Here is a 72,089-nt window from a genome sequence, read left to right on the forward strand (position 1 = left end):
ACTTATATGATATGGTAAATATTGCTAATGATCCTGAAAATATAGGCGATTATCTATGCATTTGGTGATTTTTGTGCATGTAGCGTAAAATCTGAGGATTTTATAGCCATTCTTAGTTTTGTTATACTTGAATAAAAAAAAAATAATGAATCTGGATTTTATGAGGGAACGACTGAATTTTTTTTATGTCGCTGCTCATGAAGACTCACATATGCCTAAGGGAGGTGTCTGTTTTGGTTTTAGTTTGCTAGCGGCTTTGGTTTTAAAAATATTTTAATTTTAAGTTTTTGAAAATAGGGCCCCTACAGATTGGCCCACAGCCCCATGTCCAGTCACCTGATAGTGAGGTCTATGGTTTGTAACAATTCATATTTAACCATACTGTGTGCAAGTAATTATACAATCATTTTAATAATTTTTTAAAAAAGCCATTTTAAACACGAAAATCAGCATTAATACTTACAATTAGGGTTGTTCCAATCATGTTTTTTTGCTCCAGATCCGATCCCGATCGTTTTAGTTTCAGTATCTGCCCATACGGAAATTCCCTGATCCGATTGCTTTTTTTTGCTCCGGATTCAATTCAAATCATTCCCGATAATTTTCCTCGATCATATACATTTTGGCAATGCATTAAGAAAAAAATGAATAAAACTCGGACGAATAAATACATTCAACATACAGTACATAAGTCCTGTATTTGTTTATTATGACAATAAATCCTCAAGATGGCATTTACATTATTAACATTCTTTCTGTGAGAGGGATCCACAGATAGAAAGACTTGTAATTCTTAAAGGATAAATGTGACCTTTCTTTCTTTCTTTCTTTCTTTCTTTCTTTCTTTCTTTCTTTCTTTCTTTCTTTCTTTCTTTCTTTCTTTCTTTCTTTCTTTCTTTCTTTCTTTATTTATTTATTTATTTATTTATTTATTTAAGGATCCCCATTAGTCTCTACCAAAGTAGAGACTATTCTTCCTGGGGTCCATTCACAGTAATTTTACAATATATACAAAACAATTAATAGCATAAAGCAGGTTTACATTTCTACAGTGTGGAAAATAAATACATAAATAAATAAAACAACTACATATATTTACAATGGCTAAATAAGCATCACTTCCTTACATATTATAGATTTTTAAAAACTTGTTTTAAAAGACCTTGTATATTGTGACTAAATATTGACATCTAGTGTATTTGTTGAGCTTTCAGTAAATGATACTGTAGCCATGCCCAAATGCATGATAGGAAGTGGAACCATGACTGTGCGTAGTGCTACCAATAGATATATCTTCTCTGCGTATAACATAAGGTGTTAAGAAAAAGATCAATTGCTACCTTGCTTCCCCACAAAGCTTCCCATGATATTTCTAATCGTAACATATTATGTCTGTAACGTTAAATACAATTAGAAAACGTTTTAGTTAATTTTTTTTTTTTTTTAATTATATATATATTAGGGCTGTCAAAATTATCGCGTTAACGTGTGGTAAATAATTTTTTTAATTAATCACGTTAAAATATTTGACGCAATTAATGCACATGTCCTGCTCAGACAGTATTCTGCCTTTTGGTAAGTTTTACAGCAAGGCTTTTTGTGCTGTCTAACAGCGAACTCTTGTGGTCGCTTTGCGACATGGTTTATTGTTGTCTTGCCAGTTCAATATGGCTGCACAACGTCTCGGGCTGACGCCTACGTTGTAATGTTGTGCTTATATGATCCTTGGACAAGATTTGTCCGTAAGTATGGTTGTTGTAAATAATGTACATATTATGTTAGTAAGCGAAATGTTATATTTTTTGTATGAGACGCTTTTTGTTTATGTTTAGTGAACCTGTATAGCGTGCTAAGCTAACGTTGTTGCTAATACAATGCTTGTGTACTTTTTTCTGTAGTTTTACGACAGTCTAAAGAGGACAATGGTTTGAGGCCATTTTATTAATAAATCAGATGAAAAAGGAAGAAGTCTGATTATTATGACATCGTTCACTAGCTGTCTAGCTTTGGAAAAAGTAGACGCTTCGGAGTGAGGACAGCGTAGACAGATTTAAATGACAGTAGAGTGAAATGCCCACTACAGTCCTTATGTAACGTATGTTGAATGTACATATCCATCTTGTGTCTTATCTTTCCATTCCAACAATTTATTTTACAGAATATATACATAATTTACAGAAAAATATGGCATATTTTATAGATGGTTTGAATTGCGATTAATTGCGAATAATTACGATTAATTAATTTTTAAGCTGTAATTAACTCGATTAAAAATTTTAATCATTTGACAGCCCTAATATATATATACATATATTAGGGCTGCCCTAATATATATATATACATATATTAGGGCTGTCAAAATTATCGCGTTAACGGGCGTTAATTAATTTTTTTAATTAATCACGTTAAAATATTTGACGCAATTAACGCACCCGCTGGCATATTGCCTCAAACATTACAATGAGGCCGTTTATGGACATTAAGATTGAAGACAATGCCACCGGCCGCTTGGGGGCAGCGCCGTTCCATACTGATGTTATGTCTTCTTAACGTCGGAGAATTAGTAGTTGTGAGACGTTTATGCTGTATTCACAATGCAATGCAAATTGCTATTTGTGCTCCACACATATTTCGGTAAGTTTTCTTTCTTTTAGTGGCAATTATGTGTCTCTTGTTTTATTTTGGGTAAGATATGTACAGATACAGTGGGAAGAACAAGTATTTGATACACTGCCAATGGGTTTTGGCAGTGTATCAAATACTTGTTCTCCCCACTGTATATGTTATACAGTAAAGGCGAGTGGACACAGGCACGCCATTTATTGGCATAAGCTTCTCCTTCACAACAAACATAAGTATCGTTTAGTGAAAGCACAACAAAAATAATATTCCTATCTCTCAAAAAAAAAAAAAAAAAATGTTCTCAAAAAGAAAAGCACTTCAGTCTATAGTAATGAGGCCCTATTCTGACACACAGTTAAACAACAATGGCATTCCATATCAATTTAGCTATGCAAAATACACGTAAAACTTTTCACTATTTTTATTATTGTTATTTTTATTCTTATTATTATATTAACTCTACTTTTGATTGAAAATTTTACAAATTTTATTAAAACGAAAACATGAAGAGGGGTTTTAATATAAAATTACTATAACTTGTAACTATAACATTTATCGTTTAAGAACTACAAGTCTTTCTATCCGTGGATCACTTTAACAGAAAGAATATTAATAATGCCATTTGTGGATTTATTGTTACAATAAACAAATACAGTACTGATGTACAGTATGTTGTATGTATATATCCGTAATGTGTCTTATCTTTCCATTCCAACAATAATTTACATAAAAATATGGCATATGTTAGAGATGGTTTGAATTGCGATTAATTGCGATTAATTACGGTTAATTAATTTTTAAGCTGTAATTAACTCGATTAAAAATTTTAATCGTTTGACAGCCCTAATATATATATATATATATACAGTGCCTTGCAAAAGTATTCGGCCCCCTTGAACATTGCAACCTTTCGCCACATTTCAAGCTTCAAACATAAAGATATAAAATTTAAATTTTTTGTCAAGAATCAACAACAAGTGGGACACAATCGTGAAGTGGAACACAATTTATTGGATTATTTAAACTTTTTTAACAAATAAAAAACTGAAAAGTGGGGCGTGCAATATTATTCGGCCCCCTTGCGTTAATACTTTGTAGCGCCACCTTTTGCTCCAATTACAGCTGCAAGTCGCTTGGGTATGTTTCTATCAGTTTTGCACATCGAGAGACTGACATTCTTGCCCATTCTTCCTTGCAAAACAGCTCGAGCTCAGTGAGGTTGGATGGAGAGTGTTTGTGAACAGCAGTCTTTAGCTCTTTCCACAGATTCTCGATTGGATTCAGGTCTGGACTTTGACTTGGCCATTCTAACACCTGGATACGTTTATTTTTTAACCATTCCTTTGTAGATTTGGCTTTATGTTTTGGATCATTGTCCTGTTGGAAGATAAATCTCCGTCCCAGTCTCAGGTCTTGTGCAGATACCAACAGTTTTTCTTCCAGAATGTTCCTGTATTTGGCTGCATCCATCTTCCCGTCAATTTTAACCATCTTCCCTGTCCCTGCTGAAGAAAAGCAGGCCCAAACCATGATGCTGCCACCACCATGTTTGACAGTGGGGATGGTGTGTTCAGGGTGATGAGCTGTGTTGCTTTTACGCCAAACATATCGTTTTGCATTGTGGCCAAAAAGTTCAATTTTGGTTTCATCTGATCAGAGCACCTTCTTCCACATGTTTGGTGTGTCTCCCAGGTGGCTTGTGGCTAACTTTAAACGAGACTTTTTATGGATATCTTTGAGAAATGGCTTTCTTCTTGCCACTCTTCCATAAAGGCCAGATTTGTGCAGTGTACGACTGATTGTTGTCCTATGGACAGACTCTCCCACCTCTGCTGTAGATCTCTGCAGTTCATCCAGAGTGATCATGGGCCTCTTGGCTGCATCTCAGATCAGTTTTCTCCTTGTTTGAGAAGAAAGTTTGGAAGGACGGCCGGGTCTTGGTAGATTTGCAGTGGTCTGATGCTCCTTCCATTTCAATATGATGGCTTGCACAGTGCTCCTTGAGATGTTTAAAGCTTGGGAAATCTTTTTGTATCCAAATCCGGCTTTAAACGTCTCCACAACAGTATCTCGGACCTGCCTGGTGTGTTCCTTGGTTTTCATAATGCTCTCTGCACTTTAAACAGAACCCTGAGACTATCACAGAGCAGGTGCATTTATACGGAGACTTGATTACACACAGGTGGATTCTATTTATCATCATCGGTCATTTAGGACAACATTGGATCATTCAGAGATCCTCACTGAACTTCTGGAGTGAGTTTGCTGCACTGAAAGTAAAGGGGCCGAATAATATTGCACGCCCCACTTTTCAGTTTTTTATTTGTTAAAAAAGTTTAAATTATCCAATAAATGTTGTTCCACTTCACGATTGTGTCCCACTTGTTGTTGATTCTTGACAAAAAAATTAAATTTCATATCTTTATGTTTGAAGCCTGAAATGTGGCGAAAGGTTGCAAGATTCAAGGGGGCCGAATACTTTTGCAAGGCACTGTATATGTATATATATATATGTATATATATATATATATATATATATATATATATATATATATATATATATATATATATATATATATATATATATATATATATATATATATATTAAGAAAAGGCATGGCCGATATTTTTTTGCCGATTCCGATACTTTGAAAATGACGTGATCGGACCTGATCGATCGGCATCCCGACATCTCTACTTACAATATTATCTCATTCTCTCTCACTTCAGAAACGAAGTCGCTGATTGCCATGTTTTGTGCTAAAATTTGGAACGGGGGCACTTCAAGGGCCATTTAAATTACAGTTGGGGCCTGTGACCTGTGGCCCTACCCCTAAAACCGCCACTGCTGGGATGCTCAAAAAGATTACAATTCTTTGAACAGAAAATTATACCCCCAGCTGACCTAAAAAAGGTGAGTTGTTTGACAATTTGTTTAATCAAGATTTATTATAATTACAATAGTAAACTTCTCAATACTTGGGCAACCATTAAATGTTACTTAAACATTGCCTGAGCTGTTCATAAAACTTAAAGAGAACAAAGGGTGGTTAACATGTTTAAATAAAAATGGATTGATTCCTCGTTCTTCTTGTGTGGTTTGCATTCTTTTTGGAGGTGATGTGGGGGGGCATAACTGAATGACACACACTAACACACATACACGCACGTATACAATTGTAGAGTCCCTCTTTTGAAAGCATGCTAAACCTTTGGGCTCAACAATACAGACTGGACCTCGTCTTAAAGCCCTCATCCAATAAGAAGGCAGCAAAGTGAAGATTGGAATTGATTGGCCGAGACAGCCATTGTTGATTGATTACCATGAAAGACACTTTTGTTAGCGCTGCACTGTGCCTGTATGGAGAGGAAACACTTGAGCAGTCTTAAAATAGGTCACCATCACCACCCATTACAAAAAGAATAATAATAATAATTTGTAAAACAGTGAGGTGTCTGATGAGACAATCCTACCACCTCACGAGAGACTAAGGTCCACAGATTATTAGCCGTGAGTAGTATTGATTAGTTGCGGTTCAAAGGTTAACAGAGAAGTCTTAAAACCAACTTGATGGATTATGACTACGGAGGCAAAAAGGTCTGACTGCTTTTGTGGGGGTTCATGTCTAAATAGGTTCTACTTACCTAAACCAAACCTTCATAATTATGCAAAGAACGATGTCTTCGTTACGAGTGCCGATACACTCCACCCCGATTATTTTTCAAGTTTTACTGTAGGATAAGCACTCTGAGCAACAGAAGTTTGATTCCTGTCAAAGAGGGAAAACAACCAGTACATATTTGTGAATCACCCGTATCACTAAAATAACACTTTTGCAAATGTGAAATAAGGTTTTTGTACACAGTGTAACATGTGTTTTATAATTCATCACAAGTGGAGCCTTGAACAAAAGAAGCAGGACTGACAAATTGAGTCAGACCTGGTGGAAAATTAACATGGACACACACAACATTATGGAGTGAGTCCACATCTTAAGAGCATCTTTAGTACTTCTTAGGAAATACATTTACAACTTTAAGATAAGACTCCTCACGTAATATAAGTGAAAGATGTATTTTGTGCTGTAGTTCTGATGTTTTGGTTAGCAACAACTTTCAAGTGGACATAGTGTTAAACACTTTAACATTCACGTATCAAAAATAGTGTCTTTCAACTCAGGTAATTTTTCACAATTTTCTGTCATGATGGGGAAAAGAGGTATTACAAGTATTTGAAGGAACTACATTGTGTTTAAAATATGATAAAATATTAGTGCTGTCAAATGTATTGCGTTAACGGGCGGTAATTAATTTTTAAAATAAATCACGTTAAAATATTTGACGCAATTAACGCATGAACGGAATGACCCGTTCATGCGTTGCCTCAAACAGTTTACAACAGCGGTCTCAAACCGACTCCACAAAGGGCCGCAGTGGGTCCTGGTTTTTGTTCCAACAGATCCAGCACAAACAGTTCAACCAATGAGGTTTCTACTAACATAAGCAGCACCTGATTGCAATCAACTGATTACACTTGTAAGAAACCAGATTGGTGAAAAGGTATTTGTCTCGTTTGGTTGGAATGAAATCCAGTACCCCCTGCGGCCCTTTGAGGACCGGTTTGAGACCACTGGTTTACAATAACACCCTCTTAGCACAATGAGAGCGAAAAGGCAGAGAAATGCGAGCGGACACAGGTGTTCATTGGACCGTGCCTTTAATTGGCTTAAGCTTTGGCAACTCTTTCACAACAATTGTGACAGGAGACGGTCTTTTTCTTAACACGCTTAATTGAACAAATCGCAGAACATATTGTGTACCATTTGCGGCCACCGCTGACAGTCATGGTTGCCCAACTTCCCATCATGCATTTGGGCGGAACAGTTAAGTCGCTACAGTATCATTTAGTTAAAGCACAACAAAAACAACATTCCTATCTCTCACAGGAGACGATCTTTTTCTTATCACGCGTAATTGATCACAACGCAGAACATACTGTATACCATTTGCAGCCACCACTGACAGTCATGGTTGACCAACTTCTCATCATGCATTTGGGCAGAACAGTTAAGTCGCTACAGTATCATTTAGTTATAGCACAACAAAAACAACATTCCTATCTCTCACAGGAGGCGATCTTTTTCTTATGACGCTTAATTGATCACAACGCAGAACATACTGTATACCATTTGCAGCCACCAATGACAGTCATGGTTGCCCAACTTCCCATCATGCATTTGGGCAGAACAGTTAAGTCGCTACATTATCATTTAGTTAAAGCACAATAAAAATAATATTCCTATTTCTAAAAAAAAAATTTTTTTTAAATGTTCAAAAAAATGAAAAAATGCTCAATGCAAAGAGAACTAGCATTCCCAATCAAAATAGCTATGAAAAATGAACATAAAACTTACTCAGACTTTGCCTTGGATAGATCTCTAATGAATTTAAAACTCGCCATTGACACCTTGTAGTGTATTTCAATCATTACCTTACGTAGTTAAAGACACTGTGGAAGAACGGCAGGTAGCCCATGTGACGTCCCACTCTGCGACGTCATCAATGGCGAGCTATATGTTTATGTTTTGATTGAAATTTTTTAAAATTTTATTAAAACGAAAACATTAAGAGGGGTTTTAATATAAAATTACTATAACCTGCACTCAAATTTATCTTTTAAGAACTACAAGTCTTTCTATCCTTGGATCCCTTTAACAGACAGAATGTTAATAATGTTAATGCCATCTAGTGGATGTATTGTTATAATAAACAAATACAGTACTTATGTACAGAATGTTGAATATTTATGCCCGTCTTGTGTTTTATCTTTCCCTTCCAACAATAATTTACAAAAAAATATGGCATATTTTAGAGATGGTTTGAATTGCAATTAATTATGATTAATTAATTTTCAAGCTGTGATTAACTCGATTAAAATTTTTAATCGTTTGACAGCCCTATAAAATATATGACTCGAATAAGGACTCTCATGTTTTGGTGTATTCCATTGCAGCTCATTGAATTAAACTCAACAAAGTGTTAGTTTTCCTATGGAGTCATTTGACCTTCTACAAAACATGCAAAAAAAAAACATGAACAACTGATCATGTGCTCGGATCAGTTCATCTCACCGAAAACGCTGACTGTTAGCGTACACGTCCTCCCCTTGGTCTTTTTGTTGATTCTGGCACATTACACCAGATTCATTTAGTTTTATTTCCAGCAGTCGTATGACCCAGAGTGTGAAGTCACCACATGCTTTCTTGGGGAAATGCCACCATGTAGAGTTTTCATCAGTTTCAAGATGGATTTTTGAAATAGTTATGTTCGCAAATGAAGTGACCCTTTCCTTATATTTGCTGCACATAATGGTGCAGGTCACTGGAAGCATCTGTAGCCAAGGCTCTTAAATATCCCACACTAGGCTTCACAAGTATTTTCCTGCAGTATTTTTTTCTCCACAGCAAATGTTTCTGTGAGAAGCATAAGAATGATGGCAGAATGATAATGTCAATATAGCCAATCACAAGGATGAATAAAGTAAGTTTAGGACATGACATAATGGCAACAACCCAGAAGAACTAAGGAAAAACTGTTACTTTCCTGTGGACTATTGCTTTCGAATTAAAATATAGACTGCACAACATGCAATGTTGCATGTAATGGCTCTTTATCGCAAAATGATCTATTTATTTATACTAGAGATGTCCCTGTCGGCATGATCGGGTCCGATCACGTCATTTTTAAAGTATTGCAATCAGCAAAAAAATATCGGCCATGCCTTTTTTTAATATATATATATATATATATTATATATATATTTTTTTAATTAAATCGTTTTCTAATTGTATTTAACATTACAGACATAATATGTTACACTCATCCAGAGTCTTTAGTTTAGGCTTAAGGTAGGGTTATCAAATTTATCCCGATAACGGAGGTAATAAGTTTTTTTTTTTAAAAATGTATCACATTAAAATATTTAACGCAATTAATGCTTGCGTTGCACGACCCATTCATGCATTGTCGCTCTCAATCTGAAATAGCGCCGTTTTACCTACATAGAAAGATAAAAGGCAGCGTAAAATGAGTAAAGTGAATTTTGGCAGCCTTTGGAGCTTTTTTAAATGGACTAAAGCCTTTCAATCCCTCTCCCTATAATTAGAATTATCATGGGAAGCAATAAGGGGAAGCAAGGTAGCAATTGATCTTTTTCTTAACACCTTAATTTATTTCCCAACGCAGAGAAGATATATCAATTGGTAACACTACACACAGTCATGGTTCCACTTCCCATCATGCACTGGGGCATGGCTACAGTATCATTTACTGAAAGCTCAACAAATACACTAGATGGCAATATTTAGTCACAATATACAAAGTCACAAGTCTTTCTATCCGTGGATCCCTCTCACAGAAAGAATGTTAATAATGTAATTGCCATCTTGAGAATTTATTGTCATAATAAAGGAATACAGTACTTATGTACTGTATGTTGAATGTATATATTCGTCTGAGTTTTATTCATTTTTTCCTTAATGCATTGCCAAAATGTATATGATAGGGAAAAATTATCGGGAATGATTGGAATTGAATCGGGAGCAAAAAAAAAAAGCAATTGGATCGGGAAATATCGGGATCAGCAGATACTCAAACTAAAACGATCGGGAACAAAAAAAAACATGATCGGAACAACCCTAATTTATACAGATACATGATGTGAGTGACAGTAAGATACTGGAATACATATTGATCACATCCCTTCTAATGTTACGTCCTGTTTGCATGGTGACAATTATGTCTTTAATTGTCAGATCTATCCACGTACTACTTAGCTATCACATTAAATGCCCGCATACCTATGCTTATCACAGCACATACTTACTGCCACATCCAACTGTCTGCCTGTTTGGTGCAGCCATTGCGCTCTTATTCATTGTAATGTGTAGAGAGACACCACACAGAGACTGTCAATCCATCCCTCCATCCGTCCGTCCGTCCATCCATTATCTGTACTGTTAATCATCACCAGGATAGATGGATAGATGGGTGGATAATCCACCCATCCATTATCTGTACTGCTGATCTTCACTAGGATAGCTGTATGGATGGATGGATGGATGGATGGTTAATCCATCCATCATATAGAGCAATTACGGCAGGGGTCTCCAAACTGGTCCTCGACGGCCGCTGTGGGTCCTGGTTTTTGTTCATACCGATGAAGCACAGACCTTTTAACCAATGTGGTTTGTACTAAAACAAGCAACACCTGACTGCAATCAACTGATTACACTTATAGAACGCCAGATTGGTGAAAAGGTGTGGTCTTGTTTTGTTGGTATGAAATCCTGCACCCACTGTGGCCCTATGTGGAAAAGTTTGGAGACCACTGAACTAATGTGTCAATGAGCATTCGATAGTTCTGCAGCAAGGGATTGCTCTTTGGTTTTGGGGGACACTTGTCGACTTCCTGTAGTTGTCTTCCGGTTACACAATGCCAACTGAGAAAAAATAAACAATACAAGATGTAACGCTTGAATGTGGATCTTCATGAATTGTTTGCCATTTGGCGATCTTTATAATGTCTTGACGAGATACTGTAGAAGTTGTCGTACTTGCGGATCTCTTTGATGACACTCTCGTCGGCTTGGGCCAGTTTTTTGTGTAGCACAACAATGTTTGAAAATGGTGGTGATTTCGCGCTGAACCGGAAACAACCGTCTGAGCGGACCAATCACCGACCACTTGCGTCATGTCTCCATGTGTTCACGCGACGCGAAGTCAGAAAATTGAGGAGATGCACGTCAGGCTACGGCGAAGGGTCGTAAATCGGGTCCGCCTTGGAGGCGTAGATCTGCCGCAGAAGCATAACTCAGGCTTTACTCTTCAACAGGATAGTTGGATTGATGAATGGATGGGTGGTAATCCATCCAATCATCCATCCATCCATCCATTATCTATACTGTTACTCTTCACCAGGATACTTGGATAGATGAATGGATGGGTGGTAATACACTCACCCATCGACCCACCAATCCATTATCCATCCATCCATCCATCCATCCATCCATCCATCCATCCATCCATCCATCCATCCATCCATCCATCCATCCATCCATCCATCCATCCATCCATCCATCCATCCATCCATCCATCCATTTATCTCTATTGTTACTCTTCACCAGGATAGTTGGATGGATCAATGGATGGGAGGTAATCCATCCATCCATCCATCAATCCAACTAACCATATATCCATCTGTCCGTCCGTCCATCCATCCATCCATCCATCCTGCTGATGATTAACAGTACAGATGATGGATGGATGGATGGATGGATGGATGGATGGATGGATGGATGGATGGATGGATGGATGGATAGATGGATGGATGGATGGATGGGTTGATTTTGGATGGAATACCCATCCATCCATCCATACATCCTGTTACTCTTCACCTGGATAATTGTATTGATGAATGGATGGGTGGTAATTCACCCATCCATCCATCCATCCATCCATCCATCCATCCATCCATCCATCCATCCATCCATCCATCCATCCATCCATCCATCCATCCATCCATCCATCCATCCATCCATCCATCCATCCATCCATCCATCCATCCATCCATCCATCCAAACCTAAACCCTAACGTGTATTATCCATCAACTCACCCACCTATCCAGCCTATAAAATTAGCACTAGAAACATAAAAGAGTAAAAGTTTTAAGTGGGTTAGAAAAGTGTCTTTGCTAAGCAGAGACAAGGCGGAGGCTCGGTGAATTAGTGCTGCTGTCAGCGTTCGCCAACAGTGGAAGACCCAAACCCCCTCTTTTAAAGATAGGAAAAAGGGCTTTTTGGGGCAGTCGCAGTTAAAATGTCAGGGATCTATGAACTCATCAGGGCATAATGGTGGAGTATGCATGGAGCAGAGAAGCATTTAAAATGTTCTAAAAATCCCATCCCTTTTAGTATTTAACCAAGTGAAAGAAAAACAAAAAGTGCCTTGAACGTGGAAATGCAACACATTACGAGCTCATAGACAAACCAAAAATACATGTTGAAAATGCACAAAAGGGTTGCTGCAATCTTGAGTCTGGCGAAAGCCATGAGCATATCATTGATGAGTTGAAGATAATGGATGGCAGTAAAGTGTAAGATACTACTAAGTAGCAGATAAGTGAACTCATAAAAAAGTTACAAGCCATAAAAAACATCAAAAACCTGACATTTAAGTCGTGGAATATCACTTCTTTCCCAAGTTTTCATTTCCATACAATGCAATTAAATTGGAAAAGAAAGCACACAGACACAAAATACTTCCCCGTGTATTTAGTTTACATATTTTTTCAACGTGTGGGTGTATGTGCACACGCATGTGAAAGGCCTTCATTGCCAGACTTTTGTGTGCTAATGAAGTGAGCAGATTTGTTATGTGCACAGCGATGTGTTACATTGCACAAGCCTCTGACAAAGACGTAGTAAGTACGACAGCAGGAATGGTGCAGATGTATGGCAGAACTACTCCAACAAAGAGGGTGAAAGTGTATGTCGCAAGTGCCCGTATTGGAGGAATGCGTTCTAAAACTAAAATACAAGTGAGGCATCTTACAAAAGGGTTTGTTCTCACTCTTGTTTCAGAGGAGGGGTTTCTTGGGAGATCAGGGTCAGTAAGGCCGTCCTGAACGCCAACTGGAACCTCCTCCTCTGCTGTGATTGGCTCTGCAGGATGTGAGTGAGGCCTGAGGAGGCCAGTGAGAAGGTGAGTGGACTGCAAGACTGCTGGGGGTGGGGGGCAGGTTGCCTAAGGACCTTAAATCCTTGGGACTCCTCATTAGAGCCACAGAGTGATACTGAGAGAGGCAAGTGGAGGGTGATAGTTTTTTTTTTTTTCAGGGGAACTTATCAAGTAAGCTGTTTGTTTGTCCTCCCTTGATTTATTACCTGAAGCCCAGCATACATATAAAAACACTGAACGTGAAGTGCATCAGTGTGCTCGCAAGGCTGACTCTCAGCGGAGAAGGAGTTAAAACTTTTTGGATTACAGTGGTTGCACTTGATTCACTTTTTGGACAACTTGGATACAATCCTCCTGAGTTGCTGAAAAAAAAAACATGGCACAGGGACAAAAGAGCCCCGGCTGGGCATTAACCCAGCACCCCTTCCACATGGCATTGGGCCTGTGGCTCCTTTCCTTCCTCCATCTCATCCTCAGTGTGTCAGCTGCAGACGAATATGACTACTACAGCTGGCAGTCGGACAACTTTCACAATGGCCGCTTCTACACCAAACAGCCCCAGTGTGTGGACATTCCGGCTGACCTGCGTTTATGTCACAATGTGGGCTACAAGAAGATGAGGCTGCCCAACCTGCTGGACCACGAAACCATGCCCGAGGTCAAGCAACAGGCGGGAAGCTGGGTGCCTCTCCTGGCCAAGCGGTGTCACGCCGACACGCAGGTCTTCCTCTGCTCGCTGTTCGCGCCCGTGTGCCTGGACCGGCCCATCTACCCCTGCAGGTCACTGTGCGAAGCAGTGAGAGACAGCTGCGCTCCCGTAATGGAGACTTACGGCTTCCCCTGGCCGGAGATGCTGACGTGCGATAAGTTCCCCATCGACAATGACCTATGCATCCCTATGCAGTTCACTGCCAACCACGCTACCCAGCCACCAGGTATACAAACCTAAAAAATTCTAGTTATTCATAACAATACAAAGCGTGAAAAAGTGGGTTAACTTTACTTTAGTCTAAGGTTGAAGTGTTTGTACTCTAATCATGAATGACAGTTGGTGCACACAAAAATACCGCCTTCTCCCCGACAATTTCCTTTATTTATTTTAGAAACTAGAGCAGGAATTTTACCGGCAACAGACACAACTGTACTTCAACAAATGTTCATTTTGTGCCATAAATATGATGTTATGTTTGTTTATTACCACTTTAATATATGTCGGAAAACACAGACAAGACTGAAAAAGCAGTTTCTGCTCTTACACTCCTCATTAAAAGAAACTGCTGTATTTTAAGCCAAAACAACAGTTGTGTTTGATGGAACAATATGTCTATATGCTGCCATAGCTGATTCATGGCACACTAAGCCTCCGAAGTATTTTTAATTTGTCCGTTTTACCCTGAAAACCCCCATTTACAGACGTCGCGCAACCGATTTTGTTTCAACCTAGTCATAAAAAGAAGGTAATTATATTATTCAAAATGTCTGTCATTTTTAGCTTAGAATCATTAATTGATGTCCAATATTTAGTTTAATAAATTTAAAAAAAAAAAAAAAAAAAAACGACTTTAAAAAACTTATTCACTCGCATATTTTAAACTTTTCAACAAATTACGTCACAATGAAAAATTTGGCGTCTGTAAAAAAGTCACGGATATCTACCTCATAACTATCGCTCGATTGTATTTTTTTCATTACTGTCGCATTTTCCCCATTATTTTAGATGATAAATAATTGATCCAAACAAACAAAAATTGAAAAAAAAAAAAAGTTTAAAAGGGTAAATATATGAAAATGAAAATCTCAACCACTCCTTGATATCTGTGATTTCTGGATCGCAACCCTTGTTATAATACCATGTTTCACCCATAAAATCCCCCAAAATTCCAGCTGTGACCATTCACATCTGTGTCTTGACACCTGATGATACATGCTACATGGAGTTTTGGAGTTGGAAAAATTTTGAACAGGAAGGCATTTAAACTTGACTTTCACGAGATATTATACTTCTTTGTTTCGATCCAAAAACTCCATGTGGCATGTATCACTGAGTGGAAATACACAGATGTGAATGGCCATTGCTGGATTTTTTGGGATTTTAATGGTGAAACATAGTAATATAACAAGGGTCGCGATGCAGAAATTGCAGACATCAAGGAGTGGTTGAATTGATCTTTTTCATATATTTACCCTTTTAAATGTTTATTTTTTCAACTTTTTTTGATTGGATCGATTATTTATCATCTAACATATCAGAGAAAATGCAACACTAACAAAAAAATACAATTAAGCGATAGTTATGAGGTAGATATCCGTGACTTTTTTACAGACGCCATTTTTTTTTATTGTGACATAATGTGTTTAAAACGGACAAATTAAAAATAGTTCGGGGGCTTAATGTGTCATGAATCTGCTATAGCAGCATATAGACATATTGTTCTATCAAACACAACAGTTTTTTAAGCTTAAAATACAGCAGTTTCTTTTAAAGAGGAGTGCAAGAGCAGAAACTGCTTTTTCAGTGTTGTCTGTGTTTTCCGCCATATATATATATATATATATATATATATATATATATATATATATATATATATATATATATATATATATATATATATATATATATATATATATATATCATCATTGGAAAGCTTAAAAGCTGGGGGACAAAGAAAATTGAACAGGAGAGCATTTAAAAAAAAAAAAAAATGAAACCCGTAAATCCTAACTCGAGGTGAGAGCATGAGAGAGCATAATTAAAGACAGCAGGATTTTAACGCGATATTATCGCGTAATTACCTTGTTTCGATCCAAAAACTCCGTTTAGCACGTCTCACAGATGTCAAGAAACAGCTGTGAATGGCCAGAGCCGGACTTTTTGGGGATTTTATGGGTGAAAAACAGTAATATAACAGGGGTCGCAATGCAGAAATCGCACAAATAAAGGAGTGTTCAAGATTTTCTTTTTCAAATATTTACCCTTTTAAATGCTTTTTTTTTTTTTTTTTTTTTTGGATCGATTATTTATCATCTAAATTATCGGAGAAAATGTGACAGTAACAAAAATACACAATTATGCGATAGTTATGAGGTAGATATACGTGACCTATTTACAGACACTATTTTTTTTTCCATAGTGACATAATTTTTAAAAAAAGTTTAAAATATGCGAGTGAATAATATTATAAAGTCGTTATTTCTAACTAAATATTATACATCAGTTAATGATTCTAAGATAAAAATAATAGATATTTCGAATAATAATTACTTACCTTCTTTTTATGGCTGGGTTAAGCAAAAGTGGTTGCGCGGTTTCCATAAACTGGGGTCTCCAGGGTAAAAAGGACAAATTGAAAATAGTTCGGGGGTTTAATGCGTCATGAAACTGCTATGGCAGCATATAGAGATATTGCTCTATCAAACACACCTGATCTTTTGTCTTAAAATACTTTATTTTAAAGAGGGGTGCAAGAGCAGAAACTGCTTTTTCAGCCTTGTCTGTGTTTTCCGCCATATAAATATTATCGTTGATAACGGAGAACATCCGTCCAGTGACTGCCATTAATTATGTGCCAATCCAAAGGAAGATTATTAAGCAAGAGGTTCCTTCTATTTTGTTGTTGTTGACTTTTAATTCTTTTTTTTTTTTTTTTCAAAAGACTCAGTGATCATGATATCAGCCCCTTGTTTACATTTTTAGTTCAGTCATTTAGCCTGCAGTTTCTAAAGCATGTTTGAAAATGCAATGGCTAGCTGCTCTATGCTGATGACTGACAACATTTTAGGTGATAGACAATCCAGAGGAGATCAGTGAGGAAGAAGGAAGTGAGGACTGGTAACAAGACAGCATCCTTACGTAAAAGTGTTAAAGACAGGCATTTCGCCATTGGCACATGCCTCAGGGTGGAATTGAGACAGACTGAGACTGGGAGACTCCGGCTGCCAGATTGCTCAGTGAGTTAAGACAAATGGACTGTTGTGTTCAATAGCATCACTGAAAAGGTGGCACAGCTTTATCAGTAGCTGTTCATCACAAGACAATCCATTAAGGTGATAGGTGAGGGGACGGACAGAATGTCATGTCACTCACAGTGCACCAGGATGTTTCCTTCCAAGGGAATAGACACTTAGGCTCTGTTTACAATGTAGTTTGCATTCACTGGTCTGAATTAGTTGAGGTGAATATAATGAACAGGTAATACACTTGTTTTGTTCCCCATTGTTTGCCAGTTGGAGCTGGTCAAAGTTGTATTCATTTCAGGGGTGGCATCTAGTACCCTCCTGTTGGTGCCAGTATTTTTTTTTTGCCAGTGAATTGATTATTTACTTCACCAATTTTGATATCCTATCCCTAAGAATCCCACTGTATCAGACAGTAGTGGTGTTGGTTCATGATCACATTCCAAAAGTCTTGGTCTGGTGTTGAACCTGACTCCTTAAAGCAACACTTGGTAACTTTTCAGTTTTGGTCGATTTTAGCGACGCAGATAGACAAAATTGTAGTGTTTCGCCTTAAAGAAGACTGCGTTTCACATGAGGACCAGCGCACAGTGTCGTAAAATCCTGATCTCCCAGTCGCCTGCAAATGGATGAAACGACATTTCTTTCCACTGGCTGTCTGATGGATGAATAGTAATGAAGTAATGAATCCAGTTGTGGCTAAACATTAACATATGATAATAAGAAACGTTTGATTTTGTACCGTAATCCCCCACCAGCCCTCCGGCCCATCCCGATCTGCCGAATTCGGTTGGGGGGTGATCACATCAGCGAGTGTTTATTCTTGAGTGTTGTTTTATTGTAGTAGCCTCCCTTTTTCTTTTTGTCTTCTCGGACAAACCTTTTTGTCTCTTTTGTTGCTCTGCTATCTTTGCAGAATTCGCGTGAAAGCGTTCACATCGATTTCCATGTCACGTGTGCCGTAAAACAGCACATTTGTAGTTTTTTTGTGTGGCAGGGTTCCTGCCACCCTCCTCAAAGTTAATTAGTGCCGGTGAAAGCGATACAGACCTCCTAAAGATATAAAAGAGGTGTCATTCAACTAGTTGTCAGTCGACTTAGCATCATAAATGTTATGAAAATATTTTATCAAGGTTGAAAAGTTACCTAGTGTTGCTTTAAAGACTCAGTTTTTGTTTTGATAGTTGTCTTGACTCCCAAACATCTTGAACTGGATTTGGTCACAGTTATGTCTGGTTTTAGGCAAGTCTTGGTCCAGTCAGGGTTTTGAGAACAACATGACTAGAAAGTACTAGACTAGTCTCTGGTAGTATGAGTTTTTCGATTACATTAGCATATTGAGCTACTTTACATTGAGACATGTTTTGTGTGTTAGGCAAGACGAAGTCTTCAATTCATTCTTGAGCCATGTTTTTGTTGTAAAGCACTTTGAGGGCCTTTCGGGTTTTGTAAATGGCTACATGAATAAATTTGATTGATTGAATTCACTGACATGCTTTTGGCTTTTGGGTGCAACATTTTGAATCTAACCCATACAAAGGCAAGCTCTGGCTAACTTGGAGACAAATGGTAAAACATGTTCAGTAATACCTCTGCATACGAATTTAATTCATTCCAAGACTTGGTTTGTATGTCGAAACTGTCGTTTGTCGAGGGGGATTTTCCCCGTCAGAATACATTATCATTTGATTAATTCGTTCCACAGCCCAAAAATCTACGCCAAATCCTTAATAAATACTGCAGGTACAATTACAAATAGCAATTATACATAGGAAAACAAATAAATAAAAAATACAAATTGGAATAATAATAATAATAATGTAACAAATTGGGTTGTGATGTGGCAGTTGTGTTTTGCATACTGCTCCTGAACGTACCATGTGACTGTTGAGAGAGTGAGAGAGATGCAGCAGATATTTTAATTTCTCTTTCCATGTTCTGTTGTTGTTGCCGTCGGCTCTGTGTTGTGTTGCAGAACTTCTGAAATAAATGATTAAAAACCTGACGAAGTTGGGGACTTCCTTTCAGATATGATAATAATAACAATAATAATAATGAGAGTCATCCTCAAGATGGTAGACATACAGTGGGGCAAATAAGTTCTCCCACTTGAAAATATTAGAGAAGCCTGTAATTGTCAACATGGTTAAACCTCAACCATGAGAGACAGAATGTGAAAAAAAAAAAAAAAAAAAACAGAAAGATTCTCGTGTTTGGAGGAGAAAGAATACTGAATTGCATTGCATCCGAAGAACACCATACCCACTGTGAAGCATGGGGGTGGAAACATTATGCTATGAGGCTGTTTTACTGCAAAGGGACCCGGACGACTGATCTGTGTAAAGGAAATATTGAATGGGCCATGTATCGAGAGATTTTGAGTGAAAATCTCCTTCCATTAGCAAGGTCATTGAAGATGAGACGTGGCTGGGTCTTTCAGCATGACAATGATCCCAAACACACAGCCAGGGCAACAAAGGAGTGGCTTCGTAAGAAGCATTTCAAGGTCCTGGAGTGGCCTAGCCAGTCTCCAGATCTCAACCCCATAGAAAATCTGTTGAGGGAGTTGAAAGTCCGTGTTGCCCAACAAGGGCCTCAAAACATCACTGCTCTAGAGGAGATCTGCATGGAGGAATGGGCCAAAATACCAGCAACAGTGTTTGAAAAGCTTGTGAAGATTTACACAAAACGTTTGGCTTCCGTTATTGCCAACAAAGTGCACATAACAAAGTATTGAGATGAACTTTTGGTATCGACCAAATACTTATTTTCAACCATGATTTGCAAATAAATTCTTTAAAAATCAAACAATGTGATTTTCTGTCTCTCACGGTTAAGGTTTAACCATGTTGACAGTTACAGGCCTCTCTAATATTTTCAAGTGGCAGAACTTGCACAATTAGTGGTTGACTACATACTTATTTGCCCCACTGAATTCCTTATAGATATTGTTGTGAAACAATCTCGATTCTTGGTTAAAAGCAAAAAAAAACAAAAAAAAAAACGTGCAGTTAGCATTTATTTTACGTAAATATTACGAACTATGATGCTAGTCAGTAAGCAAATGTAGCGGCGGCCTTATGTAAACAAAGAGCTTTTTGCATTGAAAATTCTTGTGAATACATGCGTAAATCCCTGAATTCTTTATAGATATTGTTGTAAAACAGTCTCGATTCTTGGTTAAAAGCAAAAAAAAAAAAAAAAAAAAAAAAAAAAAAAACAAACAGTTAGCATTTATTTTACGTAAATATTGCGAACTATGATGCTAGTCAGTAAGCAAATGTAGCAACGGCCTTATGTAGACAATTAGCTTTTTCCGTTGAAAATTCTTGTGAATAAATGCTTAAATCCCTGAATTCTTTATAGATATGGATATAAAACAGTCTCAATTCTTGGTTTAAAGCAAAAAAAAAACTGCAGTTAGCATTTATTTTACGTAAATATTGCAAACTATGATGCTAGTCAGTAAGCAAATGTATCGGCGGCCTTATGTGGACAAAGAGCTTTTTCCATTGAAAATTCTTGTGAATAAATGCTTAAATCCCTGAGTTCTTTATAGATATGGATGTAAAACAGTCCCAATTCTTGGTTTAAAGTAAAAAAAAACTGCAATTAGCATTTATTTAATGTAAATATTGCGAGCTATGACATCAATGTCGTTGTGGTTAATTTCTCCCATTGATTTTTTCACAACATTTCAAAATTCATGCATGGTACAAAAAAATATAATAATTGCCTTGAATCCTTGAACAAATCACTCCTGAAACAATCTTTCCTGTTTGTATGCGGTACAGCTTTCATACTTTTTCAACCTAAATCCGGCATTGGATCGCTGCATGTGTGACTGTGACCGACTGTGAATAACTGAAGTGGAGTGTGGGACGGCCCCCTACTTGAAGGCGTGGTGCAATGCCTATTGATTGTGACTCATCAATATAATTGTGAAGTCTATGCACAAATCTACTCAAGTAAAAGTAAAAAGTATGGCTAAGTAAAACTACTCTTCGAAGTAAATTTTTCTAAAAAATTTACTCAAGTAAATGCAACAGAGTAACTGTAATGGGTTATTACCCACTTCTGATTTTAATTTATATGTGTCTTAATCCTCCTCGTAGTTTCTTTGGAAATTGGTCAAATATTTTTTTGGATTGTGGAAAATGTCGATAAAAAACGCCCTGAAAGAGGTAATAAATCCAACAGAGAAAACCTTTGGAGGAATGGAAACTAAACAGTGTGGAGAGCAGGCTACTTGGGCAGCCTCTTGACAATAGCGATGAGTGTTTAGAGAGGGAGTGAAGGAGTTGATGGGAGTCTGTTGACAGCAGAGGAGTCGGGGGGTTGTCCCCTCTCCTCTTTGTTTCAGTCTGCTGTGCCTTTGTCGGGCTGGTGGCCAGGAAGCCAATTAGCAAGAAGGGCCAATTACTGCACTCCTAGTAATTTGTCAATAAGATGGGAAAGGGGCACTCTGCACAGAATTCGAATGAGTGCGATTGTCCCGGTGAACAGACTAACAGTGAAATCGGAAGAAGAGAACAAGTGTTTTAAATAAGGACTTATTCAAGGGTTATGGGTCATTGTTGTCATTCTACTTTTTGACTTCAAGTGCCTATTAGCATCTATGTGCTTCATGCTAAATTAGTACACCTCCGTTACGTTTTTTTCTACTCAAACGAACAAAAGATCATCCTGTCCATGAGATTTTCACAGAGATGTAAAATTTGCCTTTTCTCTGTGCTCTGGGATTTGGCAAAAGAGAGCCACTAACACTGGAGCATCATTTTTAGTCCTGTCAATCAATATGTGTGACTTATCTTGGCTTTTAATCACAAATGTTCACAGCCAAGTGTCGGCAATCACGCATAGTAACAGTGGGAAAGGATTCTGTGGTGAATTTATGCAGAGCTGACTTATTCCATTAGGGGAAAATAACTGCACTGTTTTTATAGGATGGGGATCAACTATGTGACATTGGGCCGTTACGACTTGTGTGAGCAATTCTTCCAACAAAGAGGAACTTTCTTCTGCCACCTTCACCTCAAACAAAATAAGCGAGGTCATCTACTTGAATAACAATCAAAGGTGCAGGGCTACGTTACTGGGAGTAGGCAGTGAAAATATGTGCAAAGATCATATCGACCCTAAAATTGGCTTGTGTGGTTAAACAACTACTACATTACATACTGTATATTAGCAACACACTATAACTATTAGATGAGTGTATTTGAAAAAGAGTGTAGCCGTATCGCTTTCTGCCTGAAGGCTCAGGGGCTGGAGAAGAACGAAATTCTTAGATAAGCATGCGAGAACATCCTGAAGCAAACACATCCAACAGGGTAAAATGAGCGCATCGAAGAATTTTTCTCACCAAATTGTGCACTGAAAGAAAAATAAAGAGGGATGTCAAAGGTGCCATACAAACATTGAAAGGAAAAAATGGTGTGTGCCCAGAGACATATACCCGCAATAACCTGCTTCCATCATCAGGTGCACTTCCACCATTCTATGGGATACATTAAAATAGCTGTAGCAAACACTTTGTTAAACAGTTAATAAATGATGACACTGTAGTTTGTTTCTTTTTACTTTGTTGATGTTACTAAAAGAAAGAAAAATCTCTTCCCTCCCCCTCCCCCTCGTAGGTTGGGTGGCTGTTCATCTCAAGCTCGGGTCCTTTACCAGAGGCCAGGGAGTACGATGTACTTAATTTTAGTCGCGATTTCGACTTTACGATGCCTGAGTCTTGTCCGCCATTTTGTCTCCAGTCCTTTCTTTTTTGTAGTTGGATAAACAGTACCTTAGTCTACCTCACATTAACCTTTTTTTTTTACATTTTTTAATAAATATGAAAGGTTTTGTCCTCACTAAATGTGAAAATTTTCAGCTTTACAGAATGCAAACAAGGCAATTGTGGTTTTTGAAGCTTTTGACTTCCTTCACCTTAGACACATTTGTAAAGCTGTAACACACATATGTACCTTATTTTTCGGACTATAAGCAGCCATTTTTTTCCTAATTTTGAATCCTGCGTCTTATAGTCCGGTGCAGCTTACTTGTTGGTTGATTTGGGTTAATAGGTAATACCGTATTGGCCCGAATATAAGACAGCCCTGATTATAAGACGACCCCCTTTTTTTTTAAGACTCAAGTTTGAAAAAAGACTTTTTGAACACCAAATTAATTTTTATACAGAAAATAATTATAGTACATCCGAAACAATTAATTATACCAATATATTTGAGAGAAAAAGCATGTTACTTTGCCTCATTCAAATCTTAATATCTGAACATTTAAATATGTAAACTAAAGTGCAATCACATTTGTAAATGAATGGCTTCTGGTTTTTGAAATGTAAACAAACCAATCTATTGTGATAAAACAACAAAATTACAATAGCTGCATTAACCATCAAAGTGCAGTCTAACTGTAACTGTAGTCTTGAAACAAATCTGAATAAGGAAAAACACTGCAATAAAATAATGCAAACTGGTTAAACAGAGTAGCTCAGATCTGTCATGACAGAACATTGCTTCAATGATATCTGGCGCCATCTAGCGTTGTGAATGGGTAGAGTAGCTGAGATCTCTCATGACAGAACATCGCTTCAAAGATATCACGACATCTAGCGTCGTGAATGGGTATAACGTCTAGACCGCGAATATAAGACGACCCCGTCTTTTTCAGTCTTATTTCAATGCAAAAAACACCGTCTTATATTTGGGCCAATACGGTACTTTATTTGACAGCGGCGTCATAAGACTGCCATAAGACCGTTAAAATTATGACATGACATTATCATGTGCATTAATGAATGCTTATGACAGATATCATTAAGTGTCATTCGGCAAATAATGTCACTAACTCCATTTATTTCCAGCTCCGATCTTTTACATCCATTCAAAAGTGAGATCATTTGCCAGATGACACAAAAAGACATTTGTTATACGCATTCATTAATGCTCATGACTGTGTCATGTCATAATTAAGATGGTCTTATGACAGTCTTATGGCGCCACTGTCAAATAAAATGTTACCAAATACCTTAACTAGCAACTAATGAAACAACTGGAACAGTAACTGAAGAAATAATTAGCACAGAACATGAATTTTAATTGTTATTTACATCTGTATCACTGCAATGCATGATAGGAGGCATGTTGGAGGACAACAGTGTTTACAGCAGGTGGTATCAGAGGTTGACTGTCTTCTCCAAGGGAGCAGTGATGGCCAATTTGGTCTTATGGCAGTCTTTTGATGCATGCGGCTGTCAAATAAAGTGTTACCGGTTGGTATCTTTTGGTGTAAATATCCCATGATTCAGTGTGGACAGCTGCGGCTTATAGTCCAGTGCGGCTTATCTATGAACAAATACCGTTTTCGTGTCAAATTTGGTGGGTGGCGGCTTATACTCACGTGTGCCTTATAGTGCGGAAATTACAGTACACTTATGTTCAAAACGACACGTATTTTAACAATAAAACACTTGACACAAATCAATTGGTGTTTAAACATCCATCTAGTGTGATCAATATGTCAATTTAGTAGATTAAATTAACCTAATTTGCCTAACAAAAGTCCGCTATCTTCAATGCTACAAATGCTAACGTATTTACAATTCTAATATGAAATCGCTCACACGTATCTCCATAAACTGTATGCGTAAACTTAATTACAAATGCATACACATATAATACATAAAACAACTGACAGCCTTATGTGGGCCAAACTGGAGCGCATCTATCCTTTATCCATGTCAGACATCTGAGTCTGCTTCTGAGTCACACATGGCGACAGTCCAGCCAGACCCAACGCTGCCACCAGAGGGCAGTGTATCCTTCATCATTAAACAAAAACAATTATTTTCAAGTTTTAGGCAAGTTATTTTGCAGGGGTTAATTCTGACGTACGCCGAAATTCGGGTTATGCCGCCAGCAATGTTGTTTATGTCAACAATGACCATAACGAAAATATTTCATCAACGAATAATTTTTTCATAACGATGACAAGACATTAACGCGCTAAAAACATGTTTTGTGAGACTAAAATAAAACGTGACTAATGCTTGTTTTCGTCTGACGAAACAACAACGAAAAGAAAATTCACAAATAGAATCTGCCCCATGTTCACAATGTGTGATATTTTATGTGTAGTTAGCTTGCATCGTAGCAGTGTCTGTTTGTGTCACTCATGTGACGTGCTGCTGCTCTCCAGTCTGCAGGCTTGCACACACGGTAAGATTTGTTTTCTTTTTTTGCCAGAGAGAATATGCAATGTTGCTTTAGCCTTTAAAGTTCCGTGTTGAGTGATCATCACACACTAAATGTAACTCGTAATTAGTGCTGCAACGATTAATTGATTAACTCGAGTATTCGATTAGAAAAAAAATCAAATTAAACTTTGTTGCTTCGAGTATTCCTTTCATTAAAGTGGCGTTCTGATGGTTTATTTTGAAAGTGTTTGCATTTAGTTTTATTGATTAGAGTGGATACACTGCCCTCTGGTCCACCTCTTTTCACATGGTTTAGTCCAACTGCTCCCTGTTCAGTCCAACGTAAGCTAAGTTTTTGTTTGAGCTACTGTTTTTTAATGCATTCATAATTTAGTTTATAGGTATATATAACCGTTTTTTTGGGAATATGTGTTTGAACTAATGCTGCAACGATTAATCGATTGACTCGAGTATTCGATTAGAAAAAAATATTCAAATAAAATGTTGTTGCCTCGAGTATTAATGTAATTAAAGTGGCGTTGTAATGTTTTATTTTGAAAGTGTTTACATTTAGTTATTTGATTAGGGTGGATACATTGCCCTGTGCCTCATTTCACATGGGTGAATCCAACTGCTCCCTGTTAAGACCAACGTAAGCTAAGTTTTTCTTTGGGCTAATGTTTTTTTTTTTTTTGTGGGAATATGAGTCTGACCCATTTGTTAAGAGCATTGGGAAAAAAACGTTAGCATTTTATAGCATTTAAGCTAGCAGACTTTTGCCATGTAAGTTAGCCAATTGTTGTTTTGTTGTACATAGATCCTCAATTATTTATTTTTAATACCGTTTGAGGCTCAGCTCAGGTATTTTAATTTTTCATGTTCCTTTTCCGATTACTCGATTATTTGAACTAACTAGTTCATCGATTATTCGACTACTAAAATAATCGATAGCTGCAGCCCTACCCGTATGCTATCATTTGGATAATGCTAACAGCAAGCAGTCTCTTTAACTCTGGGACAACTTTTTTTTAAATAAAATTTGCGGCCTCCAGGTGGGTAAAATTAATTGAAAATAATGTACTGTTGTGAATTATCACCAAAGATGTGTTGTCCTTGTAGACGCTACAATATGTGCTCGTCTGTCAATGTTCATTCAAAATAGTTGGAAACCTGTATTATTTATTTTATGGAGTAATTTTTTTAAATTTAAAGACGAAAACATTTTGAGTAAACGTCAACTAAAACAAGACTAAATTAGTCTTGAGTTTTCGTCAACAAAAACTAGACGAAGACAAACACATTTTGAGATGACTAAAATAAGACTAAGACTTTATTATTGTCAAAAAGACTAGGACTAAAACGAAAATTAAAAGGGCTGCCAAAAACGACACTGGTCGCCAGCCTAGGAACGGAACTCCTATAGTGCACTTCTTCTCACTCACTGTGAAAGAAAATAAATAAATAAATAAATAAAACAGTTGTTAAATTACGATATTCATTTAATGATACAGTTGTGGTCAAAAGTTTACATACACTTGTGAAGAACATAATGTCATGGCTCTTTTGAGTTTCCAGTTATTTCTACAACTCAGATTTTTCTCCGATAGAGTGATTGGAACAGATACTTCTTTGTCACAAAAAAACATTCATGAAGTTTGGTTCTTTTATGACTTTATTATGGGTTAACAGAAAAAGTGATCAAATCTGCTGGGTCAAAAATATACGTACATGGATCTGAAAAAGCGAATCATTGACTTGAACAAGTCAGGAAAGTCACCTGGACCCATTTCAAAGCAGCTGCAGGTCCCAAGAGCAACATTGCAAACAATTGTTTGTAAGTATAAAGTGCATGGCACTGTTTTGTCACTGCCACGATCAGGAAGAAAACGCAAGCTATCACCTGCTGCTGAGACAAAATTGGTCAGGAGGGTGAAGATTCAACCGAGAATCACCAAAAAGCAGATCTGCCAAGAATTAGAAGCTGCTGGAACACAGGTGTCCACAGTTAAGGGTGTTTTGCATCTCCATGGACTGAGAGGCTGCCGTGCAAGAAGGAAGCTCTTGCTCCAAAAGTGGCACCTTAAGGCTCGACTGAAGTTTGCTGCTGATCACATGGACAAAGATAAGACCTTCTGGAGGAAAATTCTGTGGTCAGACGAAACAAAAATCGAGCTGTTTGGCCACAATGCCCAGCAATATGTTTGGAGGAGAAAAGGTGAGGCCTTTAACCCCAAGTACACCATGCCTACCGTCAAGCACGGTGGTGGTAGTATTATGCTGTGGGGCTGTTTTGCTACCAATGGAACTGGTGCTTTACAGAGAGTAAATGGGATAATGAAGAAGGAGGATTACCTTCAAATTCTTCAAGATAACCTAACGTCATCAGCCCGAAGATTGGGTCATCAAAAGTGGTAATGGAATGGCTAAATCAGGCTAGAATTAAGGTTTTCGAATGGCCTTCCCAAAGTCCTGACTTAAACCTCATTGAGAACTTGTGGACAATGCTGAAGAAACAAGTCCATGTCAGAAAGCCATCAAATTTAACTGAACTGCACCAATTCTGTCAAGAGGAGTGGTCAAAGATTCAACCAGAAGCTTGCCAGAAGCTTGTGGATGGCTACCATAAGCGCCTAATTGAAGTGAAAAAGGCCAAGGGACATGTTACCAAATATTAGCGCTGCTGTATGTATATTTTTGACCCAGCAGATTTGATCACTTTTTTCTGTTCACCCATAATAAAGTCATAAAAGAACCAAACTTCATGAATGTTTTTTGTGACAAAGAAGTATCTGTTCCAATCACTCTATCAGAGAAAAATCAGAGTTGTAGAAATAACTGGAAACTCAAGAGAGCCATTACATTATGTTCTTCACAAGTGTATGTAAACTTTTGACCACAACTGTATGTTTATATTGTTGTTGTGGTTTTTTATGCAGATATAGACAGGGGTTGCAAGCTCGTGGGTCAGATTCATGGCAATTAAATCTCAAATGGGCCGCACAGGTGTTTCCATACAGAGAAACATGGCAAATAAGCTACTACTGGCAGAGGTTTGTGACTGATTTCAGACACAAAAGACAGCAAAGTGTACGCACTTGTTCGCGCAAGTCCAAACACTTCGATTTTGTGGTGCCGTTGTCAAAATAAAAGCATGTGATGCGATTCTGTATGTACTGTATTAGCCTCAGGGCCATTTATTTGACACCCTTGGGTGTAAAGCTGCATTTCATAATACTTACAGTACTGTTGCAGCTCTATATGATGATATTCAAAATCAGAATTAAGATATCAAATAAGTTATTTTTGATGGTTTTGTAAACAGTTTTTACTGAGGTAACAACAGGGTAGGGAGATTCGAGATTTGATGTGTTACTGTATACAGTGTATCACAAAAGTGAGTACACCCCTCACATTTCTGCAAATATTTAAGTATATCTTTTCACGGGACAACACTGACAAAATGGCACTATGACACAATGAAAAGTAGTCCGTTTGCAGCTTATATAATTGAGTTAATTTATTTTCCCCTCAAAATAACTCAAAATATAGCAATTAATATCTAAAACCCTGGCAACAAAAGTGAGTAGACTGCATTGAAACTACGTACATCCCTAATTGTCCTATTTGAGTACTGCTTGTCATTTTCCCTCCACAATGTCATGTGACTCGTTACAGTCGTTACAATGCTGACAGAGTGGTGTCAGCATTGCTGCAGAGATTGAAGAGGTGGGGGGGTCAGCCTGTAAGCTCTCAGACCATACACGGTACATCAAATCGGTGTGCATGGCTGTGACCCCAGGAGGAAGCCTCTCCTGAAGACGGTACACAAGAAAGCCCGCAAACAGTTTGCTGAAGACATGTTAACAGAGCCCACGGATTTCTGGAACCATGTCCAGGTGAGGAGTACAAAGATAAGTGTGTCATGCCTACAGTCCAGCATGGTGGTGGCAATGACCCCCCCACACACACACACACCACCTCTTCAATCTCTGCAGCAATGCTGACAGCACTCCTGTAACGAGTCACATGACATTTTGGAAGGAAAATGACAAGCAGTAGTCAATTTTGACATTTAGGGATGTACATTGTTCCCATGCGGTGTACTCACTTTTGTTGCCAGGGGTTTAAAAGTTAATGGCTATATTTTGAGTCATTTTGAGGGGAAAATAAATTAACTCAATTATATAAGCTGCACACGGACTACTTTTCATTGTGTCAAAGTATCATTTTGTCAGTGTTGTCCCATTAAAAGATATACCGTAATTTTTGCACTATAAGGCGCACCTGACTATAAGCCGCCACCCACCAAATGTGACACAAAAACAGCATTTGTTCATAGATAAGCCACACTGGACTATAAGCCGCAGCTGTCCTCACTGTATTATGGGATATTTACACCAAAAGATATTAGCCAGTAACACTTCATTAGACAGCGGCATCATATGACGGTCAGAAGACCAAATGAACCACCATGAAGCTTTTAACCAATTGGCTGCAAAGCTTCATTGCTTCGACAAGCTTCATTTGGCCATCACTGCTTCCTTGGAGGAGACAGTCAACCTTTTATGCCACCTGCTGTCAACTTTGTTGTTGTCCATCATGCCTTCTAGCATGCATTAAAGCGCAACAGATGTAAATAACAATCAAAATTCAGGTTCTTTGCTAATTATTTATTCAGTTGCTGTTCCTGTTTGTCTAAATAATTGCTAGTTGCGGTATTTGGTAACACGTTATTTGACAGTGGTGCCATAACACTGTCATTAGGCAATTAGACATAATTATGACATGACACTGTCATGAGCATTAACAAATGCTTATAATAGTTATCATTCAGTTTTATTCGGCAAATGATCTCACTTTTGAATGAATGTAAATGTAATGAATGTAAAAGATCCGAGCTGGACATAAATGGAGTTGGTAACATAATTTGCTGGATGACACTTAATGACATTTGTCATAAGCATTCAGTAATGCCCATGATAGTGTCATGTCATAATTATGATGGTCTTATGACAGTCTTATGACGCCACTGTCAAATAAAGTGTTAGCAAATACCATACCAAGCAATTAATGAAACAACTGGAACAGTAAATGAATAAATAATTAGCAAAGAACATGAATTTTGATTGTTACTTACATCTGTAGTGCTGCAATGCATGCTGAATATTGATTGTTACTTACATCTGTTGTGCTGCAATGCATGCTAGGAGGCATGGGTTGTCTATTAACACAAATAAATCAACAAATAAGCCGCACTGGACTATTAGCCGCAGGATTCAAAATTACGCTACTTAAACATCTGCAGAAATGTGAGGGGTGTACTCACTTTTGCGATACACTGTATATGCGTAAGAAACACTTAATAGTTTAAAACCACTATATATCAAGTGAAACTCTATCTTAATTCCCCAAATGGTCATCATTGTCTCCTACAAAAAAATATGCACATCCAAACTTGGGGTTCTCTGCTGTTGTGTCATGACTGCACACATTGTCTGGTCGAGGCATCGAGGTGTGAAAGATACGGTCTTGCCTGACAGTGATGTGGCGAGTGTAAATTACAACCATACTCAAGTAAGACTGTCAGCTCTCTGGCAGGACAATGGAAGCTACTCATGTGGCCTCCACCGCTGCGCTTTGAGAGGGAAAATGTGATCCAATGCGCTGTCCGTGAAACCGCCAGAGCCATTTGAAAATGTATTTTCTCTCTCTGTATAGAATTCCTGCAGCTGCAAGGAGTGTGCTGCGTTTAAGGAAGTCACCAGGGTGGCTGCATGTAGGCCTACGTATAAGAACCCCCCAACCCGAACACCCCTTGTCTATTTGCATGCTACATTTAAACAGATGTTAGGCCTTCCAACTTAAATCACACGCTGCATTACATCTTCGGCACAGTTCCGTTTTTATGTCATAAGCGTTGCTGCTCGTAACTTTGAGCGTCCCAATGAGGTAGTGAGCCATACATATTTTCAACGGGAGAAAAAAGATAATGTGTGGCTCATGCTCAAGGGGATGAGGTAAAAGACATGTCAAAGGATCCTATGACAACATTATGAGAGCTGTTCATCCTTTGTGTGAGTTTAAGTAAGGAAGGTCAGTGATAGTTCACGTTAAAAATTATCTCTGTTATGATCTCTTTATAAAAATAAACAGTTTGGATGAATCCATAATAGAATAAGGCATAGTTGATTTTACTGTTGCTGTTTAGTATACCTGTCTCATTTAACGTTTTGTAGTGTGGTGTGTATATGTATACAAAAAGGAAAATAAGTATTTGAACACCCTGCGATTTTGCAAGTTCTCCCACTTAAAAATGATGGGCGGGTTTGAAATCTTCATTGTAGGTGCTTGTCCACTGTGAAAGACAATCTAAAGAAGAAAAATCCCCAAATCCCAGTGTATGATTTTTAAAATAATTTATCTGTATTATACTGCTGCAAAAAAGTATTTGAACACCTTGCTATTATGAGCCTCAAAGACCTGTTCGTCACCTTTAAAAAGTCCAACGAATAAGAGGATTGGAGGTGGACTCTTTGAATCTCACTTTTTGACATGTTTGAGGCGGTTAGCTGCATATAAACACCTGTCCACCCCATACAATCAGAAGACTCCAATTCCTAACATGGTCAAGACCAACTAGCTGTCCAAAGACACAAGAGACAGAATTGTAAACCTCCAGGTTACAGAGCAACTGCCAAGCAGCTTGGTGATATAAGGTCCACCGTTGGAGCAATTATTAGAAAATGGAAGAAGCTAAACATGACTGCCAATCTCACTCAGACTAGGGCTCCATGCAAGATCTACCTTGTAGGGTCTCAATGATCTGAAGAATGGTGAGGAATCAGCCAAGAACTACACAGGAGGAGTTGGTCAATGACCTGAAATGGACCACCATTTCCCAGGTTACTTTTGGTAAAACACTAAGATGTCATGGTTTAAAATCATATATGGCACCGAAGGTTCCCCTGCTTAAACCAGCACATGTCCAGGCCCGTTTTAAGTTTGCCAATGAACATTTGGATGATCTAGAGGAGTCTTAGGAGAAAGTCATCTCATTTCACACATTGTGTTTGGAGGAAGAAGAATCATGAGTACCATCCCAAGAACACCATCCCTACTGTGAAGCATGGAGTGGTAGCATCATGCTTTGGTGTTTTTCTGCATATGGGCCTCGACGACTGCACTGTATTAAGGAGAGGATTACCAGGGCCATGTACTGTGAGATTTTGGGGAAAAACCTCCTTCCCTCAGATAGAGCATTGAAAATGGGTTGTGACTGGGTCTTCCAACAAGACAGTGGCCCGAAGCAGAAAGCCAGAATAACCATGAAGTGGGTTCGTAAAAAGCATATTAAGGTTCTGGCCAGTCTCCAGACCTAAACCCATTAGAAAACCTTTGGAGAAAGCTCAAACTTCATGTTTCTCAGTGACAGCCCAGAAACCTGATTGATCTCGTGAAGATCTGTATGGAGCAGTGGTGCAAAATCCCTGGTGCATTCTTTGCAGACCTGGTGAAAAGTTACAGGAAACGTTTCACTGTAATTGTAATCAAAGGCTACTGTGCCAACAGGGCCGGCGCTAGCTATTTTGGTGCCCTAGGCATAAATGCTTTGTGGTGCCGCCCCCCCCCCCCCCCCCCCCCCCAAACGATAGAAATGAACAATATCCGAACATTTGTCAGTATTGCTTTATTTTACGTAATAACTTAGTTGTCAACAGTAATATTTCACAAACATTCACATATGTTTCACAAACTGTCAAACAAAAACAAAATGAAACAAAAAACAAAAGATAAATAATAATAATTAAGTCTTTAAAAAAAAAAAAAAAAAAACTACCAATGGCACCAAATACTCAAATAAATAAAACTAAATAATTATGCAGGCCCATATTTAACACAGATACATGAAAACTTTAATATTATACCTTTATAGACATGGACCGATAGGGCACTATATAAACATTCTGGATATAATGTGGAAACAATGAATATGAAAGGGGAAATCTACATAGCTTTAAAATTGTTTTTTTTTTTCTAATTAGTTTCAACAGTAGATGTCGTTTTTGGCCTCTGAACCTCTCGAAAATGACTACGGCTTCTTAATAATGGAAACATTTCGGTATCAACATAGCCTTTGCATAAAACCACTACCGATATGTCTCGTAACATTCCATTTAATTTTCATTGTGCAATGAATTTGCAAGTCACATCATTTCCACCACAGCATTTTGGAGTGTTTTTTTTTTTTGGGGTTGTGCACACTAATAAACCGATCATAACCCGATTTCTGGAATTACCAGATTATTGAATTGGTCATGTAAAGAGCATGATCCGCTATCCTTTATCTGATAAACACCGCTATTTTACATCTCTGAGCATGTGTACAAATGGAAAAACGGATGTCGCTAGAGAGGCCTTAGGGACGCCAAACTGATTCGCTTTCAGCCTATGGGCCTACTCTGCAGTTAGCGAGCTTGTGTAACGCAATCGCAACATTCGCATTTGAAGAGGTTCAGTGGGACAACTTCAAGCAAGCATGGGTTTTTGGTAGACATGGAGGAAGGCCTATGCTGAGACCAAGAGTTTTACGTCATGTACTTGGAAAGAAATCGAACTATTGACTTAACATGTAAACCAGGTTTTTGCTGATTATCACATCACTGAAGTGCACATAAATGCATCAAATCTCATTATTGTTATTACCTGGTTATTCCCAGTTATCAGGTTATTGTAGTCATGTAAACGTAGCTGATAATAAATAAACAATTGTTTAAAAAAAAAAAAAAAAAAAAATTCTTACCTGCAAGTGATGCGCGGGCATCATCTCGCTGCTTTTTCCTCTTCCTTTTTTCCGCCCCCGACTCTTGTTGTCTTTTGGATGACATTTCCTTTCAAGAATAAACTTCTGCCAAATTTGCGACTGAAGCATAATGGAGCAAACCACTAGGGAATTGGGGGGGGGGGGGGGGGCACCAAAGGTAGACTGACGAGAGGGCCGCACAGGAGATTCTTTTTTTGTGTAAATAATGAGCCGATGTTACTTGTATTTGTATTACTTGCATTTATCAGGCTTTACAAAGTTTTATTTTAAATACTATATATTGTTGTTATTATTACAATTACTATTTTTTAGGATTTTTTACAAACTTGATTTTTTTTGGGTGCCCCTTCAGGCAGAGTTGGTGCGTGTTATGCGTATGGGGAGCGCCGTGTCTGTGTGCCAAATATTAACATTGATTTTCTCAGGTGTTCAAATACTTGTTTGCAGCAGTTTATTACAAATGAATTGTTTAAAAAAATCATACGCTGTGAGTTCTGGATTTTTTTTCTGGATTGTCTCTTACAGTGGACAAGCACCATCCATGAAAATTTTAAACCAGCCCATCATTTCTAAGTGGGAAAACTTGCAAAATCGCAGGGTGTTCAAATACGCATTTTCCTCACTGTATATACAGTGGGGAGAACAAGTATTTGATACACAGTCAATGGGAAAATCCATTGGCAGTGTATCAAATACTTGTTCTCCCCACTGTATAGTGGTAATGGGGAAATTACTCATCGCTACTAAATATTTATGAAACTGATTGTGTGTTGTGGTACAATCTACCCATGTGCGTAAAGAAAAATCAAAATCATTTTTTTCCTTTTTTTCTTTCTTTTTTTACAATTATTGCCACTTAAATGTCAGTGACACTATGTTTGTATGCATGTTATCTGCGATCCAGCAATCAATAATTATCCAATCCATCAAAATTATGCAAAACGACCTGATATAGAGCTATGTCTATTTTGTTTTAGATACCACTTTTTTCTGATTCTTTGATTATGTTAACAAATTGGATTAGAAGTCTATCGCCATTTTTTTTTATTTCATAGCACTCTACTTTTAATGCTCTACTCTCACTATTCATCATGGTAAAAGGGTAAGTGACAAACTACACTCTGTTCATTGGCGGATATAAAATGTTTTTGTTTTCTCTTCATGTCTTAAGTCTAGACATAATTCCAGCAGCACGAAATGTAGCAATTAAAAATGTTTATATTAGTTCAATGCTTTCGGTCTCATAAAGTGGCAGTTATATTCATTTACTCTACTGCGTGTGTTGGGTACCAAAATGCTTATTTAGGAGGGATATTTACAGTATATTGGGGAAGGTCTTATTTTTTCTTTCTTCTGGGGGTCACTAGTGTCTATTTCAGTGGTTCTTAACCTTGCTAAAGGTACCGAACCCAATGAGTTTCACAGGTGCATTCACCGAATCCTTTGGAAATTTAAATCCTTCTTTACGAATTCAAAACCTAGCAAGCTAACATCTAGGTAAATTTCTGTTCAAATTTCTTTCAGATTTCTAATTTACTACGAATAACTTTGCCTTTTGCTGCTGATTTGCGCGTTGGTAAATAAATAAAACTCGATTCATTTCACACTATTCCTTTAGTCTTCATGTCTACATTCTCATTTTATTGTCGCATCCTTATAGCATATACTATTTTTGTTACGTAAAATGACGCAAATGTTTTTTTTGTTTTGTTTTGTTTTTTTGTTTTTTTATTTTTATATTATCTATGCAGTTCACACTGCCTGTAGGTCTGTTATAGTTCCTCATTCCGAGTGTGAGTCAACCTTCCACCGCGCAAACAGATTTCTCCTCCCATTAGATAGAGGGCTAGCAGTAGAAAGAAATGGAATAAAACCTGTAAATTGAGGGCAAACTAGCCCGAAACCTGATGTAAAACACCACCTTGCCAGGATTTCGTCAGCATACAAAATGGGGCTGTGCATTTCTTAACCTTCACCGAACCCCTGGGGTTTGATCGAACCCCAGTTAAGAACCACTGGTCTATTTAAGTGTGGCATTTGTCTATAGTGAATGGCCTAACTGGGAAACTAATTGTCTTTTATTTGAAAGACAGCCGCTACTTGTCCAATGTGACCTTCTCTCATTCCCAGCATACAATTTAAATAAACATAATTCATTCCCACGGATGGAAAAAGTGATGCACATGACAAGACAGGGTTGTCCAAAACTGATGACAAACAGTACTGAACGGATGGAACGGGTACACAAATCACTAGCATGCACATCAATAGGGAACACAACTGACATGATTCCTCAGACGGACGCCACGTTGAAGGCATCCAAACGGTGATTTCCCTCCAAACTCTTTAACTGACTCAAACAGGCCTCCTGCCAACATGCTAACCTCAAGGGAACAAAGATGAATTACAGCAGAGCCAGAAAGAGATGTACTGTAACGGTTTCATTCCAAATAGACACAGTTGACATTCTATGTGTGTCTAAGTGTTTGTGTGCGTGTTGGTGCGCATGTGTTTACAGGCTCTTTTCTTCGTCTCCATTAATGTTTGCAGTCAGTGGTGATCAGTGTTATTAATTTTACTTCAAAAAAAGTAATTATTTACAGTTACAATTTTTTTCCCAAAAAGTAATTGAGTTCAGTTACCTCATTGTAAGAGTAATTATTTACTCAGTAACTGACATTACTTTTCATGTTCTACACGTTATTACATTACACATTCTTTAACATCTTTCACATAAAAGATGTTAACTGATTGAACTGGGTTTTACTGTCCCCCACCAAAAAACGTACGTCACACTTTTGACATTTTTTTTTTAAAATTTCACCTATATATCAGTGTAACAGTATCCAAAATTTGACTTTCAAATGCTAAGAGAAAAAAAATGCCTGTTTGATTTTCTTGTCGTACTGAACCAGCACCGAAACATGACCCCCTTACTGAGGTACGTACTGAACCGTGACTTGTGTGTATCGTCACACCCCTAATATATAGATATATTATTCAATATACAGGTGAGGCTCTGAATCTCCCGCCTCTCCTGTCTTTGCTCTAGTTTTTTTTTAATTAATTAAAAAATATCACACAAGGGTCAAGGATACGTCGTTAAAGAAAAGTTTAGGGCAAGTGGTATTTTTGGTTATAAAATAAAAAAATAAAAATATACAAGGACAGCACCAACTGTGTGATGATGATGATGCTGATGCACACTCAGTAGGTGAACAGTATATTATTTTAATTTAATTATTCCCACCTGGACGTCAAGAACTGTATGTAGAAAAAGGTTGCCTGAGCGTTTAAGATGATGCCTGCCACTCTAAATGCTAACAAGAGCATAAATGCTATGCTAACGCTCCAAGCCACCTAGCCCATCATCATCATCGCGTTTGCGTCACCGCCCCCTTCCCTCCTCATCCCTCCCGCTCTGCACTTTCCAAGGCACGCAGGCGGATGCGTGACAAAATCAGACAACTCTCGCTTCATTCAACCAAATTGTAGTAACGCGCCCCATTACATTCTCAGTAACTGTAACGCTGTTGCAAAGATGGGAAAAGTAATTAATTTAATTACTCGCTCCTGAAAAAAATTATGCCGTTTCTATACTCTTTCGCCGTTATTAACAACACAGCGTGGTGATTAGACATGTGCCGATTACCGGTATCTAGGTATACCAATTTTCCATCTTACCGTCCTGAAGGTATTAGCTATTTTTTATGTCCCAAAAATGCATGGAGAAATCCCTCGCTTGCACCTGCAAGGCTCAACCCTCCCCCACCGGTTGTAGCTCAGTGTCAATGAGTCAGCTGTGCTACACTAACTTTTATTCTCCATCGAAGAAAACAAAATCGCTGGTATGGGAACACTTCAGCTACAGAAAAGTTACAGACGGCTGTGGCTTAGAGGAGGAGGGCCAACCAACATGTAAAACATGTTTGCGGAGGGTGGCTGCCGAGGAGGCAATACCTCCAATATGATTTCGCATGTATACAAAATGAAAGGTTTGTAAACACCGTCATGAACGTTTCCCAACAGTTACGGGAGTTAACTCCAGTGTGTTTAGTGTGTCTAGCGGTGTTTTTTTTTCTCTCTCTGGCAACTGTCTGTGTTGAGAATCTGAATCTGAATCTGAGAAAAGGTGTGTGTATAATGTAAACATGATACAAGTCATATGCACGCGCTTTTTATGGAATATATAATTCAATTATTTTTGTTCTGATGGTATGTTGAGCTGTGGCTGTAGCCTCACCTAAACGACTGCATTTATTTTATTTAGAGTATTTCAGTAATTCTTCTTATTTTTTTTTAAGTTAACATTATACTTCTGTTCCAACCTGCTAATATGTTTTTTTTTGTTTTTTTTAAATAATAAAAATCCTGTTCAATGGGAAAAAGTTTTTTTTTTAATTTATTTTTTTTATTTATTTATTTATTTTTTTGCAAACACAGATATCTCAAAGTAACACATTTTAGAGCTGTAATTGCAACACCGTAAAACTGTGATATTTTGGCTTTAAGGTTATCATACCGTCAGAATATCATACCGGAAAATGCCTAGTGATGATGTTGAATTTATTTCTTTTGAAGATATATTTTACATTTAATACGACTCATCTTCCTCAGACTGAGGTTTTGAGGTTCGAATCCTTGAGTGCAATTTGTATGTTCTCCTCGTGCTTGAGAGGGTTTTATATACAGTAATTTGACCTACGTTAGTTTTATTGAATCAAGTCTTCAAAGTGGTCATATGACTTTCTGAAATAGTGAATAAAATTAATAATGTTGACAATTACATAAAGAAATTTGGAAAATTTGTTACTCAGGTGGCAGCCAGAGAAGACACAAGCCATTGATTTTAACCATTTTTGTCGTTTGCATGGGCACATGAAGAAAAAATATTACATCTCCTTAAAATTTAGTGCACATATCGATCAAATTACACTAAATTAAAACCTGCTAAATTGCCTTTTGATACCGTATGTTGCTATGACTGTGAGTGTAAATCTTTCCATACCTTGCGATTGACTGACGAGTAGTGTAACTAATATTTAAACTATATTGCAGTAAATTCTAGAACTATTTTAGGGGGGTTACGCTTGGGAGGTTGCATCGTTTTGTTTGCTAAGTGGTTTGCACCCCGGCAATTATTTTCTAGTGTGGACAATTAGGGGCTAGCCCCCATAAGACCGAGTGAATTGTCTCTCACGGGGGGGAAAGTGGCAGTTAGTCAATTCAAGACTCCCGCCAATGTGATGGCTAGGGGGTTCACCTCGCCGCGACCCAAGCAGCGAGGCATACTACACTTTGACCCCTGTCATTATCTGGCCAGACACTGAGGTTTGGGCTAGGGTGATAACCTTTGAACTGTGACATTTAACCGCGCCACGCAAGCTTGGTGTATGTTTACTTCTGCGTCTGTAAACATGTGACAGGAAGACATGACGTGGAGAAAGGGAAAATATGTGCGATACTACGGTGAGGAACTAAATTAAAAAATAATAATAAAATAGACCTATGAACACACTCGCACTCTTTTTAGCTGTGTTTATTCTTCTCGGCTCTTTTCATTCCATTCTGCTGTCAGTCTCTCAATAAGCCAAAGGGGTTGTTGTAGATTGGGTGGCTGTGAGAAGACAATATTAAATGTGCTCTTCAACACTTATTATTCCCTAAAGGGACATCAACAGAAATAAAATAAATTTAAGCAATCTGGTGCGCACCAGATTGTTCCTCATGTGCACCAGGAAGTATCTGGTAAACATGAGCATTATATAGCATTTTAGCTAGCGGACTTTTGCAATGCAAGTTACTTGCATAGTCAGGGTGACCAAAAGACCTCTTTTGCCCGGACATGTCCACTTTTCACATCCTGTCTGGGGTGTCCGGCGGGGTTTTATAAATTCATGAAAATGTCCGGTTTTCATTTTTTATTTTTCACGGGACCAATTAGAGTGTGTTGAAATTGACTGACGCTTTGCACAGAATACTGCAGTACTGTGCTGTCTGTGACGTGTTCCCAGAGAGCCTGCCCAGTTGTTAAGACTTTTATTACGATCAATACGTAAATAATCAAATGCTCATGTACCCAAAAGAGAAATTAAGTTGAAAATACCTTTAAGCTACTATGGATACAAATTTGCGCATCCAGACTGGCTTTATCATGGCGTCAACTGTGAATTCTCATTCACAAACAAATCTTTGTCACGACAGGAGCTCACAGGCTGTCGGTATGTACACTTGCTGAACTTACCTTTCGGCAACTGTTGACTTCTTTCTTAGCTTTGTACTGGTATGATCTGAAAAATCATTTTCGGTGACGCATCGTTGCGCTGCCAATGATTGTAAACTTTTATAGCAATGTTTGATTTTGCCTGGGCTGCCGGTGCTCGCTAATAAGGTAGCTGTCCGTGAGCTAGGCCGCACTAGGCATTGTGGGAAATGTAGTTTTGAGATGCTGCGTTTGAAATATGCAGGTTGAATCGTTTGTCAGTTTATATAGGTGATTGTTTGCGTGCAATCTAGAACATTGGGTTTCTGGGTTTTTAATTCTCCTGTTTCAACAATCTATCCTTTACCACCATATCCCCTGTCTTTCTTATACATTATATCCTCTTATTGTCTTACATTTTTGACCGTTCTTGGGGGTAATTTACATTGCTATTTTTGTGTAGCGATCGCAAATGCTACTCAGTGACAGCCAACCAACACTTTAAAATTTTTCATTTATAACAAATCTTAATTCTATAATTTATTTACACTTTCCCTTACTAAAGTTTTTTTTTTTTTTTTTTAACAATAGAAAAGGTAACAACAGTGGCAGTCAGATACCATTTCAATTTTTTTTTTTTAGGTCATTCATTGTCAGGCAGAAGCAGCACGGCAAACAGCCATGCTAAAAACTAAGTCAAAATATCATAATGGCTTACCTCTTCATCCTCTTTAGGACCATGGTCCACGAACAAAATGTTTACTGCATATGAATGTGAATGGCTTCACCTTTCTGCCATTAAACTGGTCTTTTGGACGTCCGCACAAGTCGATCCATTGTTCACATTTTTTCCTCTTTTATTTTTTTTGACTTCGGGAAACATATGAAGAAAACATCCTTCATAAGTCCTAATGTCTAGAGTCGTTTCTACAAGTTCCATAGCAGCAGTGTTTACTCGGCATGTTCTTTTTTTGAAAGATTACCGGCAAAAAACAAGTAATAATAACATGAGTTGTATGCAGGGCTGTCACCAGACTTGCAGGGGCCCGGGGACAAGAGACCAATATAGCCCCCCACCCCCCACCTCACCCACCGGCTTATCACGACAACATATGCAGTACTTTTTTAAACGCTTTGCAAGCAATGACAGTGTAAATTTTCAAAATATTTGAGATGGACATTTAAATTTAGCAGACCGTGATGTGATGTGATGTGACACAATATAAACAAACAATTTCCATCTATTGTCCCATGTAGGCTACAATACAATACAACTGAGTGCTATGCCTACCTGCTAAGCAACAAAACAGTATAACTAAACGTCCTGTGCCTGCCCCCTCCACATACCTGGGGTTATCAAGCCCAGCCCACAAACAGTAATGCGCCTAGATTTTTTTGACAGCAAAGTCATTTATAACATCAGTGAAATCCAGTCTTTGTGCAAAAAAAGGAAGAAAAAATATACATTTGAAATATTTAATATGTTAAAGTTTTTAAGTATATATTGAGAGGAACATAATATTTAATCAGACAATGATTTAACTAAAAAAAGAAATATGTGAATTTAAAGTAAAATAAATTAATCGTCATTCAGGGGGCCACTATGGGGACAACATACCCGGCTGGCCCCCCCGTCGACGGGCTTGGTTGTATGCGAGGGTGTGTCTATGTTGACCTACTTCCAGGTTATGATGGTGACGTCACGGTCTAAAAATAGCATTCGTGTGGTACGCTATTGAATAGCAAAAGTCCGCTAGTTTAAATGCTATATAATGCTAATGTTTACAACAATTGGCTAACTTGCATAGCAAAATTGTTTGTCTCTGGTGCACACCAGATACTTTCTGGTGTGCACTAGATTGTTTAAATTTATTTTATTTCTGTCAATGTCCCTTTAGGAGCTTCGTATACTATTACCACTTCTATAATTAAGTCTTGCATTGAAACGTCTTTTCAAAGTTGAACATTTTTACCCAAGTCTGTAGTTATATAATTCATTCTATTTTGAATTGCATATATGAGAACTTGATAATCACATTTAGTTTTAGTTCAAACGAAGTTGTAAAACGGAATGCAAACATTGTTTGCTCGCAGAAGCAAGTAACATCATTTGTTGTTTCATAATATTCATGTTCAACTTCTCCTGGTGAAATGTTTATCTTCAAGACCACGCCTTTGCCACCCAAATATACACAGGCCCAAATTAAGCCCTTTTTCTGCAGCGTCATTTCAGAGCAAACATCCTTCAGTCTGCTGGAGTGTGTAAGGCATGCACAGCAAATCGCTTCTGACAGGGAGGGAGGGGGCGTTGCTTTAAAGGGCTGAGGCCTTAATGTTTTCTTACAGACGCAGTCTTTCGTTCTGAGCTATTTTGACCTTTATAGCGCCTAATGAAATGTGTAATTGTGCTCTCTGGAGCCCTCGTTAACGCGTCGCTTTTCATTCTTTTCCCTCAGTGTCAAAGGTGTGTCCCCCGTGTGACAACGAGCTGAAGGCAGACAACATCATGGAGCATTACTGTGCCAGCGACTTCGGTAAGTATATTGCAGCAGACCTCAGCCACTGTTCATTCGCTCTGAAGAGAACAAGACAGAAGCATGGCTAGTGTCTCATTAAAACATACTATATTAAATAAAAGTGTTACTCAGCAACCATACTAGTGTTACTTTGCACTCAATCAGTAAAAGTAGTTGGTGTATAATAGTTAACGAATGTGTTTCAAGAGCTACAATAAAAAAAAAAAAAAAAAAAAAAAAAAAACTTAATTTAATACCTTTCTTTACATACAGTGGGGCAAATAAGTATTTAGTCAACCACCAATTGTGCAAGTTCTCCTACTTGAAAAGATTAGAGAGGCCTGTAATTGTCAACATGGGCAAACCTCAACCATGAGAGACAGAATGTGGAAAAAAATGAACAGAAAATTACATTGTTTGATTTTTAAAGAATTTCTTTCCAAATTAGAGTGGAAAATAAGTATTTGGTCACCAACAAACAAGCAAGTTTTCTGTCTGTCAAAGAGGTCTAACTTCTTCTAACGAGGTCTAACGAGCTTACACTCGTTACCTGTATTAATGGCACCTGTTTTTAACTCATTATCGGTATAAAAGACACCGGTCCACAAACTCAGTTAGTCACACTCCAAACTCCACTATGCCCAAGACCAAAGAGCTGTCGAAGGACACCAGAGACAAAATTGTAGACTTGCACCAGGCTGGGTAGACTGAATCTGTAATAGGTAAAACGCTTGGTTAAAGAAATCAACTGTGGGAGCAATTATTAGAAAATGGAAGACATACAAGACCACTGATAATCTCCCTCGATCTGGGGCTCCATGAAAGATCTCACCCCGTAGCGTCAAAATGATAACAAGAAAGGTGAGCAAAAATCTCAGAACCACAAGGGGGGACCTAGTGAATGACCAACAGAGAGCTGGGACCACAGTAACAAAGGCTAGTATCAGTAACACAATGCGACGACAGGGACTCAAATCCTGCACTGCCAGACGTGTCCCCCTGCTGAAGCCAGTACACGTCCAGGCTCGTCTGCGGTTCGCTAGAGAGCATTTGGATGATCCAGAAGAAGACTGTGAGAATGTGTTATGGTCAGATGAAACCAAAATAGAACTTTTTGGTAGAAACACAGGTTCTCCTGTTTGGTTGAGAAAGAATACTGAATTGCACCATACCCACTGTGAAGCATGGGGGTGGAAACATCATGCTTTGAGGCTGTTTTTCTGCAAAGGGACCAGGACGACTGATCTGTGTAAAGGAAAGAACGAATAGGGCCATGTATCGAGAGATTTTGAGTGAAAATCTCCTTCCATCAGCAAGGGTCTTTCAGCATGACAATGATCCCAAACACCCAGCCAGGGCAACAAAGGAGTGGCTTCGTAAGAAGCATTTCAAGGTCCTGGAGTGGCCTAGCCAGTCTCCAGATCTCAACCCCAAAGAAAATCTGTGGAGGGAGTTAAAAGTCCGTGTTGCCCAACGACAGCCCCAAACATCACTGCTCTAGAGGAGATCTGCATGGAGTAATGGGCCAAAATACCAGCAACAGTGTGTGAAAAGCTTGTGAAGACTTACAGAAAACGTTTGGCCTCCGTTATTGCCAACAAAGAGTACATAACAAAGTATTGAGATGAACTTTTGGTATTGAGCAAATACTTATTTTCCAGCACGATTTGCGAATAAATTCTCAAAATCAAACAATATGATTTTCGGGTTTTTTCTTTCCACATTCTGTCTCTCATGGTTGAGATTTACCCATGTTGACAATTACAGGCCTCTCTAATATTTTCAAGTGGGAGAACTTGCACAATTAGTGGTTGACTAAATACTTATTTGCCCCACTGTACTAATGTAATGACCTGCTCATGGAGCCAATGATGAGTCAATCCATTATTCAGCTTCACTGAGCTTTATAATTAATGCAAATCAACTGATTTGGTATTTCGTATGTATTTTTTGCATCTCTGCACTAAATAATCAAACTTTTTTTATGACCAAGACATGATTAAAATGTGACTGGATCATTGCTGAAAACCATATTTCCTCAAGGACCTCAACTCTTTAACTCAGCGCCCCAGTATGTCATCTGGCAATGGTGCACACCGATAAAACGGTAATAGCCATCACACTGTAAATCAAATTTGTGCACATCCAAACAAGCGCCACAAAGTATGTTTTCGTCATGACTCTATCCACTCTAATAAAATACGTAGATGATTGATAGCAGTATTACAAATTACTGTCCAAAGCTGAGGATCAAAAAGAATGGCAGGGATTCTTTTTGGGCATTAAAATGAAACATGAGCAAGACATTCCTCTTGCTATTCATGTATGCATCTCTGGGACAATGAGGTGGGTATTACATAGTGAGACAAAGGCGAGGATGACTCTGTTTTGTTGAGTAATGGCTGAAAGTGTGATCTGACATTGTCAATATTTTTCTTATTTGTCTTGAAGTTTTTTAAAATTCTCTTTCAAAAGCAAAAGTTACAGAATTTTTGACCCTCATCTTTTTGTACAGTGTACAAAATATGCAATTCTCCTTTCTCAGTATTAAGTTGCTGCTTTAAAGAGGAAGATCAGAATTTTTGACAGTAGGCTTAATCTTCATGTTAGCAGGGGCATAAATTTCACAAGGATATTGACGGGTCAAATTCCACCTTCACTGCGCTACGCCAAGTAGGGGGCAATCCCACAATACACCACAGCTATCCGAAGTCGGTCGCAGCGACACATGCAGCGATCCAACGCCAGATTTAGGTTGAAAAAGTACGAAAGCTGTACCACATACATACTGGAAGGATTGTCACAGGATTGATTTGTTTGAGGATTCAAGGTAATTATTATATTTTTCGTTTTTTCACAAGAAGCTCTCTGTTTACATATGGCGGCTGCCACATTGACTGACAGACTAACATCATTCTTTGACATATTTACGTAAAATAAAGGCTAACTGTACTTTTTTTTTTTCTTTTAACCAAGAATTGAGCCGGTCTTACATCCATATCTAAAAAGAATTTAGGGATTTAAGCATTTGTTCACAAGAATTTTGACCGGAAAAGCTTTGTTTACATATGGCGGCTGCCACATTGACTGACAGACTAGCATCGTACTTCGACATATTTACGTAAAATAAATGCTAACTGCACGTTTTTTTTTGTTTTTTTGTTGTTGTTGTTTTTTCAAACCAATAATCAAGACTGCATTACGTCCATATCTATAAAGAATTCCGGGATTTAAGCATTTATTCACAAGACTTTTCACCGGAAAAGCTGTTTACATATGACGGCCGCCACGTTGACTGACAGACTAGCATCGTGCTTCGACATATTTACGTGAAATAAATGCTAACTGGACGTTTTTTGTGTTTTTTTTTGCTTTTAACCAAGAATCGAGTATGTTTTACATCCATATCTATAAAGAATTTTGGGATTTAAGCATTTATTCACAAGAATTTTCACTGGAAAAGCTGTTTACATATGGCGGCTGTCACATTGACTGACAGACTAGCATAGTACTTCGACATCTTTATGTAAAATAAATGCTAACTGCACGGGTTTTTTTTTTGCTTTTAACCAAGAATCGAGACTGTTTCACGTCCATATCAATAAAGAATTCAGGGATTTAAGCATTTATTCAGAAGAATTTTCAACGAAAAAAGCTCTTTGTCTGTGATTCCACTCGGACAGCTTTGACGGCCACGCCAACAATGCAGTCCTGCATCCCGTGTCCCGTCAATATCATTATGAAGTCAATGGGGGAAGTTCAGTATTTTTAGCATAAGACTTAATCTTCAAGTTCACAAGGTTTTTGTCGGTGGAGTTGATTTCAACAAATTTCTGTGCAGTTTGTTAGTTATTTGTTGGTTTCAGAGCTCCAGAGTGGCTAAGCTAGCGCGAGTCAATGGTGCCTGCTTATCATACCAATAAAAACTACATATGTATGCATGGGATTCCCCAATAACCCATGCAATCAATATTGTTGGCTATGTTTTTAGGATGAAGTTATCAAAACCATTTCATGTCAATAATTTTAGTATGAACAGCAACATTTGTAATCCAGCAGCTCTGCAGGGAACAGGCTGATTAGGCATGCAGGGCAGAGTGATATCACATCAGTTGTTTTCAATGCAGATTTTTTTTTGTGTGGGAATTATTTGTCCAAAAAGCATGAGTGCCCTCTAGTGGAGAAAATAGTTCCTAGTTGGAATAGTGAATAAAGTTCCTTTATAGTTACTATTATGTAGTTAGAAGGATAGTACTCACCAGCAGACTGAGCACGAGAAGCTGAAGCACTTCTCTGTATTGTGATCGTATTACGCATCTACAAAAAAAAATAGTCCTGCAGAATGAAATGAATTATGGCAGTTTGGTGTTTGGCGGGATGGGTAGTTTGAACAATGATCTGAATTTTGAATTTTTTTGACAATGTTTGATTTGTTAATATTGTTTTTCATTTGCACCATTGTCTCACGCTAGCTTATTCATTGCAGAGCCCTGAAAGTAACTAATCAACTCCACCGAATGATCAAAATCCCCACTAACTCGAGGATTAAGCCAAATGTCAAAATTCTGAACTTCCCCTTTAAGAATAAAGTTTTGGGAGTTAGAGAGAAACACACAACATCATAAAATGACAATACAGTGAATTATAGTTGACTATCTGTGAGAATGTTAAGATAGGTATTGAAGCAAGGAGCAATTAAAAGATATTAAAAAAATATCAGTTCCTGTATTGATTTACAACCAGTGAAGACCTTATTACCAAGATGATCCCAACTGAGTATCTTGATCTTTTTTAGCTGTGTTGAGGAATTATGATCCTACTGTATATGCTGAACATACAGTTGTGGTCAAAAGTTTACATACACTTGTGAAGAACATAATGTCATGGCTCTCTTGAGTTTCCAGTTATTTCTACAACTCAGATTTTTCTCCGATAGAGTGATTGGAACTGATACTTCTTTGTCACAAAAAACTTTCATGAAGTTTGGTTCTTGTATGACTATATTATGGGTTAACAGAAAAAGTGATCAAATCTGCTGGGTCAAAAATATACAAACAGCAACACGAATTAGCAATTTCTTGTGAGTGATTATTGACTTGAACAATCATTGACTTGAACAAGTCAGGAAAGTCACTTGGAGCCATTTCAAAGCAGCTGCAGGTCCCATGAGCAACAGTGCAAACAATTGTTTGTAAGTATAAAGTGCATGGCACTGTTTTGTCACTGCCACGATCAGGAAGAAAACGCAAGCTATCACCTGCTGCTGAGAGAAAATTGGTCAGGAGGGTGAAGATTCAACCGAGAATCACCAAAAAGCAGATCTGCCAAGAATTAGAAGCTGCTGGAACACAGGTGTCAGTGTCCACAGTCACGCGTGTTTTGCATCTCAATGTACTGAGAGGCTACCGTGCAAGAAGGAAGCCTTTGCTCCAAAAGCGGCACCTTAAGGCTCGACTGAAGTTTGCTGCTGATCACAACGACAAAGATAAGACCTTCTGGAGGAAAGTTCTGTGGTCAGACGAAACAAAAATCGAGCTGTTTGGTCACAATGCCCAGCAATATGTTTGGAGGAGAAAAGGTAAGGCCTCTAACCCCAAGTACACCATGCCTACCATAAAGCACGGGGGTAGTAGTATTATGCTGTGGGGCTGTTTTGCTGCCAATGGAACTGGTGATTTACAGAGAGTAAATGGGATAATGAAGAAGGAGGATTACCTTCAAATTCTTCAAGATAACCTAACGTCATCAGCCCGAAGATTGGGTCTTGGGCGCAGTTGGGTGTTCCAACAGGACAATGACCCCAGACACACATCAAAAGTGGTAATGGAATGGCTAAATCAGGCTAGAATTAAAGTTCCCAAAGTACTGACTTAAACCCCATTGAGAACTTGTGGACAATGCTGAAGCAACAAGTCCATTTCAGAAAGCCATCAAATTTAACTGAACTGCACCAATTCTGTCAAGAGGAGTGGTCAAAGATTCAACCAGAAGCTTGCCAGAAGCTTGTGGATGGCTACCAAAAGCGCCTAATTGAAGTGAAAATGGCCAAGGGACATGTTACCAAATATTAGCGCTGCTGTATGTATATTTTTGACCCAGCAGATTTGATCACTTTTTTCTGTTCACCCATAATAAAGTCATAAAAGAACCAAACTTCATGAATGTTTTTTGTGACACACTCTATCCGAGAAAAATCAGAATTGTAGAAATAACTGGAAACTCAAGAGAGCCATGACATTATGTTCTTCACAAGTGTATGTAAACTTTTGACCACAACTCTATCTTGTATTGACAATACAAAATTGTTCATGATAAACTTCAAAGCATTGAGAAGAGTTGGCAACCGATATCTACCGCAATGCAATTTGTAGCTTCCCACAGGTCAACACCGAAATTATATAAGATCACATCTATCCATTGTTTAGCTTCTAAAATCTAAACCATTGGTTGCCATTGATGGAGTTTTTGGAGTTTTTCCTTGCCGGCATGGAGGGTCTTAAGGATAGGGGATACCCAGGACTTGAACTGTATCTATTCATCTTTGTTGCTTCATTTCTAATTATGTATCATATTGCCTCTGTAAAGCCCTTTGAGACTTCTGTTGTGATTGAGGGCTATACAAATTGAAATTGAATTGATGGTGAAATATGTCAAATTCGTTTTAAGTGGGAGGGTAAAGTAAAACTACGTTGACACAAAAGCTCAGGATGTTAGCAATACATTATTTCAACATTTTTCAAACTTAAATGGTACAATTATCAACACAAATTTAAACAGCATCCATCAATCAGGACTTGTTTAGCAAACTTAGACATTCATTGTCTATCATCAGCTCTGTTCATTATCCAAGATTTCAAATTATTTGGTTAACAGCAAAGACAAGAACGCATTAATATTTCTTCCCTTGAATAGACTTTAAAAATATTAATAATAATAAGCCAGAGATTGTCACTCGGATGCTGGCTAGTTGGCCCACGTTGGCTTACATTCCATTACGTTAGAAACCATATTCACTTCTCACATAGAACTGAATGTATTCTTTCATACAGTCCTAGACACTCAGACTTCCAGGCACGTAAACGATGGGAGTAAAGGCTGCGCTTATGAGGCCACACAGCACAAGCATTCCACATCATAGCACGCTATCTCCTCACATGCAGAGAGCGCACATATCAGGAGCTGTTTATGGAACAGTAGACAGGCAGACGAGAAGTGAAATGGCCGTCTTCCAAGCAGTCCGCGGCGATGCCTCTCAACGACCCCCGTGCCTCTGCCCGGCCCGTGATTAATTTCAGCTGTCAGACTATTCGTCCAGAGGATTCCTGTCTCTAGTAGCTGGCAGTTTCATTTTGGTCTCTCATAAGTATGCACTTTAAAACATTAGACTCACCGAGTCGTACCAGTTGGTACTTCATTAGATCGATAGAGCCAAGTCTTTTCTGACTGAACTCTGCATTCTTAGGGCAAGGACTGTTTAATTTTTGCTGTCAGAAGGCCTGACTGTGAGTATAAAAAGATAAACCTACAATAAATCTAGATGAGATTGGGAAAGATCATGTTCTGGAATGGAATTTTAAAAATAAATAAATAAATATAAACACAAACATATAACAGTACAATGTTCCACAGTGACCTTCCCTGGCTTCCAGTCAAATATGTATAAAGTAAAACCCCATGAAACAAGCTTTATGTGTTGTATTTAACCCTTTCATGGCCAGTGGTCACTTAAGTGGACATCTATTCAAAAGTTATCATTAATTTAACTCATTCACTACCAGCCCAGGTCACAGAGTATGTGTTGGGTTGCCCTAACACTAATGAACGGCGGCCAAAGAGTTAAGCTATCTGAGGTCACAAGAGATTCATAAAACAAAACAAATTATTTATATGTATATGGCGGAAAACACAGACAAGACTGAAAAAGCCGTTTCTGCTCTTGCAATCCTCTTTAAAAGAAACTGTTGTATGTTAAGCCAAAACAACAGTTGTGTTTGATAGAACTATATGTCTATATGCTGCCATAGCAGATTCATGGCGCATTAAGCCCCCAAACTATTTTTAAATTGTCCGTTTTACCCTGAAAACCCCCGTTTACAGACGTCGCGCAACGGCTTTTGTTTCAACCCAGCCATAAAACGAAGGTAATTAATTATATTTATTGTTCAAAATGTCTGTCATTTTTAGCTTAGAATCATTAATTGATGTCTGATATTTCGTTTTAAAAAAATAAAAAATAAAACCAGACCCAGATCGGATTTGAAATGGTCCACTTCTATGCGACTTGTCCCATTCAAATGCCTCACTCGAGTCGGACAAAAAACGAAAAAATCTGACTTGTTCATTAAGACCTGCAGTATGAACATAGTCCAATACTACAATTTGATGTCAAATGAGGGTCTCAAAAGGGTCTCAAAATATTGTCCTGTGAGACCACTGTCCTATAATAATAATAATAAAAACCTTCATGAAAAAAAACAACTTGTTTTCGAAAGGGTTAAGGGTAGTTTCTGTCTTAAAGGAAGACTCCCAATACAAAATTTAGCCTGCCCTCCCTTCCTCCACTTTAGTTTGCAATGGTCCAATAGAATTGTTTTGTCCTCTAATGCAGGGGCATAAAATAAATGTTTATTGCGGGACAAAAAATGTACGTTCTCCTCGGATAACCGGTCATAACAGTAAAAACCATTGATTGACAAATAGAACAAGAACTACCACAATTTTTTCTTCCACACATTCTTTTGGTATGCTTGGATGCATCACTCTGTGAACATCCAGTTTCTTTAGAAAAGACCTTTTGTGGTTTACCCGCCTTGTGAAGGGTATCAATGTCCACCTTCTGGGCATCTTTCAAGTCAGCAGTCTTGATTGTGTAGCCCTTTTACTCAGACTGAGAGACAGTTTTAAGACTCAGGATACCATTGCAGGTGTTTTATTTATTTATTTTTAGCTCATTATAGTGTGACGCCATGAGTTCTATATTGAAATCTTCCTGCAATATGATTATATCAAATGAACCTGTATAAGACTATGCAAAACTTTCAACTACAACCACACTACTGTTATCTTTCTGTGTTTCTTTCTAGTCCTTAAGATGAAAATCAAGGAGGTGAAGAAGGAGAAAGGTGACAAGAAGCTGATTGCAGCCCAGAAGAAGAAGAAAGTACTGAAGCAGGGTGTACTACGGAAAAAGGATCTAAAGAAGCTGGTCTTATACATCAAGAATGGCGCCAACTGTCCGTGCTCGCAGCTCGACAGCCTAGGCTCTAATTTCCTCATCATGGGCCGCAAAGTGGACCAGCAACTGCTACTCATGTCCATCCATAAATGGGACAAGAAGAGCAAGGAGCTTAAGTTTGCCATCAAGTATATGAAGTCCCATCAGTGTCCAACCTACCACACAGTTTTCCAGTGACAACTCGATGTCACTTTACACAGTATCCATCTTAACTCCACGTGCTCATGATTATTTTTTCATTATTCACGCTTGATTCCACAATCCCCAAAACAGGGTTAAAAGACTGTTTGTAATGAGTTAAAGCTTTTATTTTGTAATCTTTCAAATAACATGGGAATGGGGTTGCACCATTTTTGTTTATTGTCTCAAGTAATAGAGCAGCTTGTTCTCATGGCAATTTAGTAGGATATTTCACAAAACATAACACACTGTAATGAGGGGATGATTGATGTATTATTGTTGTCTGCAATATTAGGCGCACCTGACTATAAGCCGCCACCCACCAAATTTTACATGACAATGACATTTGTTCATAGATAAGCCGCACTGGACTATAAGTCGCAGTCGTCCTCACTGTAGTATGGGATATTTACACCAAAAGATATAAACCAGTAACAATTTATTTGACAGCTACAATACCAATTAGCTGCAAAGCTTCAGGAAGCTTCATTTGGCCATCACTGCTCCCTTGCGGGAGACAGTAAACCTCTACTTCCACCTGCTGTCAACACTGTCATCCAACATGCCTCCTAGCATGCATTGCAGTGCTAAAGATGTAAATAACAATCAACATTCATGTTCTGTGCTAATTATTTCTTCAGTTACTGTTCCAGTTGTTTCATTAATTGCTAGATATGGTATTTCGTAACACTTAATTTGACAGTGGCAACATAAGACTGTCATAAGACAATTATCATTATGTAATGACACTGTCATGCGCATTAGTGGAATCTTATCATTTAGGGTCATCCGACAAATTATCTCACTTTTGAATGGATGTAAAAGATCCAAGCTGGAGTTAGTGCCTTAAATTGCCGGATGACACTGAATGACGTCTGTCATAATCATCCAGTAATTTCCATGATAGTGTCATGTCATACTTATGACAGTCTCATGACAATATTATGACGCCACTGTCAAATAAAGCGTTACCTATTAACCCAAATAAATCAACAAATAAGCTGCAATGGACTATAAGTCACAGCTGTCCTCACTTTATTATGGGATATTTACACCAACAGATATTAACCGATAACAATTTATTTGACAGCGGCAACATAAGACTGTCAGAAGACCAAATGAACCACCATGAAGCTTTGAACCAATTAGCTGCAAAGCTTCATTGCTTCAAGAAGCTTCATTTGGCCATCGCTGCTCCCTTGGGGGAGACAGTAAACCTCTACTGCCACCTGCTGTCAACATTTTTGTCATTCAACATGCCCCCTAGCATGCATGCAGTGCTACAGATGTAAATAACAATCAAAATTTATGGTCTGTGCTAATTATTTCTTCAGTTACTGTTCCAGTTGTTTCATTAATTGCTAGATATGGTATTTCGTAACACTTAATTTGACAGTGGCAACATAAGACTGTCATAAGACAATTATCATTATGTAATGACACTGTCATGCGCATTAGTGGAATCTTATCATTTAGGGTCATCCGACAAATTATCTCACTTTTGAATGGATGTAAAAGATCCGAGCTGGACATGAAGTTAATGACATAATTTGCCGGATGACACTTAATGACATCTGTAATAAGTAAGGCTGTCAAACGATTAAAATTTTTAATCGAGTTAATTACAGCTTAAAAATTAATTAATCGTAATTAATCGCAATTAATCGCAATTCAAACCATCTATAAAATATGCAATATTTTTCTGTAAATTATTGTTGGAATGGAAAGATAAGACACAAGATGGATATATACATTCAACATACGGTACATAAGGACTGTATTTGTTTATTATAACAATAAATCAACAAGATGGCATTAACATTATTAACATTCTGTTAAAGCGATCCATGGATAGAAAGACTTGTAGTTCTTAAAAGAAAAATGTTAGTACAAGTTACAGAAATTTTATATTAAAACCCCACTTAATGTTTTTGTTTTAATAAAATTTGTAAAATTTTCAATCAAAAAATAAACTAGTAGCCCGCCATTGTTGATGTTAATAATTACTTACACAATGCTCATGGGTGCTGAAGCCCATAAAATCAGTCGCACCCAAGTGCCAGCAGAGGGCGGCAAAACTCCATAAAACACAACAAGTGAGCGTTTCACTGTACTGTCATTTAAATCTGTCTCAGCGGGGCATCTGCGTTAATTGCGTCAAATATTTTAACCTGATTCATTTTAAAAAATTAGTTAACGCCCGTTAACGCGATAAAATTTGACAGCCCTAGTAATAAGCATTCAGTAATGACCATGATAGTGTCAAGTCATGTTATGACGGTCTTATCACAGTCTTATGACACCAGTGTCAAATAAAGCTTTACCTATTAACCTAAATAAATCAAGAAATAAGTCGCACTGGACTATAAGACAGAGGATTCTCAAAATGAGGGAAAAAAATAGTGTCTTATAGTCCAAAAATTACGGTAAATCCCCTAGAACAGGGTATATACAGTTTTATTTAACATAGTTCACACCCCTAATGATATTCCAGCATTAATCCTAGCCATTTCACCTAAACCCAAAACCATGATATAAAACTCTACCCTAACCTCAAGCTTACGTGACCCCAAACCTTCATCTCGTAGTCATCACAATTATCAGTGAAAACCTTATGTTCACACAACCTTAATATGAATTTCTTAGAATGCAACAGTTATGTAACAGTGTTGCAGCTCAGCTTTTTCTTTCTCGATTACAACACCTGCACTGACACAACTTAAGTTGTATTAGTAAAGTTATTGTTGAGTAAATGTATGCTTGCTTATCCAGTTTTAAAATAAACACGTACATTTGACCTTATTTTGCAGGTGACTAATTTGTTGTAGAGTGTGTGCCCAACTTGACTGAAGGCTACTAAATATTTTTCATATAGTGTCTTTTTTATTTTATGTGTTGCTGTAGGGGAATGACATTGATTGAAGCGGTCGTTTTATGCTCCATCCTACTAAATCATCATGAGAACATACTGAGTGGATTCCAGCAATTGCACAATATCTGGCAGAGGTTTATGCAATTAAACAGTATAAATGGAAAAAATGTATGATCAGAATTCCAAGTGAAATCATGTTTATTTTAATTTTTATTTTCAATTGAATGATTTTTATAAATGTGGACTGTGCAGCACAGTGCTGCAGGAAGAAATAACAGACAGCTGGCATAGTTGATTTGAATGCGTGACTTAGAGAATTTCCATGTATAGATGATTAGGACATCATCTCTCTTCATTGGGGATGATGATGAACTGCGCAACAAGGAACGCAAGAGACAAAATGATTGGAGGATGCTGCTATCGACTGCTTTTTGAAAGATGGAAACTTCCATCTTATTGCTATGAAAGAAGAAAAGAAAGTTCCTTAGAGGAGGCCAAGTAAAGAGACTCTGGAAGGAGCCACTATGTCATTAGTACGCATTGTTGTTTTTTTTCTTTTTACTCTTCTTTACTTCATTGTTTAAATGTTCTGTGGTATGATAGAAAACCTCATTTATTCACATAAACATAGTGCCTAAATTCACTGTTCTTACTGCAACAAAAGATGACATTTTTAACCAAGACAATATTTTTTAAATCAGTTAACCTGTTAGTAGTTCTGTTACTGAAATACACCTGTGTTTTGAACAATGTAAAAGAATAAAGTATATTTGAATTTTTAAAAAATTTTTTCTTTTTACAAAGCTTGTGTTCATGTTATTTCTTCTCATTCATGTCTGACTTCTTGCTTCCTGTCCCTTGCAAACATAAAGTGGCTGACCAATCAGCTAATTGCTTTTTGGCAAAATAATACAAAAATAAATACAGTGCAACCTGCAAATTTAAATGGCTCAGAATTTGTACAAATCCCAGTTACATCTCTCTAAAAATTCCCCCTAAAATTCAGAACTGTCATCAAGCATAATCACATTAGAAATTTTGCATAACTTTTTATGATTCAGATCAGTAATCATAAAGGATTAACAATTATTATTATTAAAATCTGCAGTATATACAGTGCCTTGCAAAAGTATTCGGCCCCCTTGAATCTTGCAACCTTTCGCCACATTTCAGGCTTCAAACATAAAGATATGAAATTTTATTTTTTTGTCAAGAATCAACAACAAGTGGGACACAATTGTGAAGTGGAACAACATTTATTGGATAATTTAAACTTTTTTAACAAATAAAAAACTGAAAAGTGGGGCGTGCAAGATTATTCGGCCCCTTTACTTTCAGTGCAGCAAACTCACTCCAGAAGTTCAGTGAAGATCTCTGAATGATCCAATGTTGTCCTAAATGACCGATGATGATAAATAGAATCCACCTGTGTGTAATCAAGTCTCCGTATAAATGCACCTGCTCTGTGATAGTCTCAGGGTTCTGTTTAAAGTGCAGAGAGCATTATGAAACCAAGGAACACACCAGGCAGGTCCGAGATACTGTTGTGGAGAAGTTTAAAGCCGGATTTGGATACAAAAAGATTTCCCAAGCTTTAAACATCTCAAGGAGCACTGTGCAAGCCACCATATTGAAATGGAAGGAGCATCAGACCACTGCAAATCTACCAAGACCCGGCCGTCCTTCCAAACTTTCTTCTCAAACAAGGAGAAAACTGATCAGAGATGCAGCCAAGAGGCCCATGATCACTCTGGATGAACTGCAGAGATCTACAGCTGAGGTCGGAGAGTCTGTCCATAGGACAACAATCAGTCGTACACTGCACAAATCTGGCCTTTATGGAAGAGTGGCAAGAAGAAAGCCATTTCTCAAAGATATCCATAAAAAGTCTCGTTTAAAGTTTGCCACAAGCCACCTGGGAGACACACCAAACATGTGGAAGAAGGTGCTCTGGTCAGATGAAACCAAAATTGAACTTTTTGGCCACAATGCAAAACGATATGTTTGGCGTAAAAGCAACACAGCTGATCACCCTGAACACACCATCCCCACTGTCAAACATGGTGGTGGCAGCATCATGCTTTGGGCCTGCTTTTCTTCAGCAGGGACAGGGAAGATGGTTAAAATTGACGGGAAGATGGATGCAGCCAAATACAGGAACATTCTGGAAGAAAACCTGTTGGTATCTGCACAAGACCTGAGACTGGGACGGAGATTTATCTTCCAACAGGACAATGATCCAAAACATAAAGCCAGATCTACAATGGAATGGTTCAAAAATAAACGTATCCAGGTGTTAGAATGGCCAAGTCAAAGTCCAGACTTGAATCCAATCGAGAATCTGTGGAAAGAGCTGAAGACTGCTGTTCATAAACACTCTCCATCCAACCTCACTGAGCTCGAGCTGTTTTGGAAGGAAGAATGGGCAAGAATGTCAGTCTCTCAATGGGCAAAACTGATAGAAACATACCCCAAGCGACTTGCAGCTGTAATTGGAGCAAAAGGTGGCGCTACAAAGTATTAACGCAAGGGGGCCGAATAATATTGCACGCCCCACTTTTCAGTTTTTTATTTGTTAAAAAAGTTTAAATTATCCAATAAATTTTGTTCCACTTCACGATTGTGTCCCACTTGTTGTTGATTCTTGACAAAAAATTAAAATTTTATATCTTTATGTTTGAAGCCTGAAATGTGGCGAAAGGTTGCAAGGTTCAAGGGGGCCGAATACTTTACAAGGCACTGTAGCAACAGTATGTTTTTATTTTTGAGGTCATCAGCTATCTTCTGTTGACCTTGTAGGCAGTTTTAACCTTTTTTTTTTTTTTAACACTTGTATGGCAGTTAAAGACCATTTAATGTGAATACAATACTAAATCAATTTACAGTATGCTGTGCAAAGGCTGAAAAATATATAGTAGTGGTATTTGGTGATTATTTGTATTTTTAGTGTTTTTTTGTTTTATAAATAATTTTTAATTTAGTAATTCTAATTTATATATGGCAGTGTTTTTCACCAAACTCTGAACACACTACTTTAAGATTAGAAGTCCTGGAGAATTCTGGTACTCCTAAATAGTCCCAAGCAAGGCCGATATGGCCTCTCCCCCGGAAAAACCCAGAGGTGGCCAAAATCACCCAAGTGCTTTTGAATTGGTAAGTCGTTGTCCAACAGACAACAGCCGTTCATATAGAAATGCAACCACTAGACATACATTGTGTTGGTATGCGGCCCAAACGGAGGGGAACACACCGCGATTGAACTGTTTATGTGATAGTTTGTCAGTTCAAGTCAAGCTATATTTACCAATGTAATTTTACACTTTTTACACTTTTTTAAATCACTTCTCCTATACTCCACACACAAAAACAGAAAAAATTGCCCAAATGTGTATTTCAAATTCATGATCTATGCCCCTGATTCAATCCTTCTAAACTATAGACACAACTCCTGCTTTACATTCAAATTGCTGTTCTGAAACACTTTTTTTGTTCAGTTTTTGTTGAGTGGAGCATAGGAGAAGTGAGTTAAAAAATGTGTAAAAAGTGTAAAACTCCATCAATAAATGTAGCTTCACTTGAACTGACACAAACTATCACATGAATAGTGCAACCGTGGTGTGTTCCCTTCCGTTTGAGCCGCATACTAGCACAATGTATGTCTAGTGGTTGCATTTACATACTGTATGTCTGTCGGACAACGACTTGCTAATTCAAAACCACTTGGGTCATTTTGGCCACCTCTGGGTTTTTCTGGAGGAGAGGCCAGATCGGCCAATGCTTAGGAATATTAGGAGTATTTGTCTTGAGAAAGGCCAAGTCAGCCTCTGCTGGGTTTTCTAGTGTTACAGGGACTAAATCATGTGTCAAACTTTAAGCTTGAGGGCCACATCCGGCCAGCCACATTATTTTGTGAAGACCACCGAGGAAATGACTTCTTTAAAATAAATAGTTAGGAGAACTTTCTATTAATAATTGATGGTGAGAATATTCAGTTATTTTCTCATTTCTAAACGTGTAAAAAATATACTTATAAATGTGTCAGTTTAGATTAAAAACTAATTAATAGGATTGATTGCCCTGCCCTCTTTTTTCCATTAAAAATGTAAATGAATAAAAACAAGAATACGTAAATAAATCAACAAACAAAAAAAATTGAGATTGAAAAAATGGAGAATGAGAAAAGAATGTATGCTCATTTTTGCTATACATTCTCTCTGTCACTCTAAAGTTTTCACCCCTCGTAACAAATGTTAAAGTGACCTAGTCCTCCAATTTGTGTATTTTAGATTTGCTCTGAATTATATTTGTACACTTTACTACATGATTTGAATGAAAACCCACTACAGTGGTACCTCTACATACGATCGCTTCGACACACGAACTTTTCGACATCCGACGTAAAATTTGACTCGCCATTTGTTTCTACATCCGACGACATGCTCGAAATACGACGACAATGGCAGCACCGCAGACGAATGCACGGCGGATTTTCTTGTGTGACAAATCAACACAGGTTTCAGAAAAGGTTGGTACAGGTGGTGAAACAAGGAAAAAGTTGACGCTTACCTTCTAAATGAAGATGCAAATGACAGAAAAATAAGAGCGTAGGGTGGGCATCCGTGAAATGGCTCAACAATACATCTCCACGGTCCTCCTCCGACCATCGTTCGCCAGTCTTTATAAGTTAAACTGACAATTCTTATTGTGGTAACATCTCCAGAGAAATCGCCAGCTTCGCCACGTTTTCATAATTTCTTTCACAACTTATTCAACACAAAACGCCTGCTGTCTGCCGCAATTGACGATGTTCTCAAGAAAGCATTGAAAGCGAAAGTAAACTTTCACCCGCTCCCCTCCCTCTTTGTCACGTCAGCGCCGCGGTGCCTTCAGGTACAGAAAAAAACGTCCCCCTTATTAGAGCCCGTTTCGTTACACTATTACAGGAATTATTATTATTATTATATTATTAATCCGATTTTTATTTATTATTTATTTGTTTTGCTATGTGTAATTGCCATTTGTAATAGTACCAGCAGTATTTTTTAAGGATTTAGTGCAGGTTTTTTGGCTGTGGAACGAATTAATGGAATTATAATGTATTCCTATGGGAAAATCCTGCTCGACATACGACCATTTCGACTTACAAACAAGCTCCTGGAACGGATTAACTTCGTATGTAGAGGTACCACTGTATTTCTCTTTGGAAATTTCTTTCATTCTTGATTCAGCTCAAGCTGTGTGCAGACTAAGCTTGAGAACGATAAACCGATACGACCGGATATCCGGTTTTACAGGCGAGAGATACAACTGTATCAATAGTAAACTTACCATTCGACAGTAATTATCCATTAAATATTCAATGAACCGATAGTAAAGATAGAATTCGGCTATCGCGAGCACAAGAATCGGCTTCTAATGCCTAGTTCAATCCATTGCGTAATATGATAATAATTTAGCTTTTACCTCACATGCTGCGCTTGTGTCATTCACCACACAGCGCACTTAGATAGAGACCGCCATCGTGGTTGCCTCAATTTCCCATTCATTTTGGCAGAACCGCTAGTAGTCGCCGTCATTACTCGATCGTCACAGGCGTGTCATAACAACGCGAGAGCTAACAAAACCACGCACGCTCCGTAGCGTTTTCTTCACAACCCAAAACGAAACTAGTAGTGGCAACGAAGCAACATGCTAAAACAATGAACAGTTTGCGCACAACGCCAGCGACGTGGAGCCATTTATTTTCAACGCACCCAGGAAAACAAAAGTCGGACTTTGAAGTGACGAAGGCAGCCAGATCTGTTCGCATGGGACAGAGCTAGTGTGAAGTGTGAAGCGGTACAGAGATCGTGAGTTTTTAACCCTGAAAAATAACCCACTACAATGGTGGAAAGGGCAGCACGATCTGCTGGAGATATTGTTTCCACGAAACGCAGTCTACTTAAACATGAACATGTGGATCAGTTGATCTTCCTCAAAAAAGTATGCCCTTCAAAAGAGATATAGACAGTGATGAGGAATAAAAAATGTGGAAACACAGGCATAAGTGAATGACTTTGCTGTGTATAAGTTTAAAGTAATGATTATAGACCTGTCTGTCTAAAATGCGGTTTTTATTCCCCCTAGTTATACCAGTGGTAAAGCATAATTTATTATTTATTTATAATAACACTAACAGGTTAAATTCTTTTTTTTTCAAGAAGTGCTGCATATAATATTTTTTGCTTGTAAGATGTTTACGTTGAAAGTTTGCACTTAAAATACTTACCCATTGTGTTCAAAACACCTGGAAATAGGAGTAATTAAATTACTGCACTTTATTGTTGTCTGTCACTGGAGTTTTACTGTATTATCAATCCCATCCAACAAAATGACGGTCATATAGTAAGCCTTATTTTTTTTCTCATAATTTTTTTTCTCATAAGAAAATAAAACATAACATTGGTATGAAATTTTATTGTTTAATTTTGCTATTAAAAAATGTGGTCTTTTTTATATTTTTTAAATACTGTACGAACACACACAACAAATGTTTACTATCGTATCGTTTTCACTCTGTATCGAACCGTATCGTTCTTAAACTGTATCGAATCGTATCGAAGCGCTCGGCCTAAAAAATGTATCGTTTTTTTAATTGAATCGTAACCTGTGCATCTAGATACATATCGAATCGGCTTCATGGGAGAAATTCCCGCCCTAGTGCGACGCACTCCTCCGAGCTCAAACCCAGATTGTTGATTGTGTTATTGTACAGTTTGTGGCCATGTGATGTATGTAACTGTACCATGTCTGATTGTGCGTCTTTAGCTGTATGGGGGGACGGGAAACTGATAAGCATATGCTTCCTCCCGTCTGCCTTTGTCTTCTTCTTTGGTTCCTTTCTTTGGGCGACATTTTGTAATTGTCAATGATAGTCAATGATACCTATGATGATGACAATAAAATATTTCATTTCATTTCAGAAATTAATTTAATGACATTTATTAATGTAGGAACAAATTCTTGTGTTCAGCAATTAGTAGCAGTGAATTGAAAATTGCTCTGTAGAGAAATGTCCTATTTAGGTGAAACACATGATGTGCTGAAACTGAAGATGACATAAATCTCAGGGAGTTGGGGCAAAAAGTTGGCACAAAGACACGCACACACACACATGCCCATCAGCACTTTCAAAAAGCTTACTAACCTAAAAGCTCACTTTAGTGTACTTAATAAGGGCCTGATGAAAGAGCAGCACATAAACGTGTACACGCACACACCACAAGTATACACACTCACACAAAGGAACTCATGATTAGAAGAATACATATCACCCTGTGAGATTTTGACCCAAACAATGTTAATTATATCAAATAAACAAAGTGTAATGCTAAAAAAATACTGTGGAAAAACCAACCACATAGACACAAACACACACACCTAGTCCGCCTTTTCCTATGTAACCCAACTCCCATGGTAATGCTTTGTGGTACATTCATGTACTTCTGAGTGACATCTGCACACACATATTTACTGTAATGCATACTTTATGTGCTCACATAAAATAAAGCTTACACAAACCTGTATATACTGTATTGTATATACTGTATTAACACATGTAGAAGAAAGAGCACATTGTCTATTTTTATTGCAGTGTGAAGCAAAGTACAGACGAATAACGGCCTTCTGACATGCTGTCATGTGTGCTAAATGTCACACATTAATCTTAACTGGCACACATATACAGTTTTGTATATTAAAGGTGCTATATGGAGTTTGTCACTTTTTTTTTTTTTTTTTGGACTCGGGATTGCCATTTTCGCCCTGAAGCGTAACTGCAACTTGTGTTAAGCTTGTGCATGGCTCGCATGCTTGTACAAGCACGAATATATAGCAAAGAGCGTTTGACACATCAAATTAGCACTACAAACGTAAAATCAACAAACATGATTGTTTACTGTTAGTAGCAAGTCTTATATGGGTTGGAAAGGTGTTTTTGCCAAGTGGAGACTAGACAGAGTAGGATATCCCCGACACATAAAATATTGTGGCGCACCGCACCACCGAAATAAAAGCCACCATGTCTTGCAAAAGAAATGTTTTATTAATTTATTTATTTTTAACTAGTGGCAGCCTCATGTGATGGGTTCAGCGGCAACCTATTCATTGTGTATTGTAATGTCCGTAACTAAGCGCAGCCTCCTTAAAAGACGCTCAGACTGGGGAACTTTGACGTCGAGGGAAGCAAGGAGGCAACATAGCACGAGATAGCGGTCGCACGTTGCAGCAGCCCCCTGTTAGTTTATTGCTTTTCTTTATTATTGTTGCCACAATAAAGTGGGTAAGCCAAGACCGACCCCCCACCCCCCCACCCCCATCCAGGGCATTACAGTATTTTGCATCTGACTTTTCGGCAAAAGTAAAGTTGCCTCATTTCTTTTTATAATGGAACCACCACATAAACCCATTCATATAACAGCTTTGAGTCTCAGCACAAATTCCTATTCAAACTGTAAATTGTCAAAATGAGAGCGAGCTTTAAAAATGGATTTGGATTGTATTTATGAACAACTGTTTGATAAAGACAGCAGATTCATTACAGTCTGCCTCCACCTTATTCAATTTCATTGTTTAGTTTATTTGAAGAAAATAAAGGATTTATTGACACAATTTATATCAGCGCTTTATAATTGAAAAAAAAATGTCATCTATTGGATGAAATGAATAATTGTTTAGTTAATTGTCCGATTAATCGTTTATATAAATATTCGTTACTTGAAGCCGTATCATTAACATACTAAAAAAGCAGCAAATATGCTACCAAAAAGACAAAGTGTTTGTGTGTCTGCTTGGTTAGGGCTTGTTGGGAGGTGTAGGAGGATGCGCCATTTTTCATTTTGAGTACCCTAACAAGTATGGGTAGTTGCGCCCCTGCAGGGCTCTGTGTACTCATCAGGGATTGGTGGATCATGCATGGAGTAGAAAAGTATTTTAAATCAACACTAAACATCTTGTATAGTACCTTTGAAGCCATACATTATGCTTTTTATACATTCAAGTGTTTATTACTCATTTTGTAATTATTTCTTTTGTGTGTGTGGAGTTGTGTGTGTGTGTGTGTGTGTGTGGGGGGGGGGGCAAGAGTCATGTGTAGGATGCATTCCTAATACTATAGAATAACTTATTACTCTAAGTATTACGCAAACCCGGCTGAAAACTAGCTAAATTTATTCAGTCCTTATGCCAACGTCATTTGTGTTCCACCGGACTACCTTGTGTGCAGGAGAAAAGGGAAGTACTGTACTGTACAGTATGTCACATATTGTCGTGTCTGTATAATAGGTAAGTGTCAATATTCACAAGTGGTCGAGAAATAATCTTCAAATGCTGAAGTCAACACAACTTTCCACATGAGGTATGCATACAGAAAAGAAGGTTTATTCAAGAACTTTGTTGCTTGGAGTGTGCATTTGAGCAAATTTTCCAAGTAATTCATTAAGGTTTAACCAACAGCGTCCTTTCACTTATAGTCACATTCTGAATGTTGTCACTTTCACAACAAAGACACTATCCATAAACTGCATTTTCTGATTCAAGAGTGTAGCTACAGTACATAACTAATGAAAGCAAAGTTTGATAAGACAGGGTTTACAAGATATAAACAATTAGATATGTAAGCACAAGAAGATATACCCATGACTCATGGAATAATTGGACCGAAGTATTCGGGTGGACCAGTGGCGCCTCCAGAAATTTTTCATAGGGGTGGCCAGATGGGGCCACTTAAAATCTTGGGGTGGCCAAAACTAAAAGCCATAATTTCAGGTTTTCATTTTATTATTGCAGTAAAAAGGTCAGGGGAAAACTCTCAGAAAGACTTAAGGACACGGCTACTGATATACTGTACTTTGGTGTATTGTCTAATCTTTGATGTTACTAATGATTTAATGTGCATAGTCCATAACTGTCCAGTCAACATTTTGAGTTCCACAACAATTCTGTTTTATTGTGTTATGTACAGTATATATTAGGCATAAGGTGTACATTTAACTAGGGCTGTCAAAAGACTAAAATTTTTGATCGAGTTAATCACAGCTTAAAAATTAATTAATCGGAATTCAAACCATCTCTAAAATATGCCATATTTTTCTGTAAATTATTGTTGGAATGGAAAGATAAGACAAGACGGATATATACGTTCAACATACTGTACATAAGTACTGTATTTGTTTATTATAACAATAAATCCACAAGATGGCATTAACATTATTAACATTCTTTCTGTGAAAGGGATCCACGGATAGAAAGACTTGTAATTCTTAAAGGATAAATGTGAGTTTGTATATTGTGACTAAATATTGCCAGCTAGTGTATTTGTTAAGCTTTCAGTAACTGATACTGTAGCGACTTAACTGTTCTGGCCAAATGCATGATGGGAAGTGGTGCAACCATGACTGTGTGTGGTGGCTGCAAATGCTATATCTTCTCTGCATTGGGTACACTACAGGGTGTTAAGAAAAAGATCAACTCCTGTCATTCTTCCCCACGTTGCTTCCTACAATATTTATAGTTGCTGTGGGAGAGATGACAAAGTTTTTGCCAATCAAAAGCAACCCAATGAATGCTTGTATCTACTCCACTCACTTGACACTGCCTCTTACCCGTATATGTAAGTAAAACAGCGCCATTGTAGGCTGTTTGCGGCAATGCGTGAATGAGTCGTACCGCGAATGCGTTAATTGCGATAAATATTTTCACGTCATTAATTTTAAAAAATAATTACCGCCCGTTAACGCGATAAATTTGACAGCCCTACATTTAACAGAACAAAATAAATGCATTCATTTGGGATGAAATCCATAATTGATGCTACAACAATCTAACAATATACTGGTAAGCGGGGTGGCCAATGGGGTGGCCAACCAATTTATAGGGGTGGCCGTGGCCACCCCTGGCCACCCCCTGGTGGCGCCACTGGGGTGGACATGAACTCACAACTCACGCTGAAGCCACATCATGATGTAACTTTCCAGTGCTGGAATTTACACTCCGCTGAGGAATAACTCTTCCAGAGGTCCGAAATCATTTGTCTTTGTTTTTTAAATTCTACAAATTTTTTTCCCCAGCTCTTGATTCTTGTCATACCTGGTCTATTCCTCCTCTCATGTATGATTAAAGGTGGTGTGTCTGTATTGCTCAATAATCTCTAGAGATGGTGTAGCTCCTCAATCCACTTGCATTCTTTTATTCAAAATAAATCTTGTCAAAACCTTCAAACTAAGACCATTTTATCTTTCTTTAACTCAATAGTGCCAAAACCATTTTTCACTGATACTGACACTTGAATATATGCACATCTCTGGGAAGTAATTTATCCCAATAATGCGCTGTGCCATACACTCAACAATATTTTAGTCACGACAGTATTGCCGTTGGCAGTGGCATAAACACAAAGGCGCCAGGTGGTGCTCAGCCACTAGCCCTTGCCCTTTTAACCGAGCAAGTGCCCTTATCAAGGTTATTAAGTCATGATCATTATTACTGTATGTTAGTAATGCACGTGCCCTCCCAAGCACCACAGCCAGAATCACTGTGAGAGCGACCTCTGTCCAAACACACGCCCTCCTGTGAGGTGTGTACCACCTGTCATTTGTTAACGTGAACGCGCAACGCGAACACGAACTTACATCAGGAGCTGCACGTACAATAACTGCCATCCACGGCCTCGCCTGCAACCCCTACGCAGAGGTAACACATAATGAGTCGAATCTAGAGTGTATGTGAGTGCTCCCTTAACCTCAGTTTAACTATTTTCTCAATAAGTTACCTGTCTCTGTGCAACTCTCTCTCTCTCGCCGACTGCCTAGTCCCACCTGTTAACCAAGCTAGGCTAGCCGCTCATCATAAATCAATTAATAGATGTGGTGACCAGTACACAGCCACTGTCAGTAGGAAAAATAAATGAAACTATATACCTACTATAGCTCAATATTTAGTCATGTGTTTGCATGTTTAATACTATTACTGCTACTTCAGGAGAATGGAGAAATGGAAAAATAATAAGAATCAAAATAAACACACCCAAAAAATGTACTGGAATACCCCTAGCTGAGGGTGAGGAAGGAGAGGAGTCAGAAAATGGTTTTACTCACTCTAATGTGGCAACAATAAAACAACATTGTCGAGATAAACCATAGTGAGATTATCGGGATCTTGTAAACATGGTACTAAGGAGATTCTTTTACTAATTCACATTGTTCTAACAAGGCAGCGGCTGGCAGTTATATACGCTGTAAAAGGTATACCCCCCCCCCCCCCCCCCAAATGTTCTGTGCACGCCACTTGCAGTTGGCAGAGAACTGCAAGTGGCTGAAAATGAATTTTTTTTTTTTGCTCAGATTTCATCAAAAATACTACAAACATCTCCCATTGAAAACTGATTTTATTATTACAAAATATACATTCTGGATAATTGAATTACAAATGCAACGACAGACTTATTAATAGGGCTTTTGTATTACATCTTAATATCTTAACGTTACTGTCCACCATAAGATCATGAAAGAGTATTTGTAGGCGGTCATTAGTTAAATTGTTCCACACAAAAAAAAAAAAAAAACAACATTGAGTTTGCCTTGCAGACGCAATCACATTTACCCAATTCGTCCATAGAAAAGGGAAAACTAAAATGGGGCAACGTAAGGCAAGAAAACACCCAAGCTGCACTCCTGGGAATACAGGTTTTGGAAACAATCACACTGGCCTCTGTGTGTCAGCAGTGGAAAATGAATAAACTGATTGGTGCTGTTGGGGGGAGTCCCATGGGAAGGGTCCTGCAACCATCTGTGGAGGTCATCAGTGTGTCCCAAACCTGCTGTTTCCCCACTGAACCAACATGTCAGTGTGGAGATTTACAGCTGCCTGAAAAACACATAGACAAGACACACTGACACTGATACTGCCCTTCATCATCGAATTAAAACATCACAACACACTCATGAAGGTGCCATGATTCTCTGACAAACAATAAGTCATAAGCAAAAGGGAGGGAAGACGCGTTTCTTGTTTGTTACCCCTTCGGAAATACAAGCATCAGTCAATTACTAAATCTGTCTGAGCATCACAAATGCACAGTTACAAACATTAAAGCGGAAGTTCAGATTTTTTTATATTAGGCTTAATCTTCGAGTTAGCGGGGCTTTAGTTAGTCAGTGGAGCTGATTTCAACAAATTCTGTGCAGTTTGTCAGCTACTTGTTAGTTTCAGGGCTCTGGAGTGGCTATGCTAGCGCGAGTCAATAGTCCCATCTTAGCATGTCAATAGAAAACGATATCAATAGACAAGGGCGTAGATTTAGTCTTCAACATTGGTAGAGACGATATTACAATGCAATTACAATGCAAACAATGATCCAAGTAAGGGACGAGTAGCTTGACTTCGTTGCTCCTTGTGGAGGCTGGCCTGACCGCACTAGTTTTGACTGTTAGCAAGTTTAATGTTATGCTAACTGTTGCAGGTGGGACTTTCACCAGCAAAATTAATAATAATAATAATAAGATTACATTTTATTTATACAGCACTTTTATAGAGCGCTTTTACCAATGCTCAAAGATGCATTACAGTTGAAACAATGAAGAGGCTCACACAACGTGAGCAGTACTAAACAATGGAGAAAAAAAAATATAAATTAAAAACCTATTTAAAAAGGTGAGTTTTTAAACAATATTTTAAATTTAGGAAGATCTGAACAGGTGCAGATGGGTTTTGGAAGTGATTTCCAAAGGGAAGGGGCAGCAATTGAGAAGGCTCTGTCCCCCCCAAAATTAGTGGTGTTTACCCCCCTCCACAACATTATCGTCTTTTTACATGATTTACAGTGGTTGCTGCTGGCCGAAAAAAAAAAAAAAAAAAAAACTTCTAATATCCCTCCTCTCCGAAAGAGGTGGCATGTTGTCGACATTAATCTGTCGGGGTTGTATGAGTATGTCTGTGTGTGTGTCTTTGTGGCGGGACGAGGGGCTTCAAATCATCAGCCAACCAAACGTTTGCTTGAGAGGGATAAAATGGACCAGCACATTCAGCAAGTGAAAAGGGATAAATGTAAGTCTGAACATAATGAAAATACTTCACTGAAAAATGGTAGGGTCTATTCTATCCTTACAACATATGGTAAGACAATCTAAATTATCTATATATTTAAACTCTTTATATAATGAAATAAGGTTGCTTAAAAGTTGGTGGAGACAATTTGAGCATCCTAAAATGATGCTAATGTTTTGTGCCTACCGTCCCTATGCAAACCTACGCCTTTGTTAGTAGATCTAACATACAGTAAGTCAAATTAATTCAAAATGCAGATCATTGTTCCAAATATCCATGCGGCCGAAGCAATTTCACACCAAACTGCCGCAATTCATTTTATTCTGCAGGACTATTTTTTTTTTAGATGCATAATGCAACCACAATAGAGAGGAGTGCTTTGGCCAATGCTGCTCATGCTGCATTCGAAGAAGGTGGGAAGTCGGACTTATTCCACTCGAATGGTAACAGTTGCGACCCTAAAGCGTTCCAAGCAAATGCAAACAGCAAGATGGCTGATCGCGACAAGTTGTTTTATATTTTGGACATCAAAAGACATTTTGTCCGCCAGCAAACCTGCCTTCTCGTAAGAGATCAAACAGTGGATGAAAAACGACAGCTAAGGTAAATAGCACATACTGCAAATTGCCTTTTTAATTTTAATTTTACTATTGACGGTCTGCTTTTCAACGAGCAGCGCAATTTTCTCAAGAGACGTCAGATTGAAGCAACTTATGATTCCGGGGTGCTTTTTTCATTTTCCAACTTCGCGACTAGGGCCTCCCAGTTCGAGTGGCGTTCCAATTATATTTTTCCGGTCAGAGGTTGGAAAACGCCGTCTTCCCTCCTTCCCTCTTTCCGATTTTCAGGGCATTGACATGTCACTTCAAAATCAACAGGTAATGACCTGAAATAGCTCAAAATGACCTCATTGCTTGGCATTGGCTGCCACTGACAGCCATAGAAGTGGGAGGGGCTCGTTTGAAGTCGGTGGGGTTAGTTCGCAGTCACCCTCCCAGTTCAAATGGATTGGACGTTTACTAGTAATAAACCTACAACAGAAGGATGGAGACAGCTTTTATGTTTATAACTGTTTTGTAGAATGATTTCCTGACCAATGTACCAATAATCATTGTCTCGCCATATCGTGAGATCATCGTTATTGTGAGCTTTGTATCGCAAATCGTATCGTATTGTTCCAAGCGGTTCTACCTCGATTCTCAAGAAGTCATTTTCCAAAGTGCACAAGTACATACAGTTGTGGTCAAAAGTTTACATACTGTACACTTGTGAAGAACATAATGTCATGGCTCTCTTGAGTTTCCAGTTATTTCTACAACTCTGATTTTTCTCCGATAGAGTGATTGGAACAGATACTTCTTTGTCACAAAAAACATTCATGAAGTTTGGTTCTTTTATGACTTTATTATGGGTTAACAGAAAAAGTGATCAAATCTGCTGGGTCAAAAATATACATACATGGATCTGAAAAAGCGAATTATTGACTTGAACAAGTCAGGAAAGTCACTTGGAGCCATTTCAAAGCAGCTGCAGGTCCCAAGAGCAACAGTGCAAACAACTGTTTGTAAGTATAAAGTGCATGGCACGGTTTTGTCACTGCCACGATCAGGAAGAAAACGCAAGCTATCACCTGCTGCTGAGAGAAAATTGGTCAGGAGGGTGAAGATTCAACCGAGAATCACCAAAAAGCAGATCTGCCAAGAATTAGAAGCTGCTGGAACACAGGTGTCAGTGTCCACAGTCAAGCGTGTTTTGCATCTCCATGGACTGAGAGGCTGCCGTGCAAGAAGGAAGCCCTTGCTCCAAAAGCGGCACCTTAAGGCTCGACTGAAGTTTGCTGCTGATCACATGGACAGAGATAAGACCTTCTGGAGGAAAGTTCTGAGGTCAGACGAAACAAAAATCGAGCTGTTTGGCCACAATGCCCAGCAATATGTTTGGAGGAGAAAAGGTGAGGCCTTTAACCCCAAGTACACCATGCCTACCGTCAAGAACGGTGGTGGTAGTATTATGGTGTGGGGCTGTTTTGCTGCCAATGGAACTGGTGCTTTACAGAGCGTAAATGGGATAATGAAGAAGGAGGATTACCTTCAAATTCTTCAAGATAACCTAACGTCATCAGCCCGAAGATTGGGTCTTGGGCGCAGTTGGGTGTTCCAACAGGACAATGACCCCAAACACACATAAAAAGTGGTAATGGAATGGCTAAATCAGGCTAGAATTAAGGTTTTCAAATGGCCTTCCCAAAGACCTGACTTAAACCCCATTGAGAACTTGTGGACAATGCTGAAGAAACAAGTCCATGTCAGAAAGCCATCAAATTTAACTGAACTGCACCAATTCTTTCAAGAGGAGTGGTCAAAGATTCAACCAGAAGCTTGCCAGAAGCTTGTGGATGGCTACCAAAAGCGCCTAATTGAAGTGAAAATGGCCAAGGGACATGTTACCAAATATTAGCGCTGTTGTATGTATATTTTTGACCCAGCAGATTTGATCACTTTTTTCTGTTCACCCATAATAAAGTCATAAAAGAACCATACTTCATTAATGTTTTTTGTGAAAAAGAAGTATATGTTCCAATCACTCTATCAGAGAAAAATCAGAGTTGTAGAAATAACTGGAAACTCAAGAGAGCCATGACATTATGTTCTTCACAAGTGTATG

The 72,089-nt window shown here is 38.1% G+C and overlaps 1 protein-coding gene across 1 annotated transcript; it reads left to right on the forward strand.

Moving 5' to 3' along the window:
* The first annotated feature begins 13,457 nt into the window (after positions 1–13,457).
* sfrp5 (secreted frizzled-related protein 5) lies at positions 13,458–56,216 on the forward strand. The gene is made up of 3 exons (XM_057849003.1): positions 13,458–14,295; positions 43,000–43,077; positions 52,143–56,216. Exons 1-3 carry the CDS (start codon positions 13,737–13,739, stop codon positions 52,469–52,471), a joined length of 966 nt encoding a protein of 321 aa, XP_057704986.1. The 5' UTR covers positions 13,458–13,736; the 3' UTR covers positions 52,472–56,216.
* Positions 56,217–72,089: the final 15,873 nt, after the last annotated feature.

Source organism: Corythoichthys intestinalis, chromosome 10 (genome assembly GCF_030265065.1).
Source record: "Corythoichthys intestinalis isolate RoL2023-P3 chromosome 10, ASM3026506v1, whole genome shotgun sequence".
Lineage (NCBI taxonomy): Eukaryota > Metazoa > Chordata > Actinopteri > Syngnathiformes > Syngnathidae > Corythoichthys > Corythoichthys intestinalis.

Bases quoted from the DNA above. Each gene is read 5' to 3' on its own strand.
- sfrp5 (XM_057849003.1), top strand. From the start codon at position 13,737: ATGGCACAGGGACAAAAGAGCCCCGGCTGGGCATTAACCCAGCACCCC. The intron at 14,296-42,999 runs GTATACAAACCT...CTTTTCCCTCAG, and splicing joins CCACGCTACCCAGCCACCAG to TGTCAAAGGTGTGTCCCCCG. The intron at 43,078-52,142 runs GTAAGTATATTG...GTTTCTTTCTAG, and splicing joins TTACTGTGCCAGCGACTTCG to TCCTTAAGATGAAAATCAAG.